At 44.1% G+C, this 72,089-nt stretch overlaps 1 protein-coding gene across 2 annotated transcripts; it reads left to right on the top strand.

Annotated features, from left to right (window-relative positions):
- The first annotated feature begins 18,460 nt into the window (after nucleotides 1–18,460).
- On the top strand, nucleotides 18,461–49,274 carry LOC146789872 (uncharacterized). 2 transcript variants are annotated; one of them, XM_085632228.1, is made up of 2 exons: nucleotides 18,461–18,586; nucleotides 46,948–49,274. In XM_085632228.1, the coding sequence occupies exons 1-2, from the start codon at nucleotides 18,563–18,565 to the stop codon at nucleotides 48,307–48,309; spliced, it is 1,386 nt and encodes a 461-aa protein (XP_085488354.1). In that variant the 5' UTR covers nucleotides 18,461–18,562; the 3' UTR covers nucleotides 48,310–49,274. The 2 variants fall into 2 exon arrangements, with proteins under 2 accessions (XP_085488354.1, XP_085488353.1); XM_085632227.1 differs by lacking the exon at nucleotides 18,461–18,586 and adding an exon at nucleotides 19,519–19,674.
- The last annotated feature ends 22,815 nt before the right edge of the window (nucleotides 49,275–72,089 follow it).

The raw sequence follows: 72,089 nt of genomic DNA, 5'->3' as shown, positions 1-72,089 counted from the left end.
TCTAAGTGACATTGACATTTTTCCTCCCTCCGTAGTAAGCCTTTTGCGGGGAAACTAAAATAAAAAAAAAGACAAGACTCTTCTTGGCAAGAAAAACACAGCTCTTTACTGTCGCGGAAGGGAGAGCAGCAATCTCCACACAGGTAAATAGCCGGTATCAATTGCTGCTTCACAGACAGCCACTTATACAGCAACATGAACAATGCTCATTTCAAAAGGTCAAATAATAAATTACTTAGCAGTTGCATATTGGTTACAGAAAACATCTCATCACTTGTGTCCTTAACCTCTTAAACTATTCTCATTTAATTACTTTTTTTGAATGCATTTGTATTTGCATGTATGTTTTATTGTTCTGCTCCCAAGACTTCTTATTAGATTTGGTGTACTTTTGGCTAATTCAATCTACTGCTCCTATTCTTCAATCATGTTTTCCTTTTACTGGTGCAACAGAATATGTGCTTGTGAAGAGACCATAAATTCCATCATGCTTACAAACACAGGTTTTAATTATGACTTTGCAATCTTGCACTCTATTTTCAAGTGAGCGCTTCACCTCTCTTGCATCAGCATGGGATTTGGACCTGCACTGCTCTTTTACCGCATATAATTTCATATTGCTTTCTACTGGTGTCTGCTGTAGCATAATTTCTTTATGTTTCATTTCCTCTCCAACAATACCCCCTCTAGTTGATATTTCAACTACTGGTTCTAATCCTGGGTCTGCACTTGGCTCTATATGATATGTACTGCCCTGAACATGTACTACTTGTGTTGGTGTCCTAACTGTACACACACCTCTCACGTTTGCACTGATATTCCTACATCATGCTAAAAGTAACTGAATACCAAAATATATCAGCAACAGAGCTACAAGAACTGGCAACAAGGCTTCCCACAGTCCCAAAATCCAAAATAGTGGTAGAGAAAACAACTCAGTAAGCCAATTATCTGGGGCACACCTTTCATCTAACATTTTCTTCTGTAGATTATGAATAGTTTGTATAGCCTTTGACAAAGAAGCCTATATTATTTGCTGGGACATAAGTACAGCAAGCAGTCCCAATCTTTGCACATATCCCTCCCTCCATGGCAGTCATAGGTCAAGTACGTAACAGTGATGCATTATCATTATTCTCATTGCATGCAGCTCTTCTTTTATGGCATTAAATACATATTTTGTAGTATTGATAGTCTTGAGGAGTTTCTAGTGAGCTAGCCGTAGCCATCGAGCAGTTGTCTTTGCCTGAACAAATGGGAGAATACTTCCAAACAACAACTATGCATCATTCAACAACTGGTACTCTTGGGGAACATCATTTCAAGTGGTAGGGCCATAATATTCTGCAGTTATTTTCCATCGATGATGCAACAAAGTCATTGGATGGCTAATGGGGTGCTCATGTAATAACAACAGCTTTTCTTCAGGAATTGCCAAGAAAGGGGCGTGCAAGGTGACCATTGAGCAGAAGCCTTCCCAGTTCAATGGTAACTGAGTGTACAATAATTCTGCACACTGCCAATAATAGTCAGTGAGGCTGGAGATGCCCCTGTGCATGTTGGCGTCATCTATTGTGGCACTGCAGTTAATATTACTGCCTACATTATTGGATGGCTAATGGGGTGCTCATGTAATAACGACAGCTTTTCTTCAGGAATTACCAAGAAAGGGGCGTGCAAGGTGACCATTGAGCAGAAGCCTTCCCAGTTCAATGGTAACTGATTGTACAATAATTCTGCACACTGCCAATAATAGTCCGTGAGGCTGGAAATGCCCCTGTGCATGTTGGCATCATCTATTGTGGCACTGCAGTTAATATTACTGCCTACATTATTGGAGCCATTTGCTCTGAAACATAAAGAAACAGACACTAATCTCATGACTGTCTGAGGACTCGCTGCACCATCCAGCCAAGTGTACGTGCAGCATTATAATCCCATAAATAAGTACACTTTTTTATTGTATCCTGACTGCTATCAATACCATTCCAGAAAGACTTGGCCCTAAAAGGAAATTCTATATCAGAATGCTATTGATCATGGGCATAAACTGATCCAGTAACTCTAAATCCTGGCTTATGAACACAATCTGGGGTATAGGATTTACTAAATAACTATTACACTCAGCGGGCGGGTGTGTCGCTTCTAAAAACCCTAAACCTAAGATCATTGGTATCCATTCTGCAGTGGTAAGTCAACCTGCGTTCATAATTCATGCTGTCTCATCCTTAACGTCCTGGCTATCTGTAAGGATGTATAAAACGTCTGCTAAGGAGTCATATTTTGTGGCATTAGCTAGAAACTGTACTACCCTGACATGTGTTGCTGCATTTGGGCCTTAATCCTACACATGTACAGATGTAAAAGACTTAGGGGCATATTATCAAGCACATCGTTAAAATTATCACCACTTTAGCGGCAGAAAACTGCCGCTAAAGCAGCGATAATGGGCTTGATAATATGCCGGTGAGAATTCCAAGCCCATGTTGACACCAGAACAGGGACTTCTATTGGAATTCTCAAGGACATATTATCAAGCCCATTATCGCCGCTTTAGCAGCAGTTTTCTGCCGCTAAAGAGGAGATAATGTTAACGCCGTTTCTTGATAATATGCCCCTCAGAGCTGTGCTAGGGGATACTTCTTTAGTTAAGTGTAACCTATCTGATCCTGTAACATGATGAATTAAAGAGCAAACAAAACATGATTCATTGGTACTTTCTGAACCTATGTCTAACATATGCTGATATTATCTAATAATCTGGTATAAATTTTATGGGACTGTCAGAGGGATGGGCGGAAATGAAAGCTAGGAGGCCGTATAGGTTTATCAATGGTGGATTTATTTTATTGAACGTCAGTAGTAGAGTTAGTATTAGGTGGTAGATGAGCTGGATGACAGGATGGTGATTCTGTCCCTCTTGCCGTTGGCTCCGCCCTCTGGTTGGCCACTCCCCAGGATACTCGGAAAGAGAGAAAAGAGAGTGGCGGTCAGTCACCTGAACTATGGTTCCTATACTGTTTTGTACTCTTCATCACACCCAGTGAAGATAGTGCTCAACTGCTGCTGTTCGAGCGGTGCTTTCTGTGGAGGATGGGGAGTGAGGAAAGTCCTGTGTCAGGGTTAAAGCGAACAAAAAAAAACCCAGAGGATAGACTCTCCTCTTTATAACAAAAGAGGGGTTTCTGTTTGCACCCCTTATCCTGGTTGCCTTCGGAACACCCCTAATGGTCCTAGCTTTATGAGGCGTCCTATAACCTAAATATTGAGGGATCTCGTGTGTCTTCCGGGACTTTTAGTCCGAACTACTCATTGTGCTCTCCTTTCGTGAATATCCCCCTCTTCCTACCCCTCCCCTGGTGCACCCCCCTTCCCCGTTCTGCTTGCTTACCGCCAATGCCGCAACTCTCCTGAGTTACTGCGGCAAACACGCGTCTCCTGGGGGCGTCCACCAGGCCACGCTCCACGCTTTGAGGTTGTCCTCCGTGTAGCATCCTCCTTCCTCTCGGTCTCCAGCTTGGATCCTTCAGGCTCTCTCGGCTTTGGGGATTCCCTCTGCTCTGGCTTGGATCCTTCAGGCTCTCCCAGCTTTGGGGATTCCCTCCGCTCTGGCTTCTCGGCGTCTCCCTGGTCCGTGTCTCCTTCTTCCGTGTTCCATCCTACTTCCCGCGAGAGTCTTCTTTTTCGCATCGCCTCTGCCTCTGATTGGCTCCCCTTGGAGGCAGATCCTCGTCACTCTGTAAGGGAGAGGGCGTGAGGACATTTTTAACCCTGTAGTTGTTTTCCTGATTTTCCTCAGAGGCGTTCTATGGTGTGTCGGGGCAGGTTTTGCTGTGTCCCCATCCGGGCTGTTCCCGACAGGAACACATTAGCATGAGTAGAGATTTCTCTTCACAGGTGTGTGATGTTAGAGCTAAAATATACTTTACTATAAAAGAGCAATAGTAGAAGTGATAGTATTAAGAGACAAAAAAGGAAAAAGAAAACAAAAATACATAACTTTTGGTTCGCTGGTTCAAAAAATTGCCCATAGGAAAAAGTAGAGGGGGTATTTTTATTATTACAGTCTTCTTCCCCCTTCTTGTTCTATTTACATTGCTGGTGATATTTCAACATGATGTTGAGTTTAGTCGAATGTTCGATAGAGGAATCCAAGGCTTCCTGCCATCTACCTAGAAGGCAGTGGTAGTAGCAATTGTCACAGTGAAAGGCCCCTCGAACCTTGACTCTCTCCTTTTCTGGACAAATTTATGTTAAAAACTGTAACGCTTTTGTGCACAACTGTGAGGTCGACGTCAGCGGTGGCGCGCTTCTCCTTTGTCTTGGTTACCTGTTTAGAAATAAACTTTGGAACTTAGGTTAATTCAGAAAGATAAACATGCATTTCATCATTCAAGATTTCAGCTGGACTTTCTCCCTGTATATTACTTCTCGTGGCAGGCATTTGTGTATTTATAGGTCTCTCTGTCACAATATTATGGCGTGTCAGGTGGTGATAAGGGAGAAGAGTATCAATGGTAAGCAATACAACCATTTTTTATGCATCATGGTGCATAGCCTGCTGATGTTATTCTTCAGCATGCCATTTAGGCGTTCAACTATGCCATTGCTTTGGCAATGACAATAGAAGATAGTTTATATTTCATCCCTAACCTTGTCGTAAGATGTGTGACAATCGCATTAACAAATTGTGTGTCATTGTTAGATCTTGTCACTCCTTTAATTTCCCAGCGGGGAATCACCTCACGAATCAGAAAAGTAGCAGCTGACATAGCATCACAGCAGAAGCATGGTCCTCTTCAGTCCATTGAGAAAAAGGACAAACTACAACTATAAGATACTGATAATTGTTACACCTGTCTAACATGCCCACAAAGTCAATATGAAGAGCCTTAAAGAGACCTTGTGGTCATGGTATGGTAGAATGTATCACCTTCAATGTGGGATTGGGAGAGAATTTTTGACAAACAGTACAATTCTGAAGGTACATGGTAAGCATATCTTGTAATTTGGGAATGACCCAATCTTGTAGTATTTGTATAGACAAATTATCTCTCGAAATGTGGGTTGGTAAATGTAATTGATAAAGAGCTATCATAAGTAAAGCCTGAGGCATGACTAGTTTACCTGTAGACATTTGTCTATAGACTAAGTCATACCTTGACTGGGAGCATCCTCTAGCCTCCCATAACTGTTTCTCATGTGGCGGAGCAGCTTTCTGCAACTCTTGAAGATGTAAACGTGGTGTCTCGGTATAATGAGGCATGACATTACATGTGGTAGTGTCCGATTCAGACTCAGACAGCGAGGCAATCTGGACCACCAAAACAGGAACATGTTCTGAGCCTGATGGCACAGGTGGGGTGGTGCGCTTAGCTGCATCTTCAGCTGCCCAATCTGCTGGTGCATTTCCCCGTAACACAAAATCGTCTTTATTTGTATGTGCTGCACATTTTACAACTGCCAGTGGTAGTGCAAGTGCCTCATTAAGGCCTCTAAAAAATTCCTATGCATAACATGACTTCCATCTGACTTAAGGAAGCCTCTCCTGCTCCATCTCATAATGCTGGAATGCACAGTGGTAGTCACATAAGCCAAATCTGAATAGATTGTGATGACTTTTCCTATTCCCTGCTTAAGAGCCATCATCAAGGCTATCAACTCAGCTACTTGTGAAGAATGTGTTGGTAAACTGCTCTACTATGTGGAGTGTATCTGAAGAATCATGCTGTTGTGCCCTGACTACTGCTGCACCTGTGTGTCTTACTCCTGTATCCTGAGCAATAGTAGAAGAACCATCAACTAAATAGGCAATACTACCTGTAATCGGATCCTCAGTTACTTGACTAGATTAATTAGGGATATATATTTCGAAGTCATGCTCATCACCCACAGAGTCTTATATAGGCTGAGCAAAGAATGTTGCAGGAGTCACTGTATGAAACTCCACAACCTTCAAAGATGGTAGTGACAGTATCACGTACCAAACAAGAGGGACAATGGGGCAAGTTTAACGAGGTCCAACATACATGCCCCACATGTACAGTGAGAAAAAATGGGTAAGGAGTTCCTCAGAATCAGACTGAATGAACATAAAGATGCAGGTGGGAATGGCACCAATTGATGGTCGTCCCACCTGGAGTAGAAACAGGGGGGGGAGAAAAGGGGGATCTCCCTTGTGTAATTTAGGTAAGGTGTAAAAGTATGGTACCCTCGGTTCCTTGGTTATCAGAAAAGCTGCTTCCTTCTGGCTGATCCACCCATTCGTATCTGCCGCAAAAACCATTGTTGAGATCATGATCATGGTGAGGTCGAGTGTGATAGGTGTATAGTATCTGTCGTTAAGGAGTTGACAACTGCATTCTGCATCGTAATTGACAGTCGATTGGATTACTGTGGCCCCACCCTTGTCTGCTTGTTTGATTGTGATGTTTATACCGTCAGCAAGGCTGGTTGCCGCATTCAGGTCGGCGTTAGATAGGTTATGAAAAAAAGGTTTACTCTGAGGAAGGGCTAGGTCTTTGAGAACAGCTTTTTCTGACGCTGAGAGCACGCAACATGTTGACCATTAGAGAGTAGAGCATACATAGCTAGAAACCTAACATGTAGCTCACTGCCACTCTTCTTGTTTTAGTCAGGCAGTTTACCTTCCCCAATAAAATACTATTAGGACAAACTGATCTGTTTTAATCCACTCACTTCACATCTACACACACTAGGCCTCTTACCCCCACTACACCCAACGGCAGGAACAGAAGATCCCCACCAAAGAGCCCCGTACTGGCTGCCCGTCAGGTATTGCAGCACTGAACTGAGGAGGGGCAGGCTCATATGATGAAGCATGACACCTAGTTTGCTAGGTGTGTGAGAGCCCTAGTTCCAACAAGGGAGATCCCCCCTTTTCTCCCCCCCTGTTTCTGCTCCAGGTGGGACGACCATCAATTGGTGCCACTCCCACCTGCATATTTACGTTCATTCACTCTGATTTTGAGAAACTCCATACCCATTTTTTTCTCACAGTGACAGTATCACCTCATATTCTGACAGACTCTGTGTAGTTAGAGTAGTCTTAGCCTTCTAATGATACCAAACACTGCATGTTCTGCATAGCGCGCCAATGGTGCTCCCACAACAATGGGAGTGCTCTTCTGCATTGCAAAAGCTGCAGTGGCGAGAGCTTGCATGCAAGGATAATGTCCTCTCATCACTGATTCAAATTGTTCACTAAAATATGCAATGGGTTTGTGTCCTAAGGGATATTTCTGCGGAAGGACAGCTGTCATCACTTGACCATTGCAATGACAAAAGAGATAAAACATATGTATCAAAAAGAGAGGGAGGACCTAGTGTCCGAGGGGGCTAGTTCACGTCCCCTGGTAGATATAAACAAAATCAAGAAGAACTAGCACTCACTAAGGAAGCTAAATGTTCATGTTCTGGAAAAATCATTTGTTTTTTATGAAAACCCTCACCGACCTAGTTGGTGGCATGCTTCATCATCGGGTCCCACCCAAGGTGCCGAGTGCACCCTGGATGTGCTACAACGCCTGTATTACAGTGTAGCTGGTTTTTCAGTGCTAGTGCAGTGAAGTTAACTGGAGTTTGTTAAAAAACTATCCACAGGGTCCCTTAAAGTGAAGTTTATTTATTTAATACTGGGCCCTCTGACAGTGCTTAAAAATTGGTGGATATGTGGAGAGGTAAATTATGTCTCTAATATCCATGAGTATAAAATCAGGTCTACATGTTTCAGCCAGGCTACACAGTATGCTGGCTTTCGTCAGGACCTATGTGTGAGTAATAAGGAGGTGTATATAAAGGTCAAGAGGGATTATGGTGACCTTTAATGATGTCACACTCGCTAAGGTGCGTGTTAAGGAGGGAGATATCCTCCAGTTGTTGCTAAAACAATGAGTTTTTCATCGGTGGCAACATAAATCCCAGAGGGCAGGACCTGTAGTCACACTTTCATCGAAGCCATCTGTCTGCTTCCCGTACCTACAGTGGCCTACTGGACGGGATCTCCATTTTTATTCACTGCCAGAAGGCCTAGTATTAAATAAATAAACTTCACTTTAAAAAAACAAATGGTTTTTCCAGAACATGAACATTTAGTTTCCTTAGTGAGTGCTATTTCTTCTTGATTTTGTTTAAAAGAGATACAACTCCTTGGTGTAATCATGAGTCCCCAAAACTGGGCCATTTGTTATTTCGGGTTTTCAATTTTTGGAAAGTCTCCCTCATTTCTGGTGTCCATATTATCTTATAATTTCTTTATTTTGCCTGTTTAATAGAAGTCAGGAAAGATGCTATTAAAGTGTTGTAATCAAGGGCCCATTGTCTCACATAGTTACAGAGACCAAGAAATTTCTGCATTGCTTTAACAGTTTCTGGCTCAGTGATTTGACGTGTTGATGCTGCTCTTTCAATAGTTACTCGCCAACCAGAAGCTCTGAGTAGTTTTATCTTAGCTAATGGACCTCCTCCTGACAATGCTGAACTTTGTCTCTCTCTACCTAGTATCCTGTCTTTGTGAGAGTAACCAGAAGAGATATGGTATCTTTTCTACATTGCTGTTCTGTAGGAATTCAAACTACTTTGTCTGCTACATACTGCAACATTGTACTGTCACACTGAAAGTTTGACAGGTCATTTTTTTACCACTCTTTTGAAAATGCTAGGGGACCCATAATACCCTTTAAGTAAATGAGAATTTAAATACTGAGTCCTGCAATAGAAGAACGCTGTGAAATAATGACTGTCTAGATGGAGAGGGATGCTAAAAAAGGCATTCTTAAGATCTATAACAGAGAAATATTTAGCATCCTGAGGAATATTTGTCAAAATGATGGAAGGGTCGGGAACAATTGAGAATTCTGGTACTAGTATATCATTTAGAGGGCGCAGGTCTTGAACTGTAAGCCAAGTATTACCCTTAGATTTCTTAACCAGATATATAGCAGTACTACAAGGGGACAGTCAAGGGTAAATACCTCCTTGCTCTAGAAACATCTGTATAGCAGGGCGATTTCCTCATCTGCTTCTTGAGAAAGAGGATACTGTCTTACCCTAGGTAGACTCGTACCTTATTTTAAGGTACTTCTGAATGGTATAGCTGTACGAATAAGGTCTACATCATAGGGACCCTTAGTCCACAAGGTGTCTGGTACTTTGGAAAGATCTACATCCCTAACAGAATCAAAAACCCTACCTGGTGTGCGCGTCCTTACTTCCAATACTGTCCTCAATGGCATATCCTCCTGAAAGATTACAACTGTTTTCTTAGAATTATCATCAAACAGTTGATCATTAAGTATTTCCCTATCCATTTTGCCTGGCTCAATGAATATAATGCATGCCCACAAGACATGTTTGTGATCACTGGCTATAAGAGCACCATAGGTTGGTAGGCCTCTATTTGTAATATCAATTCATTGTCAGGTATCCAAGAGTTTTGCCCTTGTTGCCAGAAAAGGAACACTTTGGGAATCTGGACCTCTCTGACCAATAACTCTGGTGTTTCTGCTAATAATGTATACACTGCTGTAGTGAATGCTTCTATATCAGTGGGTCAAGCTCTGATTTGATCTCCAGTAGAAGAATCTACTGTTACAGCCATGATCCTGGATGGTGGAACTTTACGCATAGAATAAATCATAGTTCCATCATTCTCAAAAGAAATAGTCATATTTAATTTGGCCATAACATCTCTTCCCAATAGATTAGCTGGGGAAGCTGGAGAGAAGAGTAAACAGCCATCAATGTACCTCCATCCTATTTCCATCTCCACTGGTTTATTAAAAGGAACCCTAATTACTACCCCAGAGAATCCTCGTGTTTCCATTGATCTATTAGAAACTGGAAGGTCTCTCTCTCTCTAATACAAGATTGGGTTGCTCCTGTATCTATGAAGAATGCATACCTTTTGTCATTGATAGCTACCGTCACAGTGGGCTCTTCATCTGGCCTGTACATCACTGACAATAACGGACACACTGGACTTCTCCGTGGGTACCTTCATTGTGTAAATCCTCCAACATAATTTGTTTGGAAGGGACTTCCTCCTCTCACAATCACGCCTCCCTGTGCACTTTGAGGTGGAAATGACGTTGGGGGTGCTTGGCAACTTTGTGGTGGTGGCATTTGTTGCACCTAAGATTTGCTTCCCTCACATCCCTTCTGTCCTCACCTCATGATACCCATTCCTGAATGCTCTCTGGTGAAACTATTACACTCCCCTCCTCCTTTTGTACAAGATGGTAGATTATCATCAGTCCTTCTAAAATCCTCATCTCTTCCCTGGGATACTGGTCATTGTGCCATACTAACAGCCTGTCTACATAGACATACCATCTAGCAACATCTGCATCTCTCCATTGTGGGGTAAATATTTGCTCCCTAACTACCCTTCCTGTTGCATCTCTCTTCTGTAATAGATGCGATGTTGGTGATGAAACAAGCGAGTGATCGTCACTGTCTCCTGGACCCTGTTCTTCACCTCTACCCTCCTGGGGAGAAGCTGGATCTACATGCAATGTCAATTATGCCTCTAGTTGTCCTAAAAAATGAGAGTCACCCACTCTTATTTGCTGTCTGGGAATACTCATGTGTCTTGGTTTTGACATCTGTGGGGCAACATTAGGGGTTCCTTTTGGGGATTGTGAAGGGGTCTCGAATACAGGAGTCTCAAATCCCACTCTGGCTTCCTGTAACTGTGTCAGTGGATAAATACCAGGTGCCTTAGGGGAAGTACTCATTGAGTCATAGGGAGGTGGGAGAGCAGACAGGGTACTTGGGGTATCAACATTTGAGGAGTACTAAGACTTTTCACAAAATACTTTCCATAATGATAAAGTGGCTTCTCGCTTCTGCAAATTAGCTCTTGCATATCTACTCTTAAGGTGTGTAACCATGTGCTCTAATATTTTTTCATCTAATGTACCTTCCTTTTGCCGGGAATACGTGTGTTTCTCAGTAGCCTTAAATCCCTTCCTAAAATATTCATCTAACATTTTCTGGTCACCTGCAAAGATCATTTGCATGTGGTCTAAGGGAGTCTCCATAATCCCTCCGTGTTTCTAACAACTTTTGCAATTGAACTTTTATCTGTCTTCTCAGTATTTCTTCTTTAAAAATTTCATACAAGTTCTCATAAACAAGAAATCCATCAATTTGTCTTTTCAGTCATATGTAAAACTTTATAAATCATAATCACATTATGCAACATTATACAACAACATCACTCTGTGGCCACATTTCTATTTACACGCACGCATATGCATTCACCATCAACATAGTTAAAATATATGAACACTACAAATACTTCTAAATGTTAATCACCCTTGTTTTGACTCTAAACTGTAAGTAATGTTGGCAGCAACTGGCCACTTCACTCTGCGCTCAAGAGAGGATAACCCTCAAACCACCTCAGGCCATGGAATGACTTCTGCACATTAGGTCCAGGACAGTAATTTGAGTATTCAGATAGTTCTTGGAAGTGAAGTTTAGCAACATCAGCCTGTCAGCTGTCCCTCTATGTCAAAAATTGGAACACATATTGCAAACCTAATATCAAATCACCCATATTGACCACTTCCAACTTTATATTGGGATAAGCAGTCTACCGACTGAACAGTGCCCTAACTTAATATTGTGCAACACATGTACAGAATATTACATGCGATAATCATATATTTAAATTAAATCTGCGATTACCATTGCCTCTGGGACAAGTCATATAATGTACAAAATATGTAACAAAGTCCTCATTGACCTCACCTTAAAGACTATAATCACCAGTCCTACCCGCTCCAGTGATTAGGCAGAGCTTTAGACAGCACAGTGTCTCAGTTTGCTGCTTTACAGGCAGCCACTTATATAGCAACATGAACAATGCTTCTTACAAAAGGTCAAATAATACGTTACTTAGCAGTTACATATTGGTTACAGAAAACATCTAGTCACTTGTGGCCCTAACCTCTCAACCTAATCTCTGCACATTCTTTATTGCAATTCCAACAATGCTTAACAAACCATTTATTTACTTCTTTTGGATGCACGTGTATTGCTGTGTGTGTTTTACCGTCCTGCTCCTAAGACTTCTTATCAGATTCTGTGTACTTTTGGCTGATTTAGTCTCTTGCTCCGATTCTTCATTCATCATTCATATTTTGAATTTACTGGGGCAGCAGAGTACATGCTTGTGCTGAGACCATAAATTCCTTTAAGTTCACAAACACAGCTTTCTTTGAACTATGACCTTGCAGGTCATAAACTCTATTTTCACTTTCACTGCTCTTTCACCACACACAATATTATATCTCTTTCTACTGATGTCTGCTGTAGCGTAATTTCTTCATCTTTCATTTCCTCTACAACAAGCTCTATCCCAGCTACAAAGAAACAACCACAAGTGAGGGTAAAGGACAAAAAATAACGCTGCCCAATCAAGTTCCAGTAAAAAGAGGAACAACACCCAGATATGTGGGAATAAAGGCAAAGACATTGATTTTTTTATAATGTCTAGGAATAAAAAACTTGACTCCCTGGAAGACTAATGTAATTAGTCCTTGATGACTTGAAAAGAAAGATCAAACAGTTTGAATGTATGGTACAGATAAATAAGGAATCATCTGGACCAGACCTGGACCATGGAGACACAAAAAATGTGGAGGGTGGATGGGTATGCGAGACACAAGCTCTAAAAAAACAAATGCAGAGGGGTAATAGTAATGGCAATAACAATGGGGAGGCTCTACCCCACTGGAATGACTTGGATCATGACCCCTCAACTTCTATACGTGTGCCCGACACATTGGAGGAATCTGAGTTATGCCGCCAGGGTAATTTTGCCAACTGGATCAATATCTTTTCAACCATGCAATATATCACACTAAGGAAAGATGAAGTACACACACCATTTTGAGGTTGTGAGTGTATTCAAAAGGTTTTCTCCCTTGATATTTTTGGGTGAAATTGATTTGACTCCTTATGAATACAAATAATGATTTTTGTCACCCTAAGGTTGCTGTTAATAGTATTTACAGGGATGAAAACGCACTGTTTTTGCCCTAGTAATGTCTAACGATACTGTAGTTTTACAGAATGCAGTGAGAATAAATCAAAGTAGGATAACTGGCAGACATATATAATCCCCACACAGAATGTATGTATTTAGGGAACATGGGCAGCAGATACATTTCACATTAATGACTTCATGTAATTGATTGCTCTGTAGTGAGTGCCCATATTCCACTGATCTTCAACTGCCAGGCGCAAATACTGCCCACAACGATTAGAGCAGAGATTATTGTTGTGTGTCGCTTTAGATACCCGTATATAGGTCTATTAAATCATGTCCTTATATAGGCACAATGCGACTTGTCCTTATTTAGGCATAATTTTCCAGTCCTTATTTAGGCATTGGCCATGCAGATCCAAATACAGGCATGGTCACCTACATCCGTCCATCCCACGTCACAACGAGTTCTTAGAAACCAGACCCTTAAGCCGTTGGGATTTTCCCTGCTGGGATTATTGATTTCTCCAAGAACTCATCTATTATGCACAAACTACTATTCCTTAGGGGTTCATTCATGACGTCTTCCTCTGCACGACTTTACGTCAATGCTAGCATTCCTAGACACCTTCCTGGTATAAATATACCTTCACTTGCCCTAGCAATTCACGGCACGTCACAGCTCGGCTATACGGCTCGCCACGGCAAGTCCTGAAGGAGTTCGAGTCCCCGCCTGACGCACTGAACAGACGCTGTCTTCCCTGCACGCAGAGATTCCAGCTTCCAGTGTTCCAAACTCCCCTTGCCGGGTGTTAGAGTTCGCGATCTGGAAAGAGATTCCCACCTCTCTCATTCTAAGGTATGGAGCTGACTAGAACCTAAGGAAATTCTTGGCATCTCAAGTAAAATACTAACTTAAGCTCAGACCAACTATAGCTTAAATCAGCACCTACTTCCTACCTCGCACTACATTCAAGTTAGGTACACTGGGGTAGAATTATTTAGAAGCACCAGATGAGTATCCACTTTTAGCCTGTGTATTTATGTGTATGTATATAGATATAGGTTATAGCTAAAAGACAATGCTGTCTTCCTATTTTCTGTGTTACTCTGAAGAAACTAAGCATGTACGATTGACTGAGTGAAACTGTTATCTATTGTTTCCACGATTCTGAGACACGTTCCAGTTCTGAAAGGAAACAAAGTTGTCATGTTTATGCAGTTGTCAGTAACAAATCCCTTCTTGTTCATTCGAGAAGTTTCTAGCGACCTCTGAGTTAGCTGGCACACAAGTAATTAAGTTTAATATACTCAATAGGAGCATACTGACCTCAGTCCTATGCACAGAACTATAGTGTACATGATTCCAATGTGCAGAGCTTATAAGGGAAATAGGAACAACACTACAATATAATGGCAAAGAGACTGAATGGAGTCAGGTTAAAATGGTCTGGAGTAGACCCCATTGCCTTCACAGCTATTCTAGTAAAAAAAAACCTGTAAACGTGATATTTTTACCTGTGTGGATCAGGCAGTAGGTTATGGCTTTATAAAGCAAGCACATGAAAACATCTTGAGAACAATTGATTCCTTTCTGACTAAATCTCCATGTTGTACTACCAAACCACAAAAGGGGCGGTTTAATAAATCCTGTACTGTTGTGGGCAGAAACCTTAAGGTAGCCCTATGTAGGTAACCAAGGGATAGGGCAACAATTTAACAACTTAATCTCACATATAAACGTGCCTTTACAACTAGAAAAAAACAACTACAGGATGAGGCCTGGTGCAATTTTAATCAAGCACCTGAAACTAAAGATACAGTCCTTTTCTGGAAAACTGTAAACTGGCCTCTTTTTAAGGATTATTATTATTATTATTTTTACAGAGTTTTAGATAGCGCAAACTTGGCCCAAATCAGGTATCAGAGCACTTTACAAAGCACCAGTTGCATTACATGAGGACACATTCATTTTTGTTAGGCATGGGGAGATTAAGTGATTTGCCCAGAATCACAGAATGTTCAGCGTCATTACCCATACTCGAATCCAGTTCCCCAGATTCAAGGTCGACCGCCCTAGCCGTTAGGCCAACTCCTCTCCCCAGATTAATTGCCCCCCACGGTAGATTATGGGGTTTCTCCTCAGTACTGGATCAATCGTTTTACATTGCTATTTAAGTCCTCTAAAGACCAAGGTCGCTCAGAGCATGATGTTAGACATGCTTTGACGGGGATGGTTACCTTCAATTTGAATGAGGTAACTTTGGCAATAGGTAAGAGTTGTAAAGGGAAGACGTGGACCCTGATGGCTTCCCAGTGGAAGTATATAAAAAGTTAATACACTTTTAGGCTCCTGTCCTCACAATGTTGGAATGCAATAATGATACCAACCTTCAAAAATGGAAATAAGAGTGACCCTGTCTGTTATCAACTCATTTTTCTCCTGTATTCATCAGCCAAACATATGGGCAGAGCCATTCTAGTTAGGCTATAATGCTGGGCAGAAGAAAATTAATTCCATCTTAAATGACTCCAAGTATAGGTGCAGAATAGCCCTATTGAGCAATCTTTGAATATGAACCTTCAACTAGGGAAATATGCGAGGGCGAATAAAGGCTGCCTTTATCTTTGTTTCATGGACCTGAGCAGCGTATTCTACCTGGTTAACCATAACAAACTGTGGCAAGCATTCACACTATTAGGCACACCAGAGGAAATAGTTACTTTACTGGGTATGTAGGCAAATGTGACTGCGAGGATGAACTATGGAACAAGGGGATAGTGCACGTCATCCTTTGAGATAAAGAGAGTCGTTCGACAGGGTTGTGTTTTAGATCCCTTTTTCTGGTTTTTTTTTATATCAATGGGGTTGATAGAGAACTCAAGGACCTCTGTACGGATCCTCCTAAAGTAGCCTCTAGGGCTATCCCAATACTTTTATAAATAGATGACGCATCTATAATAGTGTCTTGCTGGGGCTGAATATGGTGTAAGCTCTTGGGTTTTTGTAAGAATGATAACATCCAAAAACAGGGAAATTAATTTCTTCGACAAATTCTTGCCCTTCTCCAATCAATTCCCAATACAATTAACCATATGGAATTGGGGATACCCCATATTGAGGATATCATGTCCATAAAACCTGTTCTGCTTTGGCATGCTGATTGCACCATGCAAGAGACGTTGTTTACTAGGGCCATTTAAAAGGATTTCTCACCCTTGATATTTCCTTTAAAATCCCTTGGTAAAGTAATATTAGAGATGTTTTTTATAAGTTGGGATTGCTGGAATTCAATCAAACAATGGAGTAGGTAGCCCATTACTCAAAAAGTGAACAAAATGCTCTGCTTTCTGATTTTAGAGAACGTGAGAGAGCAGCAACAGAGACACATAAAACATCAGTTAGAGAATATTTAGAGGGGCACCAGATAGAGAGACCACAGCCATATCTTTATAAAGGAACAAATGCATATCATAGACATATCCTAGCCGTTTTTTGCCTCGGTATAGTCCATAATATGTTGGCCTTTCCTTTACTTGGGTATTGGAATGAGGTAAGGTGTCCGTACCCTTTTGACAGGAAATCCTCACAATCAACACTTCACTTGGCTTTATTTGGCAAATTTTATTTGACCATAAGAGGACAATTTTTTTAATCAATATTACAATTTTTATAAAGCCCAGGGCTGGGAAGACCCGTTGTTGGGGCAACCAAGTGCTTTACAAATCATATTAACATAACATATTTGTAAAGATTACTTTAATTAACTATAAATCAGCTTTTATGTGTCTGTGTTAATTGGATGGCCAATTAGTCTGCAATGCTGTTGTTTCTTTTATATTACATGCCTTGTGAGAAAGGAAATGTTTTCACTATATTTGATCGGATGTATTTGTTGACTGTACTGTATGGGTTATTCATGTGTAACATGAACATGTAATAAAGAATGATGATGATGATGACAACAGAGGCCTCCTGGAACAGCACAGCTATCTTCCCTTTTTACATGGTGGGCTCAAGACAAGAACCTAAACCATACACAGATTTCATAGTCAAGAATCATCGTCATGTGGAATCGATTCATAAGAGTGGTTTGAGGGAAAAGGATACAAGGAGGATTCCTTGAATCTCTACCACTAGGGTTTTTTTGTCCCAAATCGCACAAGATAAGATGACAGACGCATGGGTTTTTGTTGGCTTTCAAAACACCTTTCCTTTCAGAGATTAAATCAAAATTCTTTCCAAATGAACATAAAAAGACTAATCAATTTAATGAAGGAAGTGCACTTAAAAAATACTGTGCACCGGATTTACAAATAAAACATCAAATCTGTACATGCAGGTCTGTGTTCTTGCATGGGGGCAGAGTTACCCCTAGAAAGCTGCTCTGGTTGAAGCATCCCATGTTTTACTTCAAGAAACATTTTAAGAATCCCTGATAAAGCCCGTGAGTTGATATTTCCGCTGCTCTAAATGTATCTGGTGTAAAATTGGACCTTCAGAAATGCCAACACCTTTTTGTAATGGCACTATCTTTTCTATTTTTTATGCCACGTGGAGAGTATTTTTCCAACATGAGAAACACTTTCCCTCCAACCCCACGAAGAATGGGGGTGTCTCCTTCTACTCCCCATCATGGAAATGCAGGAATGGAATACACTTGCCCTTGATTGTAGTACCTTTGACTATTTTTTTATTGTATGATGGTGTCATCAGTAAATTCATGAGTTTGTAATTATTCGCAAACGTTCCAGTGCAGTCACAGCTTGAAACTGTTACTGCCCATCTCTTCCTTGAGATTTACTCCTGTGCACTATTACGCCATCATTGTGTAATAATGAGTCAAAAGGTTTCTGACTTAAATGTTCAACTTCTGTGAGTTACCTGCACTTGGAAACCCACCCAGCCTTTTGCCATGTAAGCCAGATATATGCATGCAAATGGCTTTGTGAAAAGGGCCCTTTGCATGTAGGTCAAAAGAAAGAAAACATCTGAGGTAGGTGGTGTAGTATCGCCCGTTGCGATGACGTCACTCCTGGTGGTCTTAACAAGTTGTCCTGAGCCGAGTGTGTTTCTGATAACATGCCCCAGAATAGTAGTATGGTGGGACTGAACGAATAAATGCCACTACTGCCGCGCGTGACCTCTGTGAGGGACCCCGCGCATCAACGGGAACGTTTACTGGTCTTGTCAAAGTGTATTCATTAATACTATGGAACCGCTTCCCATTATTACAGGTGACGGAGTTACCCTCCTATAAAGGCGTCTTACCAGGGTATCGCTAACCACACCGAGCGATATAACACTGGCGACAAGGGTGCTTCGTGCTGCCCCAGTGTCCCGCAGCAGCCGCGTACCCAGTGTGAGGGTGCGTGGTGCTCGTGCTGCTGAGTCAGCCACGCCCAATCGGCCATATGCGTCTACCCGACTGCAGCAGGCTCCTCCACCACGACGCACATTGCCAAAGGCTGCCTCACTCACAAGTGGAGAACAGTTACACTCTGGCCCCTCGGCAGTGGAACAAGCTGAAACAGCAGCAGGACATGCATACCCTGCAAGTATCTTTAGTAAGTGTCACGAGGAGAGAGGAAATAATAAAGAAAACAAAGGAAAGTTGTAGTGGTCTTCTTTATCCCTCTCATGTTTAGAATGCTCGCACCATGATGTTCTGGCTGCGAGCATTCTTCTGTAGAATATGGAATACTGTACTTTGAATATGTTGGGCAGTTGCCATTTGGTTGTATATGGAGCCGGCTGCTGCACAGCACCTGAGATATGAAAAAACCTTTTCCTTAAAGCTTTCCAGCATTGCTTGGTGTCAACTTACTACAAATTATATGGCAACGATTTCCAGGTGACTGACGAACCCACGGGAGAAGTTCGGACCTCATCCCTTCATTGCCGTCCTTTGAGGGTCTCACGATCAACAGGTGAAAGTTGAAGCTGTGATGTACGATTGATGTTCTACCCCAATGGGAAGCTGAAGAGCATGAGGTACTGTCCGATACGTTTTGCTTAAATTGCGGCACCGTCACATACAGGGAAGTTGTTTCACCCTCACGACGTAGTGCTTTACCTAAGGTCTGCAGATTAGTCTTTCGGTATAAAACTAATCAACGCCATCTTGGTTGTGGATACTCAACGTGGAGGAAATTTTATGTCCTTGAACTGCTTTGCGTGTCAAGAAGCACTTTCGGCCATTTTAGAGGTGGTGATACTACGTGAATCTATGCACGACGTCACCGCCATCTTGTGTGTGGCGAAAATTAGTCTTCGATGGTTTCCAATAGCGCAACATCGCGTTATTCTAAATAAGTTAAATTTTTATATATTATCGACCATCGGTGCCTGTCATCAGTGACACGCACACCAAACAGAAGTACTGCTATTAACGGCTTACGACGTGCATCGCACATCGGTGGAACCCAGAACAGACACTACGTTAAGAACATATATTTTTCACCGGACAATAAACAGGTATTTTACAGTTAGCAATTTGCGCATCACGGATCGGTGATGCGCACACCAGACTCTACAGGAACAGCTGTTTGACGTCTTGGGAAATGCACTCTAGGTGCCGTTTATGAACAAATCGATACCGTATTTTAGACATTTCTTCTATTTCGTCTTTACTGTGACATACACAGCGTGCATGGTAAGATTTGGTGAGGAGGTTTATTCTGTCCTGCAACGTGGTGATATGCACACCAGGCGTGTCAATTGAATTACCAAATCTCTATTTCAATCAACCTCCTTTGGTTGCCTTTAAAACATTATAACATCTTTAGCATTTTCATGTTTTATTACGTTAAGGTGCACATGTTGAGGAGATATATTGTTTAGTTCTATTTGAGTACACACCATTCTATCTCATTAGTACTCCTCACACTTTTTCTTTTTCTCTTTCTAAGCATACAATTTGACTTGTTTTCTTACTCTGTAACAACCATGCAGTCTGTTTCTCCACCTTTTCTGGAATTGCCTGGAGATCCTCCCATTGCTTGGAAAAAATGGTATGATGGGTTCATCACTTATCTTGGTGCTATAGGGGCTACCTGTTACAGGGCTGAAAGGAAAACATTGCTGCTTCTGCATGCTTTAGGGTTTGAAGTGAGATCTGTGTTTAATCATTTGCCTCCTTTAGTACGTGCTGCTGAAGATGAAGAAATAGACAAATTCGTAGAGACAGTCAAAAAGTTAGAGTTACGTTTTGATATTCAGCCCAGTCTTGTTGTTGTTAGACACAAGTTTTTCAAACGAGAACAGAGACATGGTGAAAATATTGAAGACTTCGTATCTGCTCTACGCATGTTGAGCGCAGAATGTCAATTTGAGGCATTTAGGGATCAACTAATAAGAGATCAGTACATTTGTAAATGTTCTGACAAAAGCATTCAGCAGAAGCTGCTGTCTTTGGGCAATCCCTCCCTTGAGGAAACAATCCCCATTGCTCTTTCAAAGTCTTCTGCAAAGGAATTGGATGAGAAGGTCACACCCACGAAAGAAGAATCTGTAACTGTTGTGAGGTCTAAAGATGTTAAAAACAATGTGTCAGTACGCCCTGAAAACAAGTTTTTCAGATAGTCTAACATATGTTTTAAATGTGGTAATTTTCCTCACTTTAAATCAGGACGACCTTGACCAGCTAAAAATGTGGTTTGCAGAACATGCAGGAGGTTGGGACATTTTGCTAAAGTATGCCAGTGTGGCAAGCGTCATTTTTCATCTTCATTTGATGCAAAACAGGTCTCAAACACTTCTTCTGCTTCTTCCGTTGCAAATGTGTCTGCCTCTGAATGCACTCGGGACAATTTTGGAAATATTCAAGATGACCTGAGAGACATGGTTGTTGTTGTGGGGGAGATGAACACCATTACAGGTGACACCTCTGAGTGTGTGGATCCATATGTGGATGTTGAGATCGGTGGAAAAAATATTTGCTTGTTAGTAGACTCGGGAGCAAGGATAACTATGTTAACTCAGGAATTGTTTAATGAGGTTTGGGGTCTCGTTCTTTGCACCCTCCAGATAGATCTCCAGTTTTGTACGAAGGGAGGAGCATTGAATTGGCTGGATTCTTTGAAGACACACTGGTATTTAGGGGCAGAAAGATACTTGGCAAAGTATATGTGGCAATCAAAGGGTTAAACATACTTGGGTGGTTTCACCAGGGACTGTTCAAGATGATACTTAGACCAGGTACCAGAAATCAAGTTTCCATTCTTCGTTCTGATGACTTTGTCGAAAAATTGACAGATGCTAGCCTTCTGTTTTTGGTGAGGGTCTTGGACAAGTTAAAGGATTTACTCACGTTATTAAGGTCAAGGATGATGCCATACCTGTTAAGCATGTTCCGTTTAGCGTTAGGGATCAATTGGAACAAGAACTTAACGGTCTTTGCAATAAAGGAATCATTGAGCCTATTGAATCGTCCATTTGGCTATCCCCCTTAGTCATCCCGAAGTAAAAGAATGGTGAACTTTGCGTTTGTGTTGACTTACGCAGTCTTAATAAAAATATTTGGATAGATTCCCATCCTCTCCCAAAGATTTCTGACATGTTGTCGTTAATTAGTGGTTCGAAGTGGTTTAGCAAGCTGGACTTGGCATCAGCTTACCACCAGGTGGTTTTGGACCCTTCTTCTAGGCACCTCACTGCATTCGTTTCACCTATTGGCTCTCTCCAATACTGCTGCATGCCGTTTGGGTTGGCCTCTGCGGCACCAGTTTTTCAAAGAATTATGTCCAACATGCTTAAGGGAACAAAGGGTGTTGTTGTCTTCCAAGATGACATGGTGGTTCACGGTGAGTCATGTGACTCACACGATGATACTATGTTTCGTGTTCTGGATGCTTTGCAAGAAGGGGGTGTTGTCCTAAAGAAGGACAAATGTGTATTCAGAGTGCAGACAGTGGAATATTTGGGGCATGTACTTTCTGAGCGTGGTGTTGAGCCGAGACCAGGTCTTGTTAAAGCTATTGGTGACAGTCCCCCTCCCAAAGACAAGATTGGTCTTAAGTCATTCATTGGACTGTGTGAGTTTTACTCACGGTTTATACCGGACTATGCTTCTAGAGTTCAACCTTTGTCTAACATGCTCAAGAAGAATGTTTCTTTTCTCTGGGATGATCGTTATAAAGAGGTGTTTGAATGGATAAAACATCAGTTAATTAGCCCTAAGGTACTCAAACCCTTCGACCCAAACGCAATGTGCACTATTACGGCGGATGCCAGTTGCCTTTTCACTCAGAGTATCAATGGGCATGAGCATACTTTGGGTTATGCCTCTAGGGTTCTACGAGGATCAGAATTGAATTTTGCTGTCATTGAAAGAGAGTTATTAGTGTGCTGGTGGGCCATAAGAAAGTTTAGTCCCTATTTCTGGGGCAAACACTTCCAATTGCACACAGATCACAGTCCCCTGGTATCTATTCTCACAGGTGATAAACTAAAGGAACATACTCCAAGGATTGCTCATTTGTCAACAAAGTTGTTGCAATATGACTTTGAGGTATCATATATTCCTGAAAACAAGAATGTAAGAGCAGATTATTTTTCAAGATATCCTGTTGAGGGGGATAGTGAGAATGATGATGACGATGATGATTGTTTTGTTGCTTCTCTGGTGCTGGAAGACATGTGTGCTATGAATGAAACAGAATGGAGGGATGAACTCTCCAAGGATGTGTTACTTTGTGAAGTCATTAAATGCGTGAAAATTGGCTGGCCAAGGGAGAAGAATGCACATTACTCTCTGCAGACTTTTGTTAAAGTCTCTTTGGAACTTTCTCTGGAGGATGGTCTATTGGTGCGTGGTGATAGATTGGTTCCGCCTGATGCGATCAGAGTTAGGTTAATCAAGGGTGCACATGAGGGACATTTGGGCAAAACATTTACCAAGAGAAGGTTGCGTGAATATTTCTGGTGGCCTCAAATGGACAAAGATGTTGATGTATTTGTTGGCGAGTGTGTTGTATGTTCTAACTCTGAGAAGAGTTTCAATGTCAGAACTCCTCCTCTTCAACCCATTATGTTACCTGATAGGCCTTGGGAGAAGATTGGCATTGAGCTGGTTGGTCCTTTCAATATGCTTCCTTCTACTTCAAGATTTGCGATTGTGGCCATAGATTATTATTCAAAATGGCCCGAAGTACGTTTTATTAGTGTCAGGACCATGCAGAGCACCCCTGTTAAAGCGCGCTCTCTGTATGGTAAGGATAAATTTCATAGAGAGTTTGGTTACTACCTGTACCGTATTCCTAAACAGCAAAGACGACTCAAGATGGCCGCTGTGGGTCAGCGGTCTAGTGTTTCTGAGCAGAAGAGCAATCAGGAACATCCAGGTGAGGCGCCCGCAAAAGTGCGCACTTCACCTGAAGCCTAGGACGAAGAAGGCTCGGCGGTTGGAGCGGCGCAAAGTTTAGTCAGGGACTTGCGTCGTGCTAGACTTCGTCGCGCTTCAATTTTCAGCAGAGTTCTAATGGGAGTTTCAGAGAAGCGCTGGGAAGCGCTGTCAGTAAGCTTATTTTTTGGAAGTATTTGTTAGAATTTGGAGCTGTGTTAGCTCGTATTTGGGCATTAGCGTTTGTTATCTTGAGGGTGCAGTTGTCCGATTGTAGAAGAACCATTTCAGGCACGAACAGTATTTTGACTTTTATATTGTTAGAGTCTTTGACGGAGATCTGCAGGAAAACACCAAAATTTAGTTACAGAACTTGGAGGGAACATTGTAGCAACAATATCGTTTATCTCCAGATTAAAAGAGAGAGAATCTCAGTTTGAAAATGTTTTGACCCGAGTATTTAGGAAAGCTAAAAGTTTCGTTTTCTTATTGTTTGGAAACCTTAATTTACACACACTAGAGTACATAGAAGCTATATAAAGGAGTAGACAGTACTTCTTAGCCTCATCAGAAAATAAATTCAAAACAAAAGGAAAGAAGAATACCCAGCTAGTAGTGAAGAATCACTAGGAGTCTTCTGTACACCTTGTAGGTAAGGCTCAGTAAGAAGAGAGAGAAAAAATAGGTTCTCAAATATATTAATATAATTAAAACTTTGATTTGTAGTTACAGACAAGGCATTTCATACACAATACAGAAGAAAGGAGAGAGGCACACATCACCAAGGAATTGGGTATGTGTAGAGTAAAGAGTATTAATCTATGTTAATTTTTTAATGTGATTAATAGCAAGTCGTTTAATAAGAGGTTGCTTTTCAGTTCCACTGAAGACACAAGCTGGTACTGAATAGAAGACCGCAGGAGAAACATAGAAGACCCAAGAACGGAACCAGAATTCCTGAAGTGGCAGTCTCTTCTCTGTCCCATCCCCTTTACCCCCTGTGGATTCCTACCAGGCTGTGTGTTAGACCACGCGCTGTTTGGAAGCTATAGTGGGGCATTGGGAATTTATGTCTATTCTGCTCCTGTGCATCGGAGGACAAGAAGGCCGTCTGACAGAGTGAAGTGCCCACGCTGAATTTGCACCTGAGCAGAATGGCTGAGGGTCTAGATTTGAAGAAGTTAGGTGAAATACTAGAAGGAATCCAGAAAGAGTTAATAGTGGTTAGAGAGGAAAATAGAGAGCTGAAACAGGATTTAATGACTTCTCGAAGAGAGACTTCAGACTTGACCCTTAAGATGAATAGTTTAGCATCTGGCACTAGTTTCAAGGACCCCTCTTTACAAAGAGATTACACTAGTGATCCTACTGCCCCTTTCCCTAAGGTTACAACCCAAGTGATTCATTCCTTGTCCCCAGTAATTCCCTTAGCCCATCCAGAGCGTTTTAATGGGGACCCCCAGAAGGCACAAATTTTCCTGACCCAATGTACTTTGCATTTTATGTGTCGCCCTGCTGTATTTCCTGACGCACAGTCGCGGGTGGCATTCATACTTTCCTATCTTAGTGGAGATGCCGCATCCTGGTCAATGCCACTAGTAACCAGAAATGACCCAATTTTGTAAGATCTCGACGAATTTAAAAAGGAGTTCCTCAGAATTTTTGATCGGCGAAAGGCCTCATAAGCCACAGATACTGAACTGCTGGAAATCAAGCAGGGAAATCGAGATTTGGTTGCTTACTTGGCCCAGTTTAACAAGATGATAGTGGAGACTGAATGGCCCGAGAATAAAAGAGCGGCAGTATTTTACCGGGGGTTGAAGGATGAGTTAAAAGATGCACTAGCTCAAGTGCCGAACAGACCCACCGAAATCTCTGCGCTTATTGACTTGGTACTGGAAATAGATTTTCGTCAAAGTGAACGGAAAGGCGAGAAGAAGAGGGATTTTCGTTCAAGCACGCCAAGGTTTGACCGAGCAAGGACAGAGAATATCAGGACTAGTGATCCTCAGCATGGTTCGGACCCAATGCAAATTGGAGCTATCCGTGGCCCTCTTTCAAAGGAAGAAAAGGAAAGAAGACGTGCAAATAAACAGTGTTTGTATTGTGGAGGTAGTGGTCATTTCGTGCGCAATTGTACGAAGAAGCCAAAACAAACGCCACCAGAAAACGCTCAGCACCGTCAGTAAAAGGAGTTGGACTGGTGGGTGCCGAATTGGAAACAACTCCAAGGGATCACTCTTTAGTGAATACACTACAGTCCTCTTCCCCTCAACTTATCATGATGATGACATTGAAGTTTCGTGAGGTCACCTTGAAACAAATTACAGTAATGGTGGATTCCGGTGCGACAGGTCATTTTTGTGATCTCAAATTTGCAGATAAAATTGGACTACAAGCTATAAGGAAAGAGAAGAGTGAAGCAGTGCGAGCTGTAGATGGAACTAACCTGACCTCGGGTCCTATAGTTAGCCACACTGAAGGGGTTGAGTTGCAAACTGAAGAAGGTCATTGTGAAATCTTGCAATTTAATCTAATAGACGCTCCACAATTTCAACTGATTCTGGGGCTACCGTGGCTTACGGAGCATAACTCGACTATAGACTGGAGTTCACGATCCATCATGTTGAAGTCAGAATTTTGCAGGGAACATTGTTATAAGCCTAACAATCAGAGGAGTGTGGAAACTCCTGCATTACACCTGTGCGAAGAAAGAGTGACAATTTGTGTGATTCAAACTACCGAATTGCCTTCGGTGTATGAGGAATTTCGAGATGTCTTCAGTGAGGCCGAAGCGGAGAAACTTCCTCCACATAGAGATTTCGATTGTAAAATAGAGTTAGAGCCTGGCTCCAATCTTCCTTGTAGCAGAATTTACGCTCCAACTGAGAAGGAAGATCGACATCTGAAGAAGTATCTGCAGAAGTACCTCAGCAATGGATTCATCAGACCTTCACAATCCCCCATTTCCTCACCTCTATTCTTCATTCCTAAAAAAGATAGAGAATTGAGAACTTGCATAGATTATAGGGCAATAAATCGTATAACAGTCAAAAATCGTTACCCTTTGCCCTTTATCTCAGTGTTGCTGGATCAAGTGAAAAGTGTGCCCTATGGGCTTTGTAATGCCCCCGCAGCATTTCAATACTTTATCAATGACGTGTTGAAAGAATATATCGATCAAAGTGTGATTGTGTATATTGACGATATATATTGATATACTCAAGTTCCGTGGAAGAGCATCTAGAACACGTGAAGGGAGTTTTGCAGAAATTACGAGAGAACAGTTTGTATGTGAAACTGGAGAAATGTGCTTTTAATGTGAACACAGTAGAATTCTTAGGCTTTGTGCTTTTGCCCAATGGAATCAACATGGATAAGAACAAGATTAAGGCAGTTGTTGCAGGGATTCTGCTTATGCGCAGAACTATGCGCAGGAACCCAGGACCTCAGTGAATTGTGGTGTACCAAAAACTCACCTCAGAACCCAGAACCCCTATCCGGCCAGCATCAGTGTCCCATTCGTTATCCGAGATCTAGCTCGGCGGTCCCAATGTATAGACAACCCAGAACAAGCGACTTAGAATATTTCTCAGGAGTGGTGGGGATCAGAAATACCTTTTCGTAATTATTCTTACATCAGTCCACAATAGAATAAACAGAGACGCGGTAAAAGTTTAAAGAGCTTATTTTATAAACCTCGCGTTCTAAGATGCAGTACTTTGGCTAACATAAGCAGACAAATGGTCAAGATCAGAACCATCAGCATTGTTACAATACCATAGAAAATGAAAGGAGCAATCATAATAAAATGACAGTGGCGATCGGCCACCTTCCTTTCTCTAGCAAACTAATATTATTATTATGCTAATAAAAGGTCTCTAGGCTTGAATGGGGAACCCCATACCGTAAGGATCAGCTTAGTGGAATCACATCACAGGATCAGCAAGGCTCTCTCCTGGGAATGCTCTTCTTCTGAATGAATCTAAAACATGCTGCACTGCAATATTAAAAAGCACTCGTCTTTCAGGTATCTGCAGCTGCGTGCGTGTTATGGCTAAATAGTGGGACGATCAACCTGTACCTCACAACATGCACCGTCTAGTGACCCAGACTGTTTCTTTATACAATGTACAGACCAAGGTCGCTGCTCACTGTTAAGGATGTTAACAACAGACAGTTCTCATGTGAAGCAAAGCCGAGTAAGCATTTCTCAAATAATAACATGTAACTACAGTGTCGTGTGCAAAAGCAGCAAAAGCAGCAAAATGGCTTTCTAACATTTACGCGGTTGTGCTAACTTAGCATTGTACATAGGGAGATAGTAATCTTCACTACACCCCCCCTTGATCGAACTACTAACCACTAGGGGCGCACTTGCATGAAGGCAGAGTTCAAGTTCGAAAGAACGGAACCAAGGGCCTTATTCGTGAGTCCATGTAAGGTAAGCGGAAAGTTCGAAAAGAAAAAAGATTTTTTTTTTAATGAGTTGAGAAAAAACCCATGTACAGGGAGAAAAATCTCATTGTTGGATGTGCCATGAAACGGAGTGAAAAAACTCAATCCATCAATGTATATGCGCAATAAGTCGCAACAGCTTCCAAGAGGAAATCATTGGAGCGGTCCGCAAAATTAACTGCCATCCAGTTCAGCAGGGAAAAGGAACACAAGTGTTCCTCAACAACCGGAGCCTCTAGCACCACGCGAGGACAACTGGTGTGAGCTTCAAGATAGCTTCTTGCTAAGAATTCAGATGCAGCCATTCCGATGTCCCAATTCCCAAGGACTCCATGTGCGGCTGCGCAGGCCATAATCCTGACGCCAGAACAGTCCAACTCATGAGCCACTAAGGGGCTCATCAGCCGATCATAATCCGGGGCAGGAGACACCAGGGTCGACAGACACAAATCCAGAGCCCATTGGAACGGACAATCTAGGCAATGAAAGACAGGTTGCATTCAAATAAAGTAGGAAAACCGGAAGGACAATCCATAGGCTACGCTTAAAGTCTCCAGTGGCAAAGTGCCATAGTATTCAAGCATCCGGGTGCAAAGATGGAGCAGCCGGGGCATACGGTCTTGCAACGCAAGTTGTGCATCCATAGCGTAGCACGCAGATTAGTAAAAGTACTCCAGCTACTAGGGCGAGGAGCAAAGGGAGACCTCCGAAGACGCTGGAAAAAATAGAATGAAAAAATGCCGGGATCACACCAAAAATAGTTTGAAAGGAGGTCACGAGGCCTGAGCCCACAATTTTAAAAATATGAGCCAGGCCACTTGTTGACGAGGCATTAAAGATAGTCTGTATCAGGGCCCCAAAATGAAGGGGGATATCAGTATTCAAAAGCGCCTGCACCTCGGTGCGTGTGTTTGCTACGTGAAGGACAAATGTTTCCCGGGATGAAGTCAACGCAACTTCTTTTTGAGACAATAGCCCTTATTCTGCTCATCTTGTTGAACTCTGCTTTCAAGGTTGGGATGGAAGGCCAGATGGATACATCCAGCCGTCCATGCAGGGGTGGGAAAAGGACGTTATTGCAACAGACTACTCTCTGTGATACGGTCACTATGTAGGGAATTCCCACTAACATCCCACAGCAAGCTTCATTATTCAACAGCAAATAACTACCGTTAGCAAGCAGCGTAAAAGACGGTGTTATAACTGGCACCGGAATCCCTTTCAAAATGCAAGCTAAATTAGGAGCGTGCACATTACATGCACCATGTAACTGAATGTGCCTACAAACCACGGAATGATCTGGGGTCGTAGTGCACTCTTCACCTTTTAAATAAACCTCCTTGCCATCTCTCACGCATCTATACGTGAAAGGGAGCGACCAAACTTCGTGCAGGAAGGCACTTCCTAGTTGTTCATACCTGCCTAGGGCGTAATGTTTCATGCACAAACTGAACTTAAACAGGGGAAACGGTAACGTGATCAACCCGTGTACTAGCCACACAGCGGAGTTTAATTCAGCAATGGAGAAAGGCAAAGGCTCTAATTTTTCAATGTGCAGCAACGAATATGTAGCATCTTTCATGGACATGAACTGTTGTTTTGCAGTTAAATTAAAAGGAAGGAACAAAGATGAAGTATTCATATAATCCCAGGGGACTTTCCCAGCCTTTAACGTTTGCAAAGTCCATGCAAACTGCATAACAGAACGCAATTGATTTTGACCATGATACAACACCGACAAATCATCTTGCACAATGTCTACAACAGATGAAACAATGTTATCTAATGTATATATTCTTGAAGACAAGGTGTTAATGCTATTATCAATTACAGCCAACACTTTTTCCATATTGGCTTGGTCAATTGCTCTTAATCTGGATGCAGCCTCAATTTGTGAATGTTTCCAGATTTCGTTATAAACAGCACACACCCATCTCTTGGACCTGCCAACTGCAGGACCCTTAACAAAATCATTCAAATCTATTTTGTCGTTTAGTCGCGATAAATGAAGTTTAACAGACGATAAGGTGGAATGTTGCAGCCATGACTGGCATAACTTACCTACCGAGTAGGTAGTAACTGTGTGTGATGATTCAAAACGGGGGTCCACTCGAACCTGAGTATACCCCGGAGTTAAATCCAGAAACCTATGTTGACATGAGTCCGAGCTCGTTTGCCATACTAACCACCCTTCAGGATCCAATGCAGAAATATTGAAGGTCGTGTTGGAAACATATGACTGCAACTTAGTAAGGGAAAGATCTGTATGGTTAGCCCAATTAGGATAAGCACCCAGATCCGGGATAGAGGGAGATTTCAATTTTTGAGAGGTAGCCAATCCGAAGCAAGTGGTCTGAAAAATTGAGGAATTCAAAAATAACATATGGTTCGGAATGAGGCAGGCACGATGCAAAGCTTCTGTTCCTTGTACCTGCCACGGTTTAGAACCCCAAACCGATTTAAGATCAATAGTAGCTTTCCATAGGTCATAACCTCAGATAGCCAATTCGTCCATAAAGGACTTAGAATACAACAATTTGGTGTGTGTCAGTCTTACTTTAGAAGCAGACTCAGGAGCAACCTTAAAATAAAAGGAGGCCGGGTTAGACACACTAAAATCCGAAAAGTATGAGAACTTGTTCACCAACGTAGTGGAGCTTCCAGGAATAGGGGCTGGACAATGTTCCCATTGTGTAAAATTTACAAAATTTCTAAACGTATTTGCTCTGTGTAGGAAATGCGTGCCATAATGTTGATAGCAAAATTGCTCATCATAATTTGCAGTATCTAAATACAAATCTTCAGTATCAAATGCAGCCTAATATTTTTAATCAGAAAACAGTGCTTCTATAGCTTGTACATCCCAATCATCCGATTGGATGTTCTGTTTAACTACATCACCCATGGAAACACGAAATACATTTGGCACATTGATTACTTCAGTGGGGCCATGAATTTGGAATTTTACAGCATCCCAAGCAATTCCATCACGCACAGGCCAGGCAGTAATGTTCACAAAAGTCTGGTCCCTCTTCATAATGTGCGATGATGAGTGGGGGGCCAAAGTTCCATTAATTTATCCAATTGTAGATCTTTCATTCAGGTAGTGTCCATTGATAAGTCTAAAAAACACTACCACAAAGCCAATGGACATAAACAAAAAGATACATGTGAGCACCAGCCAAATGTAAATCCAAGCAGGAATTAAAAAATGTCTTTTGAACCAGGCAACAAAAATAGAAACTTTGGACGGGGCACTGGAAGTCATTGAATTAGTGTCAAACGAATCATGTGACTGGTTAATTGCGGTGGATTGCAAAAGAGGCACCGGGACATCCGCAGGATAAGTGTACTCAGGATCTTCAGGCAGACCACCAGACGATGGCGGCAATAAAGGACCAGTAACTGTATGCATCTCGACGGCAACATCAGGCAAGGTTTTAGAAGCCGGGGCCACAACAGAATTTCGCAGTATTGAAGGGCAAGAAATCGCTGGTGTCATACTAAGAAGTATTGGCCACTCGCTGTAGCTTGACATTGTCAATAGAGATGTACCTGTTATCCTTGCGACCAGGAAGTGGAGGTAAAATGACTGTACGTGTACCCTGGACTCCAAGCACCGGAACTGGTGCACGATATGAGGGGCCGAACTCCTTTTTGTTCTCCAGCTTCTCTCGGACCAGGTCACCAACTCGAGGTAGCCAGCCGACTACCGGAACCTGCAGCTCTGTGTCAGGTGAGGAGGGTACGTGTTCTTTTGCTAGAGTGTCTCTGGCTTCTTGAAGATTCTGCAAAACAGCACAGTGATCATCTAGGTCAAAGGGAGCGGCAGCCGCCGCCATGTCTAGACCGTCAAGGTCTGGGACAAACATTTGAATACCAAAGAGCATCATGTATGGGGTCCGCCACCCAGAGACCTTCTAGGGAGATTATTAAGTGCACGTTGCACGTCATACAAGTGGGCTAGCCAGTTCCGGCCAGTACCTAAAACCCTGGCTGTCAAAGATTGCTTTAAGTCACGGTTCATTCGCTCCACAACACTATTGCCCTCAGGCCGCTATGGAGATGAAAATTTGACTTGGACCCCCAAACTTTTCATTGCTTCTTTGTACGCCTTAGAGGCGAACGCAGGGCCCTGATCAGAATGAAAGGTACCACATGCAAAACTTCCAACAAAGACACGCAAATCTTTGATGACAGTGCAGGCATCAGCACTCCTTTGTGGCCACACCCACAGAAAACGTGTGCACGAATCCACTGCAACCAAGATGTACTTGTACGCAGTATCAGAGGTAAAAGGACCGCAGTGATCTAAGTAAACACAACCAAGTGGTTTATTAGATATGTACAACTGAGTTTGTGGTGGGCGCGCCGCAGATGAAGGCTTTATCTGCTGACAAATGTCACAATTAAGTACATAGGCGCGGATTTGTTTGTATAACCCAAACCACCAGTAACGTTGTTGTAATAAAGATACAGTAGCCGCAACTCCGGCATGCGCGGACGCCTTGCCCTCGTGGGCTGCTAATATCAAAGATGGTCTGCAGTCTGCGTTGGGAATCAATCTGTCACCAACGTCGTTAATCCTCACTAACGGGACGTTATCGGGACTTAAGCGATAATGGTAACGAGAAGGGAAACCTCTCGGGAATTTCGTTCCCTTCTCAGTAGCAGCAATAGCTGCCAAGATGTCATCATCAATCTTACTTTTGGATCTTGTAACTGCTGCTACCAAGTATGTTGCCACTGCGGTTTTTGCTGCCTCATCAGCCAAGCTGTTTCCGACAGCATGGACGCCAACCCGATGGTGACCAAGAGTGTGAATAACATTCACGAGAGGCAGACCTTCTTTAAGTTCTGCCACTCGAACCCAAAGCGTTTTATGCTTTATTGTGCTACCTTTGGAATCACGATATTCATTTTGACTCCAGAAGTGTAAATTCTCGTTGTAAGCTTGTACACAATAGAATGAGTCACTCACTATAAGAGTAGTGACCCGAGAATCAGCAAACTCTAGTGCAAGCACCAGAGAACGAAGCTCCGCCAATTGAGCGGTACAATCACCCAATGACTTCGTATGCACGACATCGGACTGGAACTCACCGTTCACGAAAGTACCGACAACAATAGCGGAAGCCGCTGAGTAGGCATGCCTCGATCCAGTAGCCGGTTGCGCAGAACCGTCAGTGTAAATGACACAATGGTAATCCTCGAGCGGGCGCAAAGACTGGGGAGCTGGATGAACAAATTCATACTGTAAGAACTCCTGAGTCTGCAATGCCGCGTCAAAGATATATGTGACGCCAGGCGATGTCAAGGAAGTAGCCCATTGTATCCACCTTGGATGCAAAGCTTTAGAATTTGGTACACTAGCTTTTGTCACTGCCTCAAGGGCAGGATACGGTGTTACCACCAACATGCGTTTACCCTGTGATAGCGCTCGTTCTTTCAGAATCGCAATCTGCACATCTGTCAGAACTTTATCGACAGCAGAAAAATGCAGTTCAGCTGAAGTGTACAGATGTGATTTGTAAGCAATGGGGACGGTGTCGCCCTCATTGAACGTTAAGTACGTGAAACCCACTGCTCCCGGCACAATTCTAATGACCAGGTTGGTGTGGTTGTCACGTGTCAGTAAGTATTTTGAAGCAAGAAGATAAGCTTGCAATGACTGCAAAATAGCGGAATGCTCCGGCAGCCAACAAAATTTGGTGAAAGTAGGTTGTACCAAGGCGTAAAGCGGCTTGATACGCTGGGCATAATCAGGAATGTAAGTTCGACCAAAATTCAGAAAGCCCAGCAAGGATTGTAATTTCTTCAGTGATGTAGGAGCACGGAGGCATGCGCATTTCTCTAGGAAGTGCGGGGCCAACCCACGACTTTCGTTGTTGAGTTCGTTTCCCAGGAACAACACTGTGTATTCTGCAATGTGTGACTTCGCAAAGCTAAATTTGTAACCGTAGTCTGCAAACAAAACAATTATGTGATCCACACGACTCAGATGCGGCATCAACTCGTCATCTGTGAGATAAATATCATCCACATACGAGTACGCATCAGGGTCTATTGTCTCTAACGGAGAGACAACACGAGCGGCAAAGACGCCAGGGCTGTTTTTATAGCCCATTGGCAATCTTTTGAACTGTTTTTGTTTGCCACCCGAGGTAAACGCCGTCCACTCACTGCTGAGAGAGGACAGGTTATGGCTATAAAAGCCATTGGAAATGTCAAGTGTCGTTTTAAATCGTTTTCTCACGAGACTATCGACGAGAGCCGAACTGTGAGTATTCTGTACCGATCATGTACGGCAATTCGAGTTAAGATGCCGATAATCCAAAACTAGGCGGTACGACCCGTCAGGCTTCGTCACAGTGAATAGAGGGTTATTCATTGGTGACACACATGTTTCAATTACTCCTTGATATTCCAAATGTTCAAGGATAGACGCGACGTGAGGTCTTGCTTCGCGACGCATGGGGTATTGGGGTTGTGGCTGGGGCATGGACCGCAACGGAATCTCATGACTGGGCGACATTTTATCCCATCCAACCTGATTGCGATACAACGCAGGCACAAGCACCTGAGCCCACTCCCCGGCGAACTTATTGGCTTGGACCTTCGGCACCGTGTGCGCCAAGGACGGGAGGATTACTTCCTCCCCTCTCGGAGCTTCTAATACGAAAGATGGGGGCCAATCAGCCTCCGCCAATAGAATATCATAGGAAGTGGTCAGATTGTCCCAAAAAAACCCTTTAATTTTACGTTGTATGTCACCTTCAATGCAAAGGACTATTTCATATAGCCTATCAGGGGGAGCTACGCGAGTGTCAGCAGTTTCAATATTTACAAATGTATTAGTTGCTGTCGCCACCAGAAATGGACGCAGTGCTTGTCGCACTACTGTAACTTCCGCCGCGCTGTCTAGCAGCATTAGCGCCCATGTCAGGTTCAGAAGTTGCGTCCGTACCATCTGAGGCATACCTCGCTGTTAGAGCAGCCACTTTCTTCTTTTGAAATGGGGGTCTTTGACGTGCAGACTCATCTTGCTTGCCTTTGCTGTCAGTCGGACGGGTTTGCTCACGACCTTGGGCACCCCTTCCTTTCTCACGGTCTCCGCCATCGGAGTATGAAGCCGATGTTTCCTGTGAAGAACGAGGAGAGCGTTGTTCAGAAACCTGAAATCTATCAGGAGACTTAATACGAGATCGATCGCGCAGATCATATGTGCGGTCGCTAGACGACTGAACGGGTGAGGCAGGACGAGACTCCTGTTTCTGTTGCTGCTTCCCCTGTTTTTTAGCTCGCCAACTTTGCTCCGGAAAATTGGGCTTTTTGTCTTTAGTAGACGAACTCACCTTAGTGTGCTGCACTACATCAGGAATGATTACGGTGGGTTTTACGCCCAAGGCGCTGCGACCCACCATCCTGTAGGCTTTCGCAATAATTTTTGCGAATTCCCTGAGCCGGTCGGCCACATCCACGAGTTCCAGCATATTTGCTACTTGGAACTGCATGGCATCTCCTTTGAGGTTGCCCATAACCATGGAACTTACCACATCGAAGCTGTCGATCAGCCTCATTCCCAATTCAATAGCCGCCTCCGCACCATGATTCTCCTGAACCTTCTTGATGACGGAGGGTAGTACAGACATAGACGGAGTGCCATAGCACTTCGAATAGGTCGCAGCACAGACCTTGCCCCAATTGTCACAATCGACAATATCTGGGACCAGGTCTTTTGGCAAAGTAATGGTGAGCATCCTGTGTTTCTCCACAGGAGTGGTGTGCGGAAAAACCGCTTCCAGTTGATCAAATTTCTCAGCAAGCTAGTAAGGGAACTCATCCCTACTCTGGGGGCGCTTGCCCACAACCGAATTAACCATAACAGGACAGTCGTGTGACCCGCAACTGCAGGAGCCCCCGCCTACACTAAAAGCCCTATGGACTGTAATGAGGGCTGTGTGAAGTACCCGTAACTCAACCACCCCTACCGTCAAGTAGCGGGGATGAGGTGTAAAGCCGGCTAGCACCGGCCAAGTGGCCCCTGCAATCGACAAAGGGCCCATTCTCGCCGGTGCAACCGCATGGGGAAGGGCGCCATTAAACCAAATGGTATGCTGCCAGGCAGTAAGAGGAATTTCCAGTGTCCTATATGGGGCATAGACCGCAGGGACCTGTGTGGCAGTATAGGTGTGGAACGTATCATCGTCTGCGTCCACGGCCGGAAAAGTCACCCATGAGTAAAACAACTCATACGGGTAGGCTGCATCAGCACTGACCACAAAAATAACAGTCAGCCCATCATCAGGTACCCCAAACGTCATCAAATGGCGTCGCAGAGGGGTCCGACTATGTGCGCCTACATCGACCGCCATTAGGACAGTAAAGAGAAACAACGATATGTACAGTAGCACTGGGGTCAGAAAAAAGTAACCTTTTTAATGATCAAGCTTGAAAGAACCTATTAGTCAAAACCTAGGTAGGTTAACCCGTCACTCCCGCTATCCGGAAACTAGAGTGAGGGGTTGTGGACTAATATAAGCACTACCAAGGCGTTTCAAATCAAAAGACCAAACGTTAGGTGCGCCATGTTGCAGGGATTCTGCTTATGCGCAGAACTATGCGCAGGAACCCAGGACCTCAGTGAATTGTGGTGTACCAAAAACTCACCTCAGAACCCAGAACCCCTATCCGGCCAGAATCAGTGTCCCATTCGTTATCCGAGACCTAGCTCGGCGGTCCCAATGTATAGACAACCCAGAACAAGCGACTTAGAATATTTCTCAGGAGTGGTGGGGATCAGAAATACCTTTTCGTAAATATTCTTACATCAGTCCACAACAGAATAAACAGAGACGCAGTAAAAGTTTAAAGAGTTTATTTTATAAACCTCGCGTTCTAAGATGCAGTACTTTGGCTAACATAAGCAGACAAATGGTCAAGATCAGATCCATCAGCATTGTTACAATACCATAGAAAATGAAAGGAGCAATCATAATAAAATGACAGTGGCAATCGGCCACCTTCCTTTCTCTAGCAAACTCATATTATTATTATGCTAATGAAAGGTCTCTAGGCTTGAATGGGGAACCCCATACCGTAAGGATCAGCTTAGTGGAATCACATCACAGGATCAGCAAGGCTCTCTCCTGGGAATGGTCTTCTTCTGAATGAATCTAAAACATGCTGCACTGCAATATTAAAAAGCACTCGTCTTTCAGGTATCTGCAGCTGCGTGCGTGTTATGGCTAAATAGTGGGACGATCAACCTGTACCTCACAACATGTACCGTCTAGTGACCCAGACTGTTTCTTTACACAATGTACAGACCAAGGTCGCTGCTCACTGTTAAGGATGTTAACAACAGACAGTTCTCATGTGAAGCAAAGCCGAGTAAGCATTTCTCAAATAATAACATGTAACTACAGTGTCGTGTGCAAAAGCAGCAAAAGCAGCAAAATGGCTTTCTAACATTTACGCGGTTGTGCTAACTTAGCATTGTACATAGGGAGATAGTAATCTTCACTACACAGTAACCGGTTGGGGATCTCCGAAGTCTGTGAAAGAAGTCCAAAGCTTTATAGGCTTTGCAAACTTCTATAGAAGATTTATCCAAAACTTTTCCAAGAAATTAATTCCCTTAACTAAATTGTTGAAGAAAGGAGTAAAGTTCAATTGGACCAGTGAATCTGAAGAAGCCTTCACGAAATTGAAGACATTTTTCACAACAGCCCCGATCTTACTGCATCCGGATCCTAGTGAGCCATTTTATGTGGAAACCGATGCCTCCAATTTAGCATTGGGTGGAGTCCTGTATGAAAGACACAAGACTACGGGACAACTACATCCAGTGGCCTTTCGCTCTCGAAAATTAACCCCAGCAGAAGTAAATTACACAATCACAGAAAAAGAATTGTTAGCCAGTCAGTCAAAAAGTCTTTATTCGGTTTAAGTGCAAACCATAAAAGCATACTACAATAAATAGACTTAAAAATACAAATTTCATTTTAAATAATCACTACAGCTAAAAAACACATTGACACAAATTAGTTAAGCGGGGCAACGTGTCCAGTTTAAAACATTTAAAAAGGGTACAGTTCATTTCCTCAAGGAGCGAATTACCGCAGATAAAAAATTCGCAATATTAAAAGTTTACCAAACATCATTTAACATCTGAAGGTAAAGAAGAGCAGGTCTCACCTGAACAAAGCCTTTGTTTCTTAATATAGGGAGTAAAAAGCGTATCCTTATATCAATAAAGTGCTCACAAAAGAAGAAGAAATGTGTCATATCCTGTGGGGAGAAATTGTCACAGGAGCAAGGGCCAAGGTCCACAGCCCTTTTCCAACCTTTCTTATCTCCAAACAGGAGATGTAATTGATTTAATCTGAATCTAGTCAGAAGGAAACGGTGATTTACATTTGTGACAAATCCTAAGTATGGTTCCATGGATGGTGTTGTTTTACAAAGCTGGTGGGCCCTAACGGTGCCCTTAACCAGCTCATTTCCTTCCCTATCCATGGTAGATATGTGCATAAATGTTTCTTTACACCATTTAATGTCACCTTTTACCAGGGCCTCTGGAGACTGATATAATTCGGGTCTACCTAGCTTAATAGCCAGGTTCCGAATATATTTCAGCCAGGGTATACGCGACCCATAATCTAGCAATGTACAATCTTTCATAATTGTACGATTCAACTGTAGATCCGGGTTAAGCCAAATGCTAATCCATTTCAATAATGGGGCCAGGGCAATACTGTCTTCTAAAAAACCAATTCCGAGTTCCTGATGGACATTATAGTTGGCAGTTGAGATCGGGACTGAAAGGAGGTTTTTTAAAAATCTATCCTCAACAATCTGAATGCTTTTGACATTTTTTATGCCCCATATCTCAGCACCATACAATGCCAAAGAGAGACACTTAGCTTTATAAACTTGAATAAGGGCCCTCATTGATCTGGCACCTAGCTTTCTGGCAAAACCCAGGACACCCACAGTTGCTCTGGAAAAAACAATCTTTTTTGCTATTATTTGTGTTACCCAAGAACCCCGGTCGTCAAAAAGAACGCCCAAATAAGGAAATGAAGATACCCTGGATAATTGGTGACCCTCACATTTAAAGGTTTTAGATTTAGCGGATTTAGGACCGATGACCATGACTTGCGATTTAGCAAAGTTGACAGATAAATCCAAGGCCTTCATGAAGCCAGCAAATGAATCAAGCAGTAACTGAAGGCCCACTCCTGTTCTTGCTACTAGTGCGGCGTCATCAGCATATAAAAGTGCAGGGATTAAACATTTCCCTGCACGAGGGATATCATTACATGAGGCGATTAGGGTATTGTCTAGTTCATTTATGTAAAGTGTAAAAAGAAGAGGTTCTGTACTGCTTGATTTTCCTGGCCTTCTTGTGTTATAGAGCGATCAATATGACTTCAGTCTCTTTCCATCCAAGTCTAAGGACTAGAGTAGTGAATAGGGCCTATCTATTAGACACGTTGACACAATCCTGTGCTCCTACCCATAGATCAGGGCCTACATACATAGCCTAGGGGATAGATTCGTTAGCATTAGGGGTAATCTGTTCTGTAGTGAGGGTATCTAATGGAGCTGTGCTGCATTCAGGCCTGGTAGGCCTTAAACGGGAGAGACTCCATCTTTCCTCCTGCTCTGGCAGCTTGGGAAGTTTCCAGGTCATAGGCAGTGTTTTAGTTAGGAGGTGTTATTTGCTTGGAGAGAACCCGTTCAGGCCGGCCCTTATCGAAGGATTGTATTCTCCTTCATGCCGAAGACACTACATCAGGCCGGCCGGCTGGGAACGTGTCCTTGGCACGGGGAGGTACAGGAATTTGGTGGGCGGCAGGTTTCGAGCTGGAAATTTCCATGAGAGAATGCACATCTATATTAGTGAAAGTCTGAGGCAGACACTGGCACTTGCTTCTAGACCATAGGCGGCATCTGGCCGTTAGCAGAAAAAGCTACTACTTATTCCAGGGAAGACAGATGACGAACTTGAATCTAAAGAGGAGAAAGTAGCCGATGAGGAAGAGGTTCCAGTGACTTGGAGAGGGAGAAGGGAGTAGATCCGCGACTGCGGAGGTGTGACTTCCAGGCGAAGCCGAGGCACAGAGGGAGAAGGGAACCTAGATGACCATTGAGCACAGACTACATACAATCCAGGTGATGTCGACCCCTTTTTCTTTGAAGTGTATAACTTAACCCTTCACTTTCCTTGCAGGTTATGTATATATATATATGATGTAGTCTGCGAATGTGCATGTGGCATTTAAATAAAGTATCTAGCTTGTCGTGAGTTAGCATGTGTTATGTATTTTTGTATAGGAGGATAGCCTATTCTTTTAGTCAGAGTTAACTCAACATGAACAGAGGTTAATCCTGGTCAGGTAAGTGGTAACTGGATGAGGGGGAAAACGAGCCCCTCGAACTAGAGAACAGGTTGTGCTCAACTAATAGTCTTTGTGTGATCTGATATATGGTAATCCCGATTCCCCTGTCATGTACTACGGTAACAATAGGATGAGCTCGTGCTAAGGCTGCCGTCTGGTAGGAGATTCTGGGTCTGCCTGAGGCCGCGAGACTATGGGTGTTGCTGCCGTCTGGTAGGAGATTCTGGGTCTGCCTGAGGCCGCGAGACTATGGGTGTTGCTGCCGTCTGGTAGGAGATTCTGGGTCTGCCTGAGGCCGCGAGACTATGTGTGTTGCTGCCGTCTGGTAGGAGATTCTGGGTCTGCCTGAGGCCGCGAGACTATGGGTGTTGCTGCCGTCTGGTAGGAGATTCTGGGTCTGCCTGAGGCCGCGAGACTATGTGTGTTGCTGCCGTCTGGTAGGAGATTCTGGGTCTGCCTGAGGCCGCGAGACTATGTGTGTTGCTGCCGTCTGGTAGGAGATTCTGGGTCTGCCTGAGGCCGCGAGACTATGTGTGTTGCTGCCGTCTGGTAGGAGATTCTGGGTCTGCCTGAGGCCGCGAGACTATGGGTGTTGCTGCCGTCTGGTAGGAGATTCTGGGTCTGCCTGAGGCCGCGAGACTATGTGTGTTGCTGCCGTCTGGTAGGAGATTCTGGGTCTGCCTGAGGCCGCGAGACTATGTGTGTTGCTGCCGTCTGGTAGGAGATTCTGGGTCTGCCTGAGGCCGCGAGACTATGTGTGTTGCTGCCGTCTGGTAGGAGATTCTGGGTCTGCCTGAGGCCGCGAGACTATGGGTGTTGCTGCCGTCTGGTAGGAGATTCTGGGTCTGCCTGAGGCCGCGAGACTGTGATTGCTGAGATTGCGAGGCTGTGAGGTCTTGATGTATATATATATATATATAATAGGAATTCCCTGTCCTTAGGTGGTACATATATATGTGGTTAAGAGGCTGTAAAAAGGCCCTAGGGAGGGGGTAACGTTCTGGTTTGGGTCAGGAGGGCTCTGTAGAGCGGGTTCCACCCGATCTGAAAACCCAAGCAGAACATTTGGCGTCACGAACCGTTTACGAAACCTGTGTGCGTTGTCTTTGTCTTGCGTTTGCTTTCAGCGTGTGCGTGGTTTTCTTTTTTATATATTTGCGTGTATAGTTTTTTTTTCTCTTCTCTCTTTCTTTCTCTCTTCTTTTTTTTTTTTTTTCTCTTCTTCTCTTTCTCTGCGTTTCTTTTTCTTTCTTTTTCGCGATGTTTTCTAAGAAATCTAAATCTACTCTTAAAGTGTCCGTTGATATTCCCGGATGGGATTCAACGCCTTATGGAGCCTTAGCCCGTGAGTGGGCTGACTCTACTGGTCTGAGTGAAAATTGGAACTCTTCTTTGGAGTCAGCGGAACCGGCTGACGTGATTACTTGTTTGCAGACGGCACCTGTATTGAAGGGTGAGGAGGTTCCCGCTTTGGGGCGCAGAGGTTGGGTTATTCTGTCTGCATATCGGATTCTGCATGAGAGATTGTTGAAATTGCAGATCTCTCTTAAGGATGTGGAGGCACACTTTGTTGAGATTCAGAATTCTAATACTTTATTGCGGTGTCAAAATAAGTTGCTTTCTGACAAACTTGACACTTATCAAACGGTTGCCGAAAGGGCAGCTGTGCGGATTGCTCGTTATAAGTACAAGAACAGGCGTGGTCGAGTTTCGACGCGTAAGGTGCGTCTGGTCGTGGCGAAAGCTGGACTAGATTGGAACCCTGATGAATGGGATGGTAATATCTGGGACTCGACTACGTCTTGTTCCTCGGGTGAGGAGTCTGTCAAGCACGAGTCTTCTCGTTCCCGTCATGAATGTAAGTCTGCTTCTCGCACCTCTGATGGTGCACCCCGTGATTACGCTCGCTCTTCGGGCGGCATCGATGCTTCTTACACTGATTGTCCCTCTACTAGTACTGCTCGAGCTCCTTGTGATGCTCGTCCCGTAGTCTCTGCGCATCCGGTTTTTCGTCGGAAGTTGCAGCAGTCTCCCAATGCTCCGCAAGGTATTTCTTTAGACTGTTTAGAAGATTTTACCCAACAAGAAATTAGTGACATTTTGCTGCGCTTTCGGCAGCGGGCTGGTGAGGCTTTGCTCACATGGATGGTGCGCCTTTATGAACTAGGCGCTGCTGGTATTATGTTGGATACTGGCGATTGTTTGAAATTTTGTTCTTTGAGTTTAGATTCTACTGTGCAAGATCATTTTCGTAACTATAATGGTGGTGGTCAAATTTCTTTGCTCCAATTGGCGACTGAGGGTTGTAATTTGAAGTATCCTACTGAATCTGACTGGCCTGTCAATGACAAGCCATGGTATACCTTGCGTGATGCTGCGCAACGTCTTAAGGAAGAAGTGATGAAAACGGCTATTTTTCTGGGCACTGCTGACAGGTTGCTTGATGGGATGTTGACTTCTTCTGTGCGAAATCGTATCATTCGCTCTTCTCCTGTTGCCTACAAGCAGGTCATGATGACTTTGTTGATTAACCAGACTGGTAATGTACTGTCTACAGTGTTGGAATCGGTACGCCAACTCGGTGAGTTGGGTGAGTGGTTTAAACCTGAACGTCAGTCCCGGCCTGACACTCGTACTCCTGGTGAATATAAATTTACTAGACGAGATATCTTTACTGGTCTTTTGGCTGATGGTGTGCGTCGGGAGGACATTGATGGTGAGACTACTGCTCGTTTGTGGGAGATGTTTCGCAAACGGGGCTTGGATCGGAAGGAGGGTGCCCGGCGTGTTCGAACGACTGCGTGTGATCGTGGTTGTTCTGATGGTAGCAGTGATGATGATCGCCGTGGGCGCTCTGATCGTCGTGATGATCGGCGTCCTGCACGTGATCTGTCTCCCCGTCGAGAGCGGGACAGGGAGAGAGAGGGGGAAAAGGAAAGGGGGAGAAATGATCATGCTTACAGCAGACGTAGAGATGATAGGGATCAATCCCCTGAGTTGAGAAGGAGAGAGGATCGACACAGTTTGTCCGATCGAAACCCGCAGTACAATGCAGAGGACAGGAATCCATTTCGTAATAGAGATGGATATGAACAGGAGGTATCGATACCTAAGAAACGTGAGAGCCTTTATCCTGATTTGTCCTGGTACACAGAATGCAGTAAGAATGACTAGGAAATAGGTCAAGCTCCGGTACACAGATGGGCTCACAGAGATAATAGACCCTATGTAGATATTGATATTTATTGGAGACATCGTAATATCCAAAGGGCCCGAGCATTAGTTGATACAGGAGCGGAGGCCACTCTTATTCATGGAAAATCAAAGAAATTTACAGGGCAGCCTTTTACTATTACCGGATTAGGAGGAAAAGAAACCCCTGCAGTTCAAACTTTGCTTGAAATGAGAATAGGTAGAATCCCTAGAAAGGAATATTCTGTATTAGTGGTGCCACTTTTAGAATTCATAATTGGAATTGATATTTTGAAGGGAATGACGTTGCATCTTGATGATGGGTGTTACCAATTTGGAACGACGCATTATATCTCGTCCAGACCTATACGGGTTGGTCGTTTAAGGATGCCCCCTATACAAGTTCCCCAGGCGACCAAAGTGGTTTGTCAGAAGCAGTATCGCATTCCGGGTGGTCATGAAGAGATTAGTACCACCATTCAGGAGTTGGTTGATGCAGGCGTTATAACTCCAGTTACTTCTGCTTGGAATAATCCTGTTTGGCCGGTGCGTAAGAGTGATAATTCTTGGCGCATGACTGTTGATTATCGAGAATTGAACAAACACACACCCTCTTTGACTGTTGCAGTACCGGATGTCATTACTTTAATTGAAAGAATCCAAAAACATCCGGGTACATGGTATGCGTCCATTGATATTGCCAATGCCTTCTTTTCTATTCCAATTGCCCCTGAGTGTCAGGAACAGTTCAGTTTTACGTGGAACGGGCGCCAGATGACGTTCAGAAGTCTTCCTCAGGGCTATGTGCATAGTCCTACGATTTGTCACCGGCTGGTGGCAGAACATTTGGCTGAAGTACCAGTTCATCCCAAAATTCAGATATGTCATTATATTGATGATGTTTTGATCCAAGGCGAAACACAAGAGGATGTTCAGACACAATTAGATAGAGTCATTGAGTGTCTGCGTGGGAAAGGTTGGGAGATCAATCCGGATAAATTACAAGGTCCGTCTCAAGCTGTAAAATTTTTAGGTATTAATTGGCACGAGGGACACCGCGAGGTGATCCCTCAAGTTAAACAGAAGATTCTTGATTTTTCGGTTCCGAGGAATAGGAAGGAAGCCCAGAGCTTCATTGGCTTATTTGGTTTTTGGCGCCAGCATATTCCTCATTTGAGTCAAATATTGGCCCCTTTGTACCGAATTACACGTAAAAAGAATGCATTTGAATGGGGTAAGCAACAGCAAGATGCATTTGGTCTGGCGAAAGAGGCAATTCAACATGCTATGGATCTATGGCCTGTACGTGATGGTGATGTGGATTTGAATGTGTCTGTGCAAGGTCCTTATGCAAATTGGAGTCTATGGCAGAAACAAGGCAGGAGTAAGGTACCGTTAGGGTTTTGGACCAAAAAGCTACCTGATGCTGGTGAGCGTTATACACCCTTTGAGAAACAGCTACTTGCTTGTTATTGGGCTTTGGTGGATACCGAGCAATTGACTTTGGGACGTGACATATTTTTGCGTCCTGAAATTCCTATTATGCAGTGGGTTTTGAGTTCACCAAAAACTCATCGAATTGGGCATGCTCAGGAGGCGAGTGTGATTAAATGGAAATGGTACATACAAGACAGGGCACGTGTGGGTCCGAAAGGAGTTGCGTTTTTACATGAGCAAGTGGCGCAAGCACCATCGGCTGAGACTGAGAGTGAGTGTTCCGTACCTTTAGAACAGGAGTCCCCTGTCAAGTGGGGTAGACCTTTTGATGATTTGTCCGCTGAGGACAGAAACCATGTTTGGTTTACAGATGGGTCGGCGAAGTTTATTGGAACGACACGACACTGGAAGGCGGTGTCTTATAATCCGATCACACAGAGACTATTGAGCACAACTGGTGAAGGGAAGAGTAGCCAATTTGCCGAGCTTTATGCTGTTTACCAAGTTTTGAAACAAGAGTTACCCGGCATATGCCACATTTTCACCGATTCCTGGTCCACTGCCAATGGACTGGCTGTTTGGTTGCCGACCTGGCATTCCCATAATTGGAGGTTACACTCCAAAGAATTGTGGGGAAAAGAGTTATGGCAAGAGATTTGGGAGATGCTCCCACAGAGTACTGTTACCATCTTCCATGTGGATGCTCACACCCCAATAGACTCCCTTGACAAATTTTTTCATAACATTGCAGATGAAAAATCTAAAATTGCTGAGGCAGTGGTGGACAGACAAGATCCTGACATTGCGGGATTGGCGAAATGGGCACACCAGAAGGCAGGACACTTTGGAGAGAAGGCCACTAGCAGGTGGGCTGCTGATAGAGGAATTTATATTCCTCTGGATCTAATCAAAAATGTTATCTTACATTGTCCCGTCTGTCAACATATCAGACAGCGTAAGGTACCCCAAATTGTTAGAGGCCATTTACATCGCGGGAAACTGCCCGCTCAAATTTGGCAGATTGATTACATCGGGCCCCTTCCCATGAGTAGAAATTGTCAATATGTTTGCACAATTGTCGATACATATAGTGGCTTGCTGGTAGCTCTTCCATGTAAGCAAGCCACCCAATTGAATACCATAAAAACATTAGAATTGATTATGATGTATTATGGTGTGCCATTCCAAATTCAATCTGATAATGCATCCCATTTTCGTGGAAGATTGGTACAGGAATTCTGTGTGGAAAATAACATTGAATGGATATTTCACATACCCTATTACCCGCAGGCCTCAGGCCTGGTGGAGAGATTGAATGGCCTGCTAAAGGATCAGTTGCGAAAGTTAACAGATGACAAGTATAAAAATTGGCGAGACTTTCTATCCCAAGCACTATTGATCCTGAATAATCGTCCTTTTTTAAATGCTGAATCTCCGCTCATGCGTTTGTTTCCCCCAAATGTTGAGACTATGCCTAATGTAATCAATGAAACTGTGATGTACTGGGAAATTACTCCCGGAGCTCTGGCTCCATGCAGAGCGACCCCAGGGTCGGCAGGTTTAGACTTGCATGCTATGGATGACACCGTTCTGGAAAGTAAAAATCGGGTCATCATTGCTACCGGTGTTGGTATTCATATACCACCGGGGAATTTTGGATTGATCGCCCCTAGATCGGGGCTGGCTGTAAAAGGCATCCAGGTGCTTGGAGGAGTTATTGACAGCGACTATCAGGGAGAGATTAAGGTACTTCTGCTAAATAGCAGTGAGATTGACTTGCTGATACATCGTACTGACCGAGTGGCTCAATTACTCATTATGCCTGTTTTCAGTGGTGAAATAATGAAAGGCACTGCCCCAACTTTGCTAACTGTACGTGGCCAGAAAGGCTTTGGCTCTACGGATAACCCTGGGGCCAAGGTTTGGGTGCAATCGCCTAAGAATCCCCCTGAACAAGCAGAGGTTATTGCCACCGGTCAGGATAATACCATTTTGGTTATGAGGCCAGGGAAAGATAGCTGGGAAGCTGTCCCAGCTGATAAATGTTATTTACGAGAATGATTAATGCCTGTATTTGGTTCTTTTTCAGATCATTCTTTGGATTGTTGCTGCAGGATGTGCCGGTATTGGACCCCCTTCGGACTACTTCGGCGAGAGGGAAGGGATCCCATCAACCCGGGATGAACTGGGAACCCGAGTGTTGCGTTCCTTCAATGCGTGGGATTCATCATCGAACTTCTGGACCCTACTGGCCAAAAGAGTAACTGATGCCCCTCACTTCTGTTTGACACCGATGAGATCTGTGCACGATATTCTTGCGACCTGCCTAGTTGCTGTCCCCGCCTCGCTGGAGACTTTAATCAGTATCTTTAACATTTCGAAGGCTCGTCCGAATATTATCCTGGGTGATTTTGCTACCCATGTATATTGTCCTTTGTGTACTGAACTGCCGAATGAGCAACTCCCCATCCAGTCCCAAATAATTACGTATAATATTACACAAGGTGACCTATGCTTCTTTCTTACATGTAATGCTAATGCAATTTCTGAATGCCTACGCCTCAAGTTAAGGGGCGCCACTTCCTTTACACCTCACGAACGAACTTTGTGTTTCCAGAGGACACCGACGACATGTGTCTCAGTCCAGAACAATATGACTTGCAATAGTTTGGTAGTTACTCCCAGTCACTATCGTGCGATGTTGCTACCTGCCGGATGGCTTTTCTCGTGTGGTAATACTTCCTGGCCATATGTCCCCGCAAACATTTCCGGAGGCCCGTGTGCCATTACTAGATTGAGTTTATTAATGTTTTCTTCACATCCAAATGCCAACTCTCGTGTGCTTCGAGATACAGTGATATTACAGGAGGATTGTGACTCATCTTTACATTTATATTCCAAGTCTGAATATCTTAGCCTAGCTGTTTCAATTATTGGTGTTCCTGCTTTGGCGGTTTACAATGCCAAATCCATTGGGAAAATGGCTTGCTGGATGGTTAAATCTATTAATCATACTTCTACAGTCTTGTCTGACTTGCTATTAGACGCCCAGGGTGAACGTAGGGCCATTTTGCAAAATAGAGCAGCCATTGATTATCTTTTGCTTAAACATGGACATGGTTGCTCAGATTTCGAAGGTCTCTGCTGTTTTAACTTATCTGATCATACACAATCCATTCGTGCACACATAGATAAATTGCATGACTTAACCGATGAAGTTAGAAAACACATTGATCAGGGCTGGTTTGACTGGCTCTTTAATTGGTTACCGGACATGCATATGCTACGCTACATATTAGGTGGCATTTTGATTGCTATTGCTGTTTTGATTTCTATCTGTTGTTTTATTCAATGTATCCCTTCACTGCTTCAATTCTGCACATCTGGTACTAGACATAGATCGGTTAGTTTTGTTTCATATTATTCTTCCACCGATGTGAGTTCCGTTTAAATGTATGTATAATAGACTGAAGTCAAGGGTGAAATGTACTGCTTGATTTTCCTGGCCTTCTTGTGTTATAGAGCGATCAATATGACTTCAGTCTCTTTCCATCCAAGTCTAAGGACTAGAGTAGTGAATAGGGCCTATCTATTAGACACGTTGACACAATCCTGTGCTCCTACCCATAGATCAGGGCCTACATACATAGCCTAGGGGATAGATTCGTTAGCATTAGGGGTAATCTGTTCTGTAGTGAGGGTATCTAATGGAGCTGTGCTGCATTCAGGCCTGGTAGGCCTTAAACGGGAGAGACTCCATCTTTCCTCCTGCTCTGGCAGCTTGGGAAGTTTCCAGGTCATAGGCAGTGTTTTAGTTAGGAGGTGTTATTCGCTTGGAGAGAACCGGTTCAGGCCGGCCCTTATCGAAGGATTGTATTCTCCTTCATGCCGAAGACACTACATCAGGCCGGCCGGCTGGGAACGTGTCCTTGGCACGGGGAGGTACAGGAATTTGGTGGGCGGCAGGTTTCGAGCTGGAAATTTCCATGAGAGAATGCACATCTATATTAGTGAAAGTCTGAGGCAGACACTGGCACTTGCTTCTAGACCATAGGCGGCATCTGGCCGTTAGCAGAAAAAGCTACTACTTATTCCAGGGAAGACAGATGACGAACTTGAATCTAAAGAGGAGAAAGTAGCCGATGAGGAAGAGGTTCCAGTGACTTGGAGAGGGAGAAGGGAGTAGATCCGCGACTGCGGAGGTGTGACTTCCAGGCGAAGCCGAGGCACAGAGGGAGAAGGGAACCTAGATGACCATTGAGCACAGACTACATACAATCCAGGTGATGTCGACCCCTTTTTCTTTGAAGTGTATAACTTAACCCTTCACTTTCCTTGCAGGTTATGTATATATATATATGATGTATTCTGCGAATGTGCATGTGGCATTTAAATAAAGTATCTAGCTTGTCGTGAGTTAGCATGTGTTATGTATTTTTGTATAGGAGGATAGCCTATTCTTTTAGTCAGAGTTAACTCAACATGAACAGAGGTTAATCCTGGTCAGGTAAGTGGTAACTGGATGAGGGGGAAAACGAGCCCCTCGAACTAGAGAACAGGTTGTGCTCAACTAATAGTCTTTGTGTGATCTGATATATGGTAATCCCGATTCCCCTGTCATGTACTACGGTAACAATAGGATGAGCTCGTGCTAAGGCTGCCGTCTGGTAGGAGATTCTGGGTCTGCCTGAGGCCGCGAGACTATGGGTGTTGCTGCCGTCTGGTAGGAGATTCTGGGTCTGCCTGAGGCCGCGAGACTATGGGTGTTGCTGCCGTCTGGTAGGAGATTCTGGGTCTGCCTGAGGCCGCGAGACTATGTGTGTTGCTGCCGTCTGGTAGGAGATTCTGGGTCTGCCTGAGGCCGCGAGACTATGGGTGTTGCTGCCGTCTGGTAGGAGATTCTGGGTCTGCCTGAGGCCGCGAGACTATGTGTGTTGCTGCCGTCTGGTAGGAGATTCTGGGTCTGCCTGAGGCCGCGAGACTATGTGTGTTGCTGCCGTCTGGTAGGAGATTCTGGGTCTGCCTGAGGCCGCGAGACTATGTGTGTTGCTGCCGTCTGGTAGGAGATTCTGGGTCTGCCTGAGGCCGCGAGACTATGGGTGTTGCTGCCGTCTGGTAGGAGATTCTGGGTCTGCCTGAGGCCGCGAGACTATGTGTGTTGCTGCCGTCTGGTAGGAGATTCTGGGTCTGCCTGAGGCCGCGAGACTATGTGTGTTGCTGCCGTCTGGTAGGAGATTCTGGGTCTGCCTGAGGCCGCGAGACTATGTGTGTTGCTGCCGTCTGGTAGGAGATTCTGGGTCTGCCTGAGGCCGCGAGACTATGGGTGTTGCTGCCGTCTGGTAGGAGATTCTGGGTCTGCCTGAGGCCGCGAGACTGTGTGTGTTGCTGCCGTCTGGTAGGAGATTCTGGGTCTGCCTGAGGCCGCGAGACTGTGATTGCTGAGATTGCGAGGCTGTGAGGTCTTGATGTATATATATATATATATAATAGGAATTCCCTGTCCTTAGGTGGTACATATATATGTGGTTAAGAGGCTGTAAAAAGGTCCTAGGGAGGGGGTAACGTTTTGGTTTGGGTCAGGAGGGCTCTGTAGAGCGGGTTCCACCCGATCTGAAAACCCAAGCAGAACAGGTGCCAAAATGCACCCTTGTCTAACCCCATTTGATATGGGTATATCTTTTGAACAATTACCCCTTTGATCATAGCGAACTGTTGCCGATAACTCTCTATGTAGATCCGCTAAGAAGTAGACGATGTCTTTGTCTACTCCATGGGATAGGAGCGGGGACCATAGTTTTGACCTATTTACACGGTCAAAAGCCGATGACAGATCCATGAAGGCCACCAATAAGGTTCCCTTCTTGGCCACCGTATATTTGCCAATTAATAGTTGTAAGTTTAGACATTGATCTATGGTACCCATCCCTTTTCTAAATCCGTACTGGACCTTAGAGAGTGTTCCTGTTTCCTCTAGCCAACCGGTCAGTTGGGCAAGGACAACCCTCCCCAGTACTTTCACGGAAGAATCTATAAGGGAGATTGGACGGTAACAGCACGGATCACCTCTATCACCCTTTTTAAAAATGGGGATGATGACAGATTTCGCCCAAGTCGATGGTAGGCCCAGTTGACATGCGTTAAGGAAGACATTAAATAAAATTTTAGACCAGGTTTTTATATCTGATTTAAAAAGATCTGCCGGGACTCCATCAGGTCCTGGCGCCTTATTACTTGTCATTTGCATGATGGCATTTGTGACCTCTAGTTCTGTGAAGGACAGGGTATAATTCTCCAAGTTAAGTGAAGACATCACCCTCGGGCCATCTCCATCATACACCTGTTTAAAATGGCTAAAACACTTATCTTCTTGGATACCGCAATCAAGCTCGTTATTACTTTTGCCATTAAAAAAAGGCTTGTTTACGATAGACCAAAATTTGGCACTATTTTTGATAACATCGATGGATAAAAGTTCATTCCATGCCTCTTCCCTAATTTCATTTTTACGCTTATTCTGAGCCGTTTTATAGGCGTTCCTGACTACAGCGATTTCTGCTCTGTCTGGTGGAACAGCTTTCAGAGCTCTCATTAGCTTCCGTTGGGCTGATGAGCAGCTGTGATCAAACCATTTCTCCCCGTTTGTTGGTTTGGCCTTACATACTTTTTTAAGATCACTATTTACCTGAGAACACATTTTACCATAAGCTGTCAGGACTGCTTCACCAAAGATCCCATCTTGCAAACACATATCTAATTCATCCCCAACCGTTCCCCACAAATTCTCATTAAAATCCTTTGGTACCACCTGACACCATTTCAGGCGACGTGTTTGGTCAGTTGGCCTTATGTCCAGGATTCTGACAGTGGGATTGTCAGATTCTCTTTTCCTAAGATCATCAGTCAGAATTATCTGGACGGAATTGTGATCACTGTAAATAGACCAATTTACCTTGTATTGACTTACATTATTTGCTAGGTTAGTACTGACAAAAATGTAGTCAATAGTGGAGCCTAAGCCATTTCCTTTATAGGTTGGGATATCATTTAAATGATTAACGGGATGAACCAAGGCACTACCAGCAAGAAGCTCATCTAGATACATGCCCTGTGGTGTATGATCGAAATGCGTATTTCCTTGATTTGGTGGACCTAAGCTGTCCCATACAAAACAATTGTTAAAACAACAATGAACATTAAAATCACCAAGCACTATAACCGAATAGGGATTCTTGTTAGTTTCATTATACATTTGCAAAAAATCATATAGACTGACTAAATGTTCATTTGGCGTACTCTTAGTAAATGAATTATAAAAATTTACAATAAGCCAGTTCCCATTAGAGTTGGATTGAATTTCCACTGCTAGGCAATAAGGCGAGCCTGACTCCACTTTACTAAATTTGCCCTCAAGTGTCAGTGAAATGAGAGTGAGAAGTCCGCCTTTTGCCCTCCCCCTGCAAGAGACCACCGCAGGTGACCAAAAAGCAGAAAACCCATCCAACAAGAAGGTACTTTCAGTGTCCCAAGTTTCTTGTAGCCCAATAATTTCGTGGCCTGATAAACAGTCCCTCCATATGGGATCATGTGCTTTGCTGTTAAGGCCGGCTATATTCCAACTAAGGACACTTGTGCCTAAAGGCTGCAAAGGAACAGCAGCTATACTATCCACAATTTCAACAATAACATTCCTCACTACAGTCATAGCGTTCGGGGTGCCCTCTACCCTCGTGCTTAACTCAGTTCCATTAAATCCCTGGTCCTCCTCCAGTATTGAAATTGAACCTTCCCTGGTAGGTCTGGGAGTGACCCAATCATGGTGGAGTCAGTCATTAGAGTCTAAATCACTCAGAACTTGAAAACGATTAGAGGTGACGACACCATGAAAAAACTGTCCTTCAGGGTAACGTACTCTGCCCTCCAACAGATCACTAGTGGGTAGATTTGTCTGTTGCCTATAGAAATAACCCAGTGATCGGAGGGTAATACCCTGATCAGTATGAGGGAGCAAGGTACCTTTCAATAGAGTGTTATTAACTAAGGAAGGATTACTAAAATTTATTATAACACAATCCCCCTTTGTGTTCTTATGAGAATGCCCTATCCATGAAACTCTTCTAGTTGTTAATATCTGATGGGCTAAATGCACTGGAAATCCACAATGTTTATTTAACCACGAAACTGTTTTATTTTTAAGAGATTCATGGGATTCTGAGTTAATTTTTCGGGGACCATCCTTCAGGGGGGTACATATGTTAACACTACAACAAATGGGGCGCAATCAGGGGGTAAGTCTGGTTTCGCTCCTCCTGTATGCATACTCCCGAGTACCTGGTTGCTCCTTGAACAGCTATCTGAAGGTGAGGTATTATTCACGTTGATCGTGGGTACAGCAGCCAGGGGTTCAGCACAGTTTGGAATTACCTTTGAGGACTTATGGGGATCAACAGTTCCACATGAACCCCCAGCTACACTACAAGATTTCCCAGGAGAATTGTTACTAAGGGCCATGAGTTTACGTAGACCTTCAATCTCTGCCGATAGTTCACCAATCTTGGTTACTAGGGGTTCAACTATTTTTAAAAATTTTGCCTCCAAAAGGCCTACCAAAGAATCTAATTGGTCAGGATCTATCTTAGTTGTTGGGTTATTAGAAGAGGCTAACTCCGAGGTAACCCCGTTTAAAGATGTAGAACCCATTTTTTTGTGGATGCTTCGTGCACCTCCCTGTTTCAGTTGAGTGCGTTTACGGGATCTCAGCACTCTCTGAGTAGTCAGGCCCGGGGATTCTTCTGTCTTCTGGTGGGACCTCATTTACATCAATTACTGGGTCCGTATTTGCTTCTGGCAATTCTTGTTCAACAAGAACTTGATCGCCCAGGGTTACCAAATCATGGTTATCATTGGAACTGTTCGCACCATGAAATGGAGGGGAAGATATGGTGGGTATATCATCTAATAAAGGGCAGATGGTCGTTAAATTGGACCCCTGACCTAAAGATTTACGCATATCACTATTGATTTTTGTAACTACTTTAACTAAGTAGTTGTCTAATGTTGAGGCAGTAGAGGATTTACTACTCAATGTAGATTTAGTCATGGTAGGCACACCCCTAGGAGTTCCTAAAATTTAAATTAAACAGTAATACAATATAATATCACCAACACAAACAGTGATACCAATTAGCCAAAGTGAATAGATTAAAACCAATAGAACAAAATCTATAGTCCAAAGGATGAACAGGTCACCCAAACCAGGTGCTCACGTGTGTTAATCGTACAGGTTAATGACGTGGCCCGTCCCGGCCTCAATCGGTCCTCTGAGGGCCACAGAGGGCCCGCCCTTTGCCCGGGCTTAGCCCGGCGCCGCCCGCGCGCGTCCCGCGACGCGGAGGGAGCCTCTCAGTTTTAAGCGCCTCCGGGCGCGCAGGAAAGCGGAAGCAGGAGGTGCCGCTAGGGACTCTGGGGGCTGTAGTCCCCCTTCAAAGTGGCCAGCAAGAGCGATTGCAGCGAGGGAGACCACAGCGTCTCTGACCCCCTGAAGATGCAGAAATGCGCAGCGGAGCGTCCAGGCGTCAGGTAGGTGCCTCTGTTTTCCACACAATGCCCCCCGCTCCACCGAGGGAGCCTCTCAGTTTTAAGCGCCTCCGGGCGCGCAGGAAAGCGGAAGCAGGAGGTGCCGCTAGGGACTCTGGGGGCTGTAGTCCCCCTGCAAAGCGGCCAGCAAGAGCGATTGCAGCGAGGGAGACCACAGCGTCTCTGACCCCCTGAAGATGCAGAAATGCGCAGGAGGCGTCCAGGCGTCAGGTAGGTGCCTCTCTTTTCCACACAATGAATTTTTAGCCATTAAGGATGCGTTCAAAGAGTGGAGACAATATTTGAAGGGTACCCAACACACGGTCACCGTCTTCACCGATCATCGAAATCTGAAATTTTTATAATCTGCTAGAACATTGACCCCCAGACAACTTCGTTGGTCATTGTATTTAGCTGATTATGACTTTGTGATTACGTATAGACCTGGTACACAAGATAGAAAGGCAGATGCTTTGTCCCGATTAGGTACAGAGAATGTCCAAGAAGAAATTGAAGATCAGCCTATAATCGCTGAAGAGAAAATCCTTGGTGCTGTGTTAAGGGAAGTTATGGAAGAATCATTATCAGACTCCATGGGGCCAGAAGAGATCCAGAAATGAGTGGACCAGGATCCAAGAAGAGAAGTTTGCGGAAATTTGCCATACCATGATGGAGCCCTCTATTTGCCCACTGAAGAGTTGCAACAGCGAGCCTTAAAAGAGTGTCATGAGTATATTTTAGCCGGGCATAAAGGTATCAAGAAAACTGAAGATCTGGCTAAAAGACGCTTTTGGTGGCCCAACATGACCAGGGATATTTATCAGTATGTATCCACTTGTGACATCTGTGCGCGGGGAAAATCAGAGAGGCAGGCCCCAAAAGGATTATTGCAACCAATGCCCACACCACCTTACCCCTAGCATACTGTGACACTAGACTTGATAGTTGAGTTGCTTTCCAGTCAAGGTTATGACACGATTTTGGTTTGTGTAGACGCCTTCACAAAAATGGCCCATTTTGTCCCTTTGAAGGGGGTTCCAACAGCTGCTAAGTTAGCTCACACATTTAACCCGACTATTGTGAGGGCACATGGGCTCCCAATTTCTATCTTATTTTTGGAGTGCTTTCACTAAAAAACTAAACATTGAGACCATAGAGAGTTGAAGATTAATTATTTTAAAGGAAATAATGTTTCACATGAACTGACTTATGTCCCTATGTACATTATTAATTTTTTTGCTCCTTTAAAATAATTAATCTTCAACTCTCTAACCATAAGTGCTCTCCTTAGGATCACTTTCTTATTGGACCTTTTGGCCACACCCGAACCATTGTTTTTTTACCGCATATTTCACTCCAGGTTCACGTATTGGGGTACCCTTGTTTTTCTTAAAACTTGTTAAGCGCAGTGGCTACACTGCAAGGGTTCCACTTAAACAAGTGGCTATATTGATTATCCTATATATCATTTATGCATACCAGAATAGACATAGGGTAGACACCATACCCTTAAGTACTAGATACCACAATATGTCTATATCTAATATTCCCACTTACACAGAGAAATATATTGCCAGAATCATTAGCGGACCTTCACTCTTTCAATCACCAGTACCGAGTAGCAACACAACTGCAGACGTAGCCAGTGAAAAATTGATAGCTCTAGAAAGATTGAAAAAGAAACATATACGCACAGAACTTCATGCTCGCATGCTCACCGAATATCTCAAGGCAGCTATTATTCCGGTGGGCCTACAAGTACACAATATACCCGCGATTTTTCTGCAAGAAAAAAAATTCAAGACAGGCTTTTCACACATTGGTACCACCTGTTCCCGCCATTGGATGGTGTTAGGAATTGACACAGCCCTAGAACACAGTAAAAAGGAATTGGAGGAGATTCTAGAACTGGAAAAAGCCATCCTAGAGCTGAATAGCCTAGCAGACACAAAAGCAGCTTTAGAGAAACTAGAACGCACTATCCTAGACTTCCAAGCTTTTGAACATCACAAAAAATCCAATAAGGTGTCAAAGGACATAAGAAACTACAACAAAGATAAAACTTACCCTTACCTCCAAGACGATTTTTTCACCTCAAACACCCTAGAACAACAAATAAACACCACTAGCACCTGGGGTAGATTTAGAAACAGACAACCAGTTACTTTCTCTGACTCCTCTTTAGACTCAGACTCTTCAGACCCCGGCGCAGGCCTTAGTACCTCTTCCAACAACCCCAATTTTTTAGGGAGAGGCCAACCATTTGGAGGGGACAGACCGAGGGGCAGGGGCAGAGGGAGGACCCGGTACAACTTTCCCCCAGGCGAGCGCCAGACAAGACACAAATTCTACCAATGGGGGTGCCAGTACTAGACATGGTACCTTTCGCCACAACACAGGAAGCAGACCTCATGCCTATTTTCAATCTGTCAAAACACCAACTGGCTTCCACAGATATCGCCCTACTGAGCAGAGATCTTTCATATGTAATAACGGAAAAACCCAACTGGTTCACAATACAATCTGAGATTGTAGGAGAGTGGAATATGACTAATGGTTGCCCCCAACTTTTTGCCTGGTATTTGAGTGGTTTTTGACTAGTCTGGCTGGGATCCTGCTATCCAGGACCCCAGCCTATCTGCTTTCTCCCTAAAACTGATGTGAGTACTCTAGGTTCAAACCTAATTGGATGCTGGGCATGCCCTACCAGTCCCTTATAGATGGTACCCTAGGTACCCAGGGCATGGGTCCCCCAGTAGGCCTACCAGGGCTGCAGCACTTATTCTGCCACCCTGGGACAGCCATACAAACTGACACCACCAGGCCACTACTGTAGTCTGGGTAAGGTGGTGCTAGCACCCCTTACAGGGATATAGGTACCCTATATCCCACCCCATTACAACACATGTACTCTCATAGGTCACCCCTATAGCAGGCCTTGCTAATCCTACAGGGCAGGGTACTGAGGTATGTGTGAGGGGGCACCCCTACATGAGTAGGGCCTCTCTGCAACCTTCGTAAAATTGTTACTGGGTTGTTTGTAGTGTAGCCATACCATATACTCTTAACTGCATTATAAGTCTATCGCGATACTGCGATAACTTGAGAATGGCTACACAGAACCATATCGTGTTTGGTGTCAAACATGTAGGAATCATACCCCCAGTCCAGCCATGGGCATGAGGGTACGAATTCCCCCTGCTAGAGGGGCGATATGGGAAAAGCGGTAGAATTTAGACACCAATTTAAAAGTGCACAAGTTTCACAAAATGGCTACTGCCCGCCACCTACACGACCCTGGCTGGCTGTTGCTGGGGAAAACCCCAGCCTCGCCAGCTGGACAATAGGACTCCTGTGGCAGGGAGGTGCTAGCATCTCCCCAGACAGGATAATGTGGATTGGAACAGGGTGGGTGCACCAAATGTCCTCTCGGAGTTGCACGTAAGCAGCTGCAGAGACCTAATTCTGCATACACCGCTTGGAACCAGTTCAGGGGCATCCTGCCCCTCGCCCAGGTGAGAAACACACAAAGGGGAGAGGGTGTAGCCACCCTTTCCCGCCTCACCACTCATTGGTGGACACTACTCTGGACACTCCCCTAATCTTGGGGATAAAGGTGAATAACGTGGCCCCAGAGCCTCAGATTAATCCAGGACTTCAAAGAACTGACCTTCAACGAGCTGCTGCCCAGCTGACTGAAGAAATCTCCCTTGGGATAAAGGAGTTATCCCCCTGCTTGGCAGGCACCTAAAAAACTGCAAGTGACCCGGTTGGGACTTCGCTGCTCTAACGAACTTCGACGACTTCCAGCAACCTTGAGGTGGGTTTCCTGAGCATCCCAGAGGCCAGTGAGTGTGCACAGCAAGGCTGAGCACCATGGACCACGTGGGTGCCAAGATTCCCACATACCCCAGGGCACCAGCCACCTCTTGCATAGCACACGACCCTGACCAGTGGGGAAGTTGTGCTTTGGCCCATTATTGAGCCAACCACCAAGCAGCATCCATGCCAAAGATCAGCGCCCTAGCCCCTTTCGGTGGCCCGTGGGCTCCCTTTTACGCACTCCATTTTGCTGCCTTCTGCGGTCCCTTGTCTCTCGACCTGTGGGCCCTGGCAGAGGACAATCTCAATGACTAAGAGTTCCCCTGGTTGCTCCAGGCCTGCTCTACGCTCTCTCCAAACGAGAGCACCCTCAGACCTCGTGGGTCTGCTGCACCAGCAGCTGCTTTGTTCATCTCGCGTGGGTTGCGGTGGCCAAGGCTTAGTGGATCCAATCCGGACACTAACACCGCTGCGACCCTCATCCGACGTGGGACAGTCGCCCTCCAGAAGCTGGCCTTCCTTGAAGCCTCCCGGAGCCCGTGACTGCAGAGCCAAGCTGCCCTCTTCTCCACCTGAAGCGCCCGACACTGCAGAGCTCCTTCCTGCGACCTCCCTGGTCACTGTGCCGTGACCCAGACTCTGTCCCCTCTGCTTTCAGGTTCTTCTCTTCAACTTCTACAACTTAGATCTTCACGACATCATCGACACTTGTGGCTAGCAGCAGATTTGCCTTATTTTCCATTGAAAATCAGCCCGCGACCCGACACCAGAATCGACCTATGCACCCGGCTTCCATGGGGCAGGTAACAGTGGTACTTCGGTACTCCCGTGGTGGTGGGCTCTCCAAAGGCCTAAGTCTAAAGCCTTAACTTTGCACTCCTGCTAGAAGTGCCTTTAATCTTTAAAAAGCAAACCGCGACATTCTCCATAGACTAACATTGGGATCCCGATAGCAGCTCTTCGCACTGCACGCGTCTCCCGTGGGTCCCCTTCCTCATAACTGTGCGTGGATTCCAATGGGGCAAGCGATCCTAAATGCCCTAGGCATTGTCTGAAGAATTGTCGTGGTTCTTATACCACTTTTTTAATATATGGTTTGGTCCCCCTCTGGGGACCATTGATTCCATTGCTAACTATTGTATCTATCAATGCTTGTTTGAAATGTACTTTTGCCTCTAGCCTCCTAAAGAGACTTGTGGGATTCTGTTTAGAATAAATACATATATTTTATATATATACCTGTGTGGACTACTCTTTCATTTGGTTATTCAAGAGGTTATCTATGGTAAAACAATAAGCTTAACACTCCTTCAAGACTTAGCCTGAAGGCTGCTCTCCACAGCTACCACTAGGATAGCTTTCTTAAAAGGTTGTCTTTACCCATCATCAATAAGAGTCGAATTGGACTGGTGCAAGGTGGCCACTATACCTGAAGCAACCGTCTAGTACACCTATAAACTCTGACCGTAACTTTTATGTGCTAAAGTGAAGCTTGCACTGCAGGTATTTGAATGTCTGGATTCTTTTGGGGTTGTTGACCATTACACTGTTCTTTGCCACACAGCACTTTTAGTGTTCCCAAGCCAGTCAGTCTTCTCTTTCAAACTACAAGAGCTCTTTGCATGCTGCACACTTTCAGCCATACTGTCAATCTTAAAAGAGAAACTAAAAGTCCCAGAATGCTCAATGTAGACTAAAAAGTGATGATTTACATCTCTCATATTAAAGAAAGATTTGACACAGGGGCTGCACCAGAAACAAATATCATTTGGTTATGTTTACTATTCTGGAACAGCCAAGTGTTGGCATCTGAAAAGGTATTTGTGTAAAATGCTCTATATTCATTTGTAACAATTATGCTTCCTTTTAATAATCATTGTAGGAAATGACCATATTTTGTGTGGCGTCCCTCCACATTTTTTCCATATCTGCTTTGCTGGCATTACAACTCTGTGCAATTTACCCCTGCTAGTAGAGTGCCTGTGCACCCTCTTAGATATGGTTAATTTGGATTATTCCTCATTGGAATATTTAACTTGCTTGGATGTCCCTACTATATGATGTAGAAAGTGAACACAGTGTCTGGAAATGTAATGGCACTAGAGGCCTGCAGTGCCTATAGTGCCATCAACTACAGCGGCAGGGCAAACATGGCTTCGGGCCTACCCTGTGTATTTTTTACTGCTGCACTGTAAAGATCTACTGTGCATTCATTCAACAAAATGTTTTTTGTTAGGTAAAATAATTTCTTTTAAATATCAAAAGTCACTCCTGTGTAGGCTGTATAGCCCACAAGGCAGTGTGCTTGGTCTGTGAAAGTAGAATAACAGAAATATACAGTTAACAGTAGAAATATACAGTTAACATGCCCTTTTAGTGACTAGCACCCAAAAGCTATTTTTACTGTGAGAAGGCTCTTGCTATCCCAAAGGGAAACACTGGGAAGCGATTGTAAAAATAAATGTTAGTATCTCCAGTTAGGGTCAAGCTACAAAAATGATGAAACAACTATTTTCTATTAGTTATTAAAATCCCAACTCAATGGTGTGAAGTCGTATTTTTTATGAATATTAGGCAAAGGTATATTTTAGAAAGGAACATTTTCCCTGCTTGAAGCTGCTCTGGCTCATGTGCATTCTCTCATAAGCAGAAGGCACAGCCAGGAATAAGCCGTGATGAATGGTATAAAAAATGACGGTAGGGCAGGTACAATGGCTTGGGAATCAGGAGTTGTTTTTCTCTTCCACTGACAAAAAGACCCGTGGGGTTGGCCCAGGAACTTAATTTACTTCAAAGGGGTGTCCCCTGTAACAGGCAAATCTTTGGAAACACCTGGAGATGTCTGGGCTTATGTCCTTCTTATTAGGCAGGCCCCAAATGCTACCTCCAGAACTGGTGAAGGGTGACCTCAGAGAAGGAGAGTGTTGATTTCCCCTGGTCATACATCTGGGAGGGCAGTGCACACAGGCTCTGTATAAAGAGAAAAGGATTTCTCCATCTTGGATTTTGAGAGTGAGGGGGCACTGTGGGATTGTTTACAGAAGGGCAAACAGGAACAGTTTCAAAAGCGGGTAGGGTTACAGCTAGGAACTTTTACCCATTTGCTTTGGGCGCCATTAGTTGGTACCAAGCATTAATATGGAAACTCAAGGCACCCTTTTTAATCACATTTTATGGACCTGTGGAAGAAGAGAAGAGGACCGGACCTGATTTCTGTAAGTAAAGTAGAGCCTTGAAGGATTGGACTTGCTTCCCCTTGTAACCGGGACAAAAAAGTAGACACCTATTGACCTGTGTAGCTATAGGGCCACAACAAGCTGCAAGAGGACTTTTCCATGAAGTGCCCAGCTGACCAATAACAACTGGACCTAACTTAGAATTTGCTGATGGCCTCTCCTGGAGTGAGTCTTGACTCCCAACTGTTGTTTCTCAGGTCCTGGAAACCTGAGCTGTGTCTAACTGCACTTGTCATAAAACCTCTGAAAAGTTGTGACCTACAAGGTTTTCGATTTCCAGTCCTCAGGAGGACGAGAACACACAAACCTATTCTATCCACCCAAGGCATAGCCACGCTGCTTTGAAGAAAGTGGTTTCTCCCACTTGGAGCTTCTCCGCAGCAGCAAATCAGTGGGCCCTGATCGATAAGTTACCCGGCCTCATGGAACTCACTGTCGGGTACAGCCTGGGAGCTTGACCCACTGAAAGATTTTGACTTCAATTTCAGAGACTGAGTCTCAAGGAAAAACTACTGTGGCCATTGACTATCAATGGTGTGTAATCCTTTTCAGTGCTTTTATCACTATAATCTTGTTTTAGTGTCATTTTGCTTAATACATTTTACTCTATTTTTATAATTCGGTTTGGTATTTTTATTGCTTGGTGTTTTTTTACTTTACTACTGTTCTGACAGTGGATAAATAAGTCAGACATTGCCCTAAATTAAGCCTGTCTTATCTACACCATTCCTATCAGCGGGTGGAGCTTAGGTTAATTAGTGACTTTGAAGGTCCACGCTGTCTCGAGTTGTGATTATTTCTTGAGATGTATAGTTGTCCACACCAAATATGAATCCAATTTCTTGCAATCATAGAAAAAATGCATATTTTTAAAGGACTGCTTTGTGTGCTTCTTGTTTTAGGTGTAAATCTCAAAAGGAAAAAAAATGCATAGTTGTATTGCTTTTTAGGTTGAGCCTAGGGAACGTACATGTGCTGTCTGGATGACCTATTATATTGATAAAGGAGTTTGCTCCTGCCTGCTGCTTACCATTGGTTCAGTCATGTGTCGCTCTTCTTTGTTGCTTCCTAAGTGGTTCATGCAGCTAAACCTCAGTTCAGTTTTTCGCAGAGGAGCACCACCTAAATACAGTTTCTTTCCGCTTGCATTCTTCATCTGTTGTTGGGGAGAACTATTTTTTCTTATTGGTGCAGCGTGGCACGCCATGCTTTATCACTGCAACAAATGTAAAGCCCAGGTCGTATCTACAGCCGCCCACCCCTGCATTTCTCTCATTTCCAATCCTCAACCCCCCATTTCTATCATCAGCCAGTGGTGAGAATAAAATAGTGGAGGCTCGCCTGGATACTGTGAACTAAAATGCATGAAGTCTGCTGTCCGTGCGACAGTGCCTCTGCTAAGAGCGTCTCGCTTCTTTCGCTAGTACTTGTTTTGTGTTGCTGCCGCAGCATTAGGTATGCGAGCCCTCAACCATGATTATGCAGTTTGCGATCCCTTAACCAAGATGGCGCATCCAAAGCTGATTACCTTCAGCGTTGATAATATCTTAACTAATATGGCGCCTTTAGGGTGACAATGTACGGGTGCTGCGCTGGTCAAAATAATCCAGTTTTTGCCTTCCTTCTGCCTTCGGTGCTGGCTGAGCTGCTGGAGGCCCTGGAAGGCAGCAACAAGCCCGTGGGGTCCACGCTGCTGCAGCAACAGCAGGTGAAACTGGGCCTGGCGAATCTGGAGCAGGCAACGCGCATGGCCTTGGAGCTCCATTTGTTCAGGTAGGGCAGAGGTGGTTTCCTGTCCGGGCAGGTACAGCATCACAAGTTCGGCAGGAGTGCTTTTTAATACAATACATGCTGAACACCTGAAACTGTTATCTGCATCTTTGCATGGCATACAAAATGTTTCTGGTGCGTGCTTTGGGTATAGTTATACTCCTGATTTGTGAGGCTAGACCATTGATTTTTCAGAGCGCAGTGCGGCCTTATTTCTTCTTTGTAGTGCTTCAGTGAATGTATGGGTCAGGTGTTTGGTGAGAGAATAAGGACTTTCGCCTAGCCCATCAACTAAAGCAGTACATTAAACATTCTAGGGCCATACTACAGATGAGTGCACCAGCACTAATTATCGCTATGCACCAGAGTATGTCTGTGCTTATGTGCATTTGCGTCTGTGCGCTAATACAATATGCGCACAGACGCAAACGCTTATATACACAGAGTTCAAAGTCTTCACCAACATCACGGCACATTAAATACTGATCCTCTGTAATGCCATCGGGAGCATAATCTGGCGCACAGTGACAATTAGCGTTGGCGCAGTCATCTGCAATACGGTCCCAGAATATGATTTCTTTTGTTTGGTCTTCCAATCGAGTAAGCAACAGAGATACTGGGAAGGTGCTGCTGTGAAGACTAACTCAAAAATGTTGAAGTCCTCAGAACAAAAAGACGGTAATGCTGCCCCTGCTGTGCCAGTCATGCCATTCCTTCCTTGCCCTCACATGGTACAAGTTGCAAGGCTCCGGAAACATGTAGCATGCCTTTTGTGTGCATGACATGCACCAGAGAGTTTACAAATAGGCCTATATTTGGCAGTCTAATTGTGTTCATCAACAAGACATTGTCAACGTGTCCTTGCAACGTGTAGGCCACCACATGCAAGTGCTATAAATGGGACCAGTCATCAGACTTTTCCTTCATCAGTCATAATTAGTAACTGTCTCTTGTAAGGTTTAATGGAACACAGCATTTAAGATTTTAATAGCTTCACAAATTGACAAATGGCTGAGGTTACCGCTGTCTATTGCTGGCAGGGTAGCCATCATCAAGATGGTTGTCCTCCCCAAATTTGTATACCTTGTCAACAATGTTTCTACACCCCTTCCAAACAGCGTTTTCTCGACGCTCAGATCACACTTGATATGATTGGTATGGGGTGACAAACGGGCCAGAGTCTGCTGGCAAGTGCTCACTCCCCTGTACAACAGAGGCGGATACGGAGTGCCGGATCTCCATTTGTACTATTTAGTAGCTCAGTGCAGCTATGCATATGCTTGGTTCCAGGATCCTTTTCCTTCGCCCAGAGTCTGACCTAGTCCTCCCCGAACAATTATCCACGGTCCTACCCAAAGGCCTCCCCAGAGACCCAAACAACAATCAGACAGTCTCCACAACTAGTTGGGCCTGGGAGAAGCTTCAGCGGGTCACCAACATGGCCACTCTGTACTCAACAGCCTTACCACTCCTCAACGCCCGCTGGCTTCCAATTACGGGTGAGCAGGTAGTGCAACGCACCTTAACCAAATTTGCTATTACAAAAACTGGGGACTTGTTCCCATATGGCCATGCCTTTACGGTGAGTGACGACACCCGCTTCCCTAATGCCACATTTATGGACAGGTTAGTGCTGGGTTGGATTCAATCTGCTATGCGCGCCACTCTGCCTGGCTTTCCCCTCGAACCAGAATCATTTGCCCCCTTATCGCTGGTCATTGAAAGTGAGCTGGGTGTCCACCTTATCTCCAAACTGTATAAAGCATGTACAAGGCTCATCCCCGCCGATGATGACAAGATCCGTAGGGACTGGGAGGGGAATTTGGGTCGGCCGATAACAGATGACCAATTGGCTACCTACTGGGCAGTCACAAAATATGTCTCCCTCCACAGCCGACACAATTTACTACACTTCAAGTTTCTACACAGAATTTACATAACACCGGCCAGAGTCCTCAAACTAGACCTGTCCAGACTCCACTCTCGCCCCAAATGCGTGGCCCCCCCAGGCCGACTTCGCACACCTAGCATGGACATGCCCTCACTTGCAACCATACTGGGAGACTCTACACAAGACATTGGGCGACATGATTAACTTGCCACTCGACCCTATACCCAAAATTGCGCTACTGGGCTACGTGGCGAACTTTCCCAAAAAGGTTCAGAAATTTGTGGCCCTTAGTTTTTTTGTTGGCCAAGTGAGAAGTGGCTCTACACTGGGGCCACAAGACAGTGCCTACAATTCAGAGTTGGTTGGGTAGCTTGGCTTCTTACAACACGAAGAGCGAGGTCTATTCCACCACAGTGCCCTCTTCATCATGTGCCAGAGACATATGGGTTCCTTTCAGAACATACCTCACATCTCAACAGCGAGACTCTGCTTCACAGCTGGAGCAAGGCATAGTTCTCACCGGGGTAGGGTAGCTGGGTTCTAGCTCACAATCTAAGCACCGCAATGTTTGATTCCCGGCCCTCCCGGAGCGTATCCTATACTAAGGTTATAGCTTTTGTGTACTATGTTCTCGGCTGTGACAATTCCACATTGTGATGAGGTGTTGCACTCCACTGATTGTATGAACTGCAATGTAATCACCCCTGTATTGACGCTGGGCTGCACCTTTCTGTAGTTTGTATCCAAAACAATCATCTATATGACCGTACTGGCCTTTTTATTAACTACTGATGATGACTGTACTGCATATGATGTCACCTTTGTGACAAAATGATGAATAAAGTTTTTTTAAAAAGTGTTTGAATGGGTTAAACCAGCGTCCAAGTGTTATACTGTGCTGGAAGACTGCAGATTAGGCAGGCATCCAAGCAGCTGACAACGAAGCATGGTTTCGGGGTAAGGGCACAAAACCACCACCAACTTCTGAATTGTAAATGGGATGTTATGTTTATTGAGATCTGAGTCACAATGTAGCCTGATATATCATCCAGTCTTGACCAAAGGTCCAATAAAGTACAAAACTTTCCTTTTTATAAATATTTTCTCTATGTGTCTATCTTTTACTTTCCATACCAACCATCTGTAACTTTCCTACCCATGCATCACCTACCATCTTTTCATTCCACTGATCACCCAGACATCCATGCATGTACTCATACAGCTATCCATCCATTCAAGCATTCATACAAATAGCTATCATTCCACCAACCTATCCATCCTAACTGCACCTCTGCTTCTTAAATGCACACATTATCTGGATGGTAGCCACATAATTCCACTACATACCACATACACCGACTCTACTCTATAACACATAAATATTTACATTTACAACGCCAATAGCTCTAACTCTCGTTTTCTAACTGATCGCTCCACTGCAAACAAAAACAAGCATTTGCAATGCAATAGGTCTTGCATTTGCAAGAGTTTAATATATCGGCATTGTAAATGACAATGCCTTTTATTTATCTGTTTTGTAATTATCACATAAATAAAAACATTGTCATTTACAATTCTAATAGCTCAAACTCTTGTGAATACGAGACCTATTTCCTTGCAAAGAAGCAGCCACCATTGTCCCGGGCTGCTTGGAAAGCGAAAGCACCCATGGTGTGCTGAATGTTGCTGGAAAGCCTGTTCTGCCTGTAGTAGGAGAAACCCATTTGAAAACCAGCATTAGATTGTGCTGTGCAGCATGAGGCAAATGCGTGTACCAGGTTCCGTGCGTGAAAACCAGCCATGTGGGAAACCAGCATTAAAGTGTGCTGTGCAGCGTGAGACACAAGTGTGCACAAGGACCCGTGCCTTAAAAACAGCATTATGGAAAACCAGCATCACAGTGTGCTGTGCTGTGCTGTGCTGTGCTGTGCTGCATGAGACACGAGCGTGCACCAGGGTCCATGTATGAAAACTATCATTAGTGTGTGCTTTGCAGAGTGAGGCAGGAGAGTGCATCAGGATCCGTGCACGAAAACCAGCTGTGGGAAACCAGCATTAGAGTTTGCTGTGCAGCGTGAGGCATGAGTGTGCACCAGTATCTGTGTGCGAAAACCAGCTGTGGGAAACTAGCATTAGAGTTTGCTGTGCAGCGTGAGGCATGAGCGTGCACCAGTATCCGTGTGCGAAAACCAGCCATGTGGGAAACTAGCATTAGAGTTTGCTGTGCAGCACGAGACATGAGCGTTCACCAGGACCCGTGCATTAAAACCAGCCCTGTGAAAAACCAGCATTAGTGTGTGCTGTGCAACTTGAGACACAATCTTGCACCAAGATCTGTGCGCGAAAGCCAGCCATGTAAGAAACCAGCATTAGAATGTGCTGTGATGCGTGAGACACAAGCGTGCACCAGGATCCGTGTATGAAAACCAGCATCAAAACGTGTGCAGTGCTACATGAGACACAAGCGTGCACCAGGATAAGTGCATGAAAAATACCCCTGTGGAAAACCAGCATTAGTGTGTCCTGTGCAGCATGAGACATGAGCTTGCACCAGAATCTGTGCATAAAAACCAGACATGTGGAAAAGTAGCATTAGAGTGTGCTGTGCAGCATGCGACACAAGCGTGCACCAGGAGTTGTGTAGGAAAACCTGCCCTGCTATGTGGAAAACCAGCATGAGAGTGTGCTGTGCAGTGAGTGACATGAGCGTGAACCAGAATTCCTGTACAAAAACCTACCAAGTAGGAAGCTGGCACCAGAATGTATGCAGTGAGCCACCAGTGTGCACCAGGATCCATGTATGAACAAAGGCAGTAAGGGAACTAGTCCCAGAATGTGTGCTGTGAGCCTGAAACACGAGCGTGCACCAGTATCTGCATACGAAAACCAGAAATGTGAGAAACGAACATCAGAATGTGTGCCACCAGTGTGCACCAGGAACCATGTATGACAAGCATTTGCAATGCAATAGGTGTCACATTTGCCAGAGTTTAAGCTATTGACATTGTAAATGACATATTTTTATTTATCTGTTTTTCTAATTAACACATAAATAAAAGGCATCGTCATTTACAATGCCAATAGTTCCAACTCTTGTAAATGCGAGACCTATTCAAAGAAGCGTCCGCCATTATTCCTGGCTGCTTGGAAAGTGAAAGCACGCATAGCGCACTGAATGTTGCAGGAAAGCATATTGTGCCTGCAGTAGGAGAAACTCATTAAAGAAAATAGTGCTAACAGACAAAAAACACGTACCGTGTAACAACTGAAGTAAAACGGCCAGTCCTCATGGGAGGTTACAAATGAAGACAAGGCGGTACTAATGAGGGACTTACAAGCCTATTAACGAATCAGAAGCCAGCATTTACGAAGGCCAATGGCACAAGCCAATGGCAAATATGGGAGGAGAGTGGTCGGGGCTTCTATTCCATGCTCCAATACATCATACCACAGAGTAGCGCATGCGCTGCCCAGGCTCAACCTAAAGAAAAAGTAAAAAACATTCAGGTACATGCATCAAAGCTTCTCGCGATCGCAAACGGTGCAATTCGCAAAAATCGTCCGTTTGCGATCACAAAAATAGCTTTTGCGATGCATGAAGCCACTTACCCCTCACAATTTAAGAAATCGCTATTTTTTGCGATTTCTTAAATTGCGATTGCATGTAAGGAATCACAAATTGCGATTCCTTAAATGCAATGTAAGAAGCCTTTCAAACTAGCTAATTCGCTATTTGGGCCCGCTATTTACCATGGATTCATAGCACATGGTAAATAGAGAAAACTTTGAAAAATGCACTAAAGTGCATTTTTCAAAGTTGTGGGTTACACACATACATGTCCTTGGAACATGTGTGTGTGCAACATATGTGCACGGATCAATTTCAGGTGTGCAACAGGGTGCCCTTAGGACACCCTTGCATCCTTAAACTTGCATGCACAATTTGTGAGTACCTATTGTTACTCGCAAATTGCTCTCGCTATTTCCCATTCATGTGTGGGAAGCCATTCCTTATTTGCGACTCACAATTTGCGAGTCGCAAATAAAGAATGTGTAGGAATCGCTATAGCGATTCCTACGTACATAGGATTTTGCGAGTCCTTAATTGCGAATCCTTAATATTCGCAATTAAGGACTCAAAAAACCCTAGCTGGATGCATGTGCTTGTGTGTCATTTAAAATGCCATTAGCTCTAACTTTCGAAAAAGTATGAGACCGATTGTATTGCCAATGCTTGTTTAATTAGCATGGACGCAAAAAGATAGAGCAGCTGGTAAAATGCCAAGTATGTTGTATGAGTCACACTAAACATTCACTGGTATTCAACTTATTGTGCAAGTTATATGTTTGTCATTAACACCTTGTAACATATTCATTATTTGAAAATCAAAACACTTTCTTTCCCCATTTTAATACTTTGCTTTTTTCATTGCCTTTTTTTTTTACCTTTACCCTTTAATCTTTCGCTCGTTTTGATATTATTTTTCCCCTTATTTGAACCCCTGCCGTTGTTTCTATTCTCTTCCCCTCGTGTTTTTCGTTACAATTCGATATGCTTCAGCAAAAGATTATTTGCTTTCACAATGTTTATTAACTTAATTTTTATTTCCATTCCGATTCATTCTCTCTGTTTATTTCTGTATGTCTCTCTTCCTGCAAAGGTTTCAGGAGATTTATCGCCAGAGCCGAGTTTGGCATCCTGGTGAATCGTGTATCCCCTAACTCAGCCCGAGCAGTAATCAGCTGCCTCTGTCTGAACCTGCCCGGGCTGAGTTTCGTTTCCGAAAAGTGCTGAGGAGCAGGGGATACACAATACCGTGGGGATACCAGATATTACACAACACCGGCGCTTGAGCGCCAGTTAAGGACACATCAATTTATGGCAGGCGCATGAAATTAAGTTATTCGCCCAGAATCACAGGATGCTGAGCTGATGCAGAGACTCTAAACTGGTTTCCCAGCACCGAAGCCGTCAGCTCTGGCCATTACACCACATCCTCTCCCCCAACTTGTAGGGTGTGTTGGTTGTGTGTTAGGCAACGTTAACAGGAGAAATGGGTTGGTGGAAGCGGTCTCCTGACGAGAGCACCTGCACGTTTTTTGTTGTTGTTTTTTTTGTACAAATTAACTACTGCCCACTACACCCTAATTGTGGATAAAAGAGAGAAAACCCCACACATGGGCACTCTGAGCGGAATCCAGGCTTAATTCTAGCAGCTAGTCTTTGGAAGGTTGAACATCCATCTCAGCCAATCAGATTTAAGGAGGGTCAAACAACTGACATGGTAGGTTGCTGGTCCCAGTGGTGTTTGGTTTGCTTTTGTGCATAGCTGCTTTTAAGGCTGACTACCTGTGAGGAGCGCCGACATTTTTTTCATTCTCTTGTGGGAAGATTGTTTCTATGCTTCCCTTATCCGTAATTTGCGAATTTCCTTACATCTGTACAGTGTAGAATTAACAGGTACCTTGTACGTTGAGAATGAATTTGGCCACATGGCATTGAGACTTTTCACAAGGGCACTGCTGTCAGGCTCTAAAGTCGAGGATGAGAGCTCAGTATTAGTGACTTGTCTGAGAGTTTCCGTTATTTATCAAGGGGACTAAATTCTAAAGTTCTTTTTCTCAAACAAACAACCCCCTCTGTCTTTTAACACAGCTTACTTTAGTTTTATTTCTCAAGTGAGTTTTAAGCGGATGTATGACATTACAACGCGTGTTATTACAACGCATGCAGTAACATCGCATGCGTTACAACGCAGACGATGTTACAACGCTATGTCATTACAACGCAAGTCTTTACATCGACTTGCGCTAGATGGCGTGCTAACATTAGAAAAGTGTAATTTACTATTCCAACTCCAGTCCACTTAACAGTAGGGAAGGTGTTGGGATAGTAAACTACACTATTTGTAATGTTGGCACGCCATCTAGCACAAGTCGATGTAAAGACTTGCGTTGTAATGGCATTGCGTTGTAACATCGCATGCGTTGTAACGCATGCGATGTAAAGGCTGTGCGTGGTAAAAACCGCGTTGTAATGGCTGTTCCCCGTTTTAAGCTGCTAGTTTGCATAGCTGCCAAGTTTCCTAGATCCATGCGTGATGTGCTACTCAAGTCTACATTTTCCCTTTGAATTATATGACTTGTAGTCCTGTTTTATAATGGCATAAACAAGACTACACGTCCCATAATTCAGAGTGGCATCAGGTCACTCTGTAAGGGTAATTCTTGAGGTCATTCAGAAAGTGTGAGGCCCATTGCTACATTAGCGCATTTTCCTGTTTATTTTCAAAACCTTACTTGAGCAACAAAATTGGCCGAAATCCAACAAGGCAGCATTGCCTTGTTGAGTAAGTGTTTCAGCTGTCCTTATATTCAAGGTACAGTCCCTACTTTTTAGGTCGAGCATAGGCAGCGTTCTCACCTCTGTGCACCTAGTCCCCACCCACACATGACGCCATCTCTCGCCTGCATCTGTGCCCCATGCACAGCATATTTTGTAATTAGTGCTTTTGAACTTAAAAAAACCCAGTTCAAACAGGAACAGTGAAGCAACATGCACAGCAGGCCTCCGGGGAGTTTGAAGCACACTGCCCAACATGCCTCGCAGCTATGCCTTTTTGTGCCCCAGCCTACTCACATGCAATGTGAACAGGGAAAGCAAGGTGCCCTGGCACTGACTCGAGCGCACATACCACAGAAACATCCCACCAGGTCCGTCTTCATGGCAGACATGCCTGCTGGGGCGGCTCCTCCGTAATGGCGTAGGAGCGTCGCCTCACTGGCAGCAGATGATAAATAAAACGATAATAAAACATTATTATCATGTTTTTTTTCTCTGAGTGTCTCCCCTGCTTACTTAGGAGTGGGAGGGGCTGGGCCATGGCAGGGAGGAGTACTGTGCACTTATAACTGCGCATCTGTGTTTGCCCTGCCATC

This window comes from Triturus cristatus, chromosome 10 (genome assembly GCF_964204655.1).
Source record: "Triturus cristatus chromosome 10, aTriCri1.1, whole genome shotgun sequence".
NCBI lineage: Eukaryota > Metazoa > Chordata > Amphibia > Caudata > Salamandridae > Triturus > Triturus cristatus.
Note: the sequence above shows the minus strand (reverse complement) of the source record. Positions and strands in the feature narration are given on the sequence as shown.

Bases quoted from the DNA above. Each gene is read 5' to 3' on its own strand.
- LOC146789872 (XM_085632227.1), top strand. From the start codon at position 19,603: ATGAACAAATCGATACCGTATTTTAGACATTTCTTCTATTTCGTCTTT. The intron at 19,675-46,947 runs GTAAGATTTGGT...GTTCTTTTTCAG, and splicing joins TGACATACACAGCGTGCATG to ATCATTCTTTGGATTGTTGC.